At 41.6% G+C, this 72089-nt stretch overlaps 1 long non-coding RNA gene across 1 annotated transcript; it reads left to right on the top strand.

Moving 5' to 3' along the window:
- The first annotated feature begins 14252 nt into the window (after positions 1-14252).
- On the top strand, positions 14253-48915 carry LOC117502868. The gene is made up of 3 exons (XR_004558420.1): positions 14253-14434; positions 44173-44178; positions 48846-48915. It is a non-coding gene; the product is annotated as an uncharacterized LOC117502868 (long non-coding RNA).
- The last annotated feature ends 23174 nt before the right edge of the window (positions 48916-72089 follow it).

The following is a 72089-nucleotide window of genomic DNA, read 5'->3' on the forward strand; positions in this document are numbered from 1 at the left end:
CTGCAAAAACTGTCCCTCTCAAATTAAGCCAAATAATCCAAAATCTAGCCAAACTGTCTTGTATTAAGCAAAAAAGTCTGCCAGTGGGGTAAGAAAAAAACTTACTTGGTTTGAATTCTCAAAACTAGCAAAATGTCTAGGCACTGACTAATCAAAATGTGCCTTAAAATGAGACATCATTCTTATTTTAAGATTAGCCTCTGTCTTAAAATGTGGAAAACAATCTTTTTCTTTTGTTTAGATGATTTAAAATCCATTGCCTTTCCTTATTACTAGTTAATTACAGCTTCATATTAGCTGGAAAAAGTTATTTAGAAAAAGTGAGAACGATTTTTTTTCTGTTTAGACAAAAATTAAATCAAATTTTCTTTAAACAAGTCTTTTTTACTTTCTTAGATATTAGTTTTTGCTGTGTTCCTGGCACTGACCTAGACATCCACAATTTGTTTGTGTGTAATTGCAACATTTTGTGCCAAGGCAATGTCACAGAGTGTCACATCAGTCATTACATTCAAGAAACTAAGCACCGTCCTTGAATAAGCCTTTACTGTGTTTTGTCATCTGCTCATTTCAGTATGATGCTGCTAAATGTAAGTTATGTTGCTGTTAAGGTTCATCTGTGCCAGCCTCTTTTGTATGTGTAAAATGAATAAAAACAATAAAGAAGAGAGTGAACATAAAGGAATGCAGTAAACAACCAAACTCTCCCTTTTGTGAGTAAAACTGTTACAATCCAGATGGTACTGACTGAAGTCTGAGAAATCTCTCACACAATCTTTAGTTTTTTTATATTAAAGTGATTTGTATAATATGTCAGGGTGACAGAGACCTCACACACTTTTGATGATTCATGTGCAAATTCTACATTATCTAAGAGCATGTCTTAGATGAATCCGTCTCTGATAAAAGTGTAAAATTTGAATTACCTTTTTTAATAGAAATTGCCTGATCTCATATATAAAGTTATCTGTCTGAGGAGAGCCTTCTCTGTCACTGTGGATGTGTGGCCCCACGTCTGAGACTGCAATTCAGAGATAATTGATAACATTTTCACATGACACGTCTTGCTTCGTGGCCTTAAATGTGATTGCACACATAAAATTGAAACCAAAAATGAGGCTAATTTAAAAGAAATGATACATCACGGTTGCCCCATAATACAGTCATGATAATTTCAAAAGTTGTTGAGAGGACATCTTTGATAGCATTCAGGTTATACTAATTTTGCATATGAAGTAGTTACATAGAGTAGAGCTCTGTGACATACTCGTACAACTAACAGCAAGTTAGGTCAGGTCTGTGATCATGTGCAGATGTCAAGTGTTGCCACATCCACCAAACCACAGAAAATTAAGGCTCACTGGATGGCAACCACTCAGGCAGACAAATCCTCACTTCTTGAAAGTAACCACCTATCTGTTGCAGCCAGGTCAAGCACAGGCAAACATATTATTCTGAGGACAGAAGTGGATTTTTAACTTTAATGCTCCTGGTTGGCGCACACCTGATGGGGTGGACAGGTCATGCCCAGCCATGGACGACCTGCACAAATCGGATGTACTGTTTTATTTATTTATTTATTTTCTGAGGACAAAAGTGGATCTAAGTATAATGCTTCTGGTCAGCTCACACCTGACAGGCATGGTGTGCTGGACAGACAATGTCAGCACTCTGACTTCATTGATTGATTGATTGAAATGTTTATTTCGAATATCAAGGCACAAAATAAATAACAACAATAATAATATAAATATAAAGAAAACCATAATCAATGGATATTCGAAAAGGAGTGAGAAGAAGTAAACTTATTTACTCCCACCCCTTGTCCTTAAGTAAATAACGTAATTAACTTATACACATGATATATGCATTAATACATATAAACATACACACATAATCGAATGCATTCATCCATCAGCACATGTATAGTCCCACATATAAATCCTCATGTACCATATAAACATAACACAAAGAAACACCACAAAAAAGACTAGCAAGGCTAGCCAAAGCAATGAAAGAAAAATTGAGTAGAAATAACCAAAGAACAACAACAACAACAATAATAATAATAATAACTCGAGATTTGCACCTAAAACACCTGGTGATTGGCCACACCTCCTTCATCCTCATATCTTTTGAAAATCGTATTTTTATACAACATTTTTAACTGTCTCATATTTCAACATTGCTTCAATTCCACACTAAATCCCTTCAGAAGTCTCACCCCACAGACTGATAGACAAAAAATGTTTTCTGGTTGTATGAAATCTTGATTCTTTATGTTCTTGGTTCTTCATGATTTTTGAACAGTTGTTGAATATTCCTTAATAATAAATTATTTGTTGCTTTGAACATTATTTGTGCTGTTTGGTATTGCACAATGTCTGTAAGCTTGAGTAATTGTGACTTTAGGAATAATGCGTTTGTGTGATCCTGATAACCAGCTTTGTGAATGATCCGTATTGCTCTTCTCTTCTGTAGGATATTTAATGAACTTAATGAGGTTTTGTAGTTGTTGCCCCAAACCTCAGCACAGTACTGCAAATAAGGAGAGACTAGTGAACAGTATAGAGTGTGGAGTGATTTGCCATCTAAGACCTTCTTTACTTTATTTATTACTGCAATGTTTCTTGAGACTTTACTCTGTATATGTTTGATATGTGGTTTCCAGCTAATTTTGTCATCTATAATTACCCCCAAAAATTTCATTTCATGAGCCCTCTCAATGTCTACCCCCTCTACTTTTATCTTTACCTGTGTGTTCATTCTACAATTTCCAAATAACATTATTTTTGTCTTACCTAAATTTAATTATAATCTATTACTGTCAAACCATATTTTTAATTTGTTCATTTCTGTAGTTATTTCCTCCTGCAATTGTGCTGTATTATCCCCTGAGTGAAAAATATTGGTATCATCAGCAAACCATACAAAATGCAGTATCTTAGAAACCTTATACATATCATTTATATACAGAATAAAGAGTTTGGGGCCCATACTGACCCCTGAGGAGGCCACAAACAATGTCCAGACATGATGAGGAACAATTACCCAACTTTACAAACTGTTGTCTCCCACTTAAATAGCTTTTGACCCAATCAAGCAGTAGTCCCCTGATACCATTTCTTTCCAGTTTACTGATTAATATGTCAGGGTTGATTGTGTCAAATGCTTTCTTCAAGTCTATGAACACCCCTGCAGCATATTTCTTGTGATCTATAGCATTTGTGATTAGTTATATTGCCTTGGTTATTGCCAGTGTTGTTGATCTATTTGACCTAAATCCATACTGATTCTCTGCAAGTATGTTGTGTTTTTCTAAAAATGAGTCAAATCTGTTATTAAAAAGTTTTTCCAGTATTTTTGAGAATTGTGGTAATAATGAGATCGGTCTAAAATTAGTGAAATGATGCTTGTTCCCAGTTTTGTGTGGAGGTATAACCTTGGCTATTTTCATTTTATTTGGAAATGAACCAGTTTGAAATGAAACATTACATATGTATGTTAATGGTTTGGAGATGCCCTCAATTACCCTTGTCAATATATTATAATCTGTAGATTTTTTATTCTTACTTTTAATGACAATATCCAATATTTCCTGTTCTGTCACAGCTTCAAGAAATAAAGAACAAGGATATCTCTCCAGCATATACGCTCTATGTGTCCCAGTATCAGGGATTTTTTTTGCTAATTCAGGTCCAATGTTTGCAAAGAATTCATTAAAGCTACTTCATGTTATAATTTTCTGTATCCTTATCAATAAAATACTTAGCTAAACTATTGTGCATATTGCTGTTTCTGATAACATTATTTAGTACCTTCCATGTTCCTTTAATATTATTTTTATTGTCCTCTAATATCTTCTTATAATATTCTTTCTTACTTGCTCTTACAATATTAGTTAACTTATTTTTAAATTTGCATTCTGCCTCTATACGATGGCATTTTAGGATCACATAGAATTTTTTTTAGACTTCGAGAATAAAGTTGTAATATTACGAGAATAAAGTTGTAATTTAAGACTTTGAGAATAAAGTCGTAATATTCCGAGAATAAAGTCATAATTTTACGAGAAAAAGTCATAATATTATGAGAATAAAGTCATAATTTTACGGGAATAAAGTCGTAATATTACGAGAATAAATTCAGAATTTTACGAGAATAAAGTCATAATATTTCAACTTTTTCTTGTAATATTATGACTTTTTTCTTGTAAAATTACGACTTTATTCTCGGAATATTACAACTTTTTTCTCGTAATATTACGACTTTATTCTCAAAGTCCAAAAAAAAAAAAAAAAAAAAAAGAAATTCAATGTGGCCCTAAAACTCCGTTGTACCTCTATAGTTCTATGTCTAATAAAATCTCTGTATAGTGTAGTCTTCTTTTCACATGCATTTTTTTAAGCCTCTTGTCATCCATGGAGAAATATTATATGCCAGTTTCTTGTTGTATTTCTTTATTGGACAGTGTTTATCATATAATGAAGTAAATATTTTTTAAGAATTGACTGTAAGCATAAGCAGCACTGTTATCATTATATATTGTATCTCAGTTCTATTCCAACAGTTCTTTTCTTAGTGCCTTTATGGATTCCTCTATTTTTGTCTATTTTTTCCCCAAAGTTTATATTATTAACTGTAAATACTGGGAGATGGTCACTAATGTCGTTAATTAATAATCCACTAATTGCCTTATTATCAATGTTATTTGTAAATGTCAATGAGAGTAGCAGACGTAGATGTAATCCTACTGGGTCTTGTGATTCTGGGAAAATGCACATACTGTACATTTTATCAATAAATTCATTTGTAGGTTTATGGTTGTTGGCATTTAACAGGTCAGTGTTCCAATCTGCACATATAAAAACTGTTTTGTTACCAATATTAGAAAACATACTTTCCATCCATTCACTGAAAATTCCAATGCTATAATCTGGTGTTCTGTATATACAGCTCATGATAATATTTGTGTATTCTTGCAGATTTCAATTGATAAACATTCAAGAACATTATCCACCACAGTTGTCATTCCCTCTATTACCTTAAAATCTAAAGTTTTATCAATGTATGTAGCCACTCCTCCACCGCCTTTGTTTTCTCTGTTTTTATATGTAAGTTTATAACCCTCCATTTCAAAGTCTATTCCTCTTTCAGTATTAATCCATGTTTCTGATATTGCAATGATATTAAAAGGTTGTGAAAAAGTACTCAGATAGTCCTTAATTTTTTTTTTTAATTTGAATACAAGCTTCTGCTGTTAAAATGAATAATTAATAATAGTTTACCCACAGATTTAATATCCTGATTGTATTGATCATCTGTGTAGTAGCAATAATTATTGTTAATGGTGGAGAAGAAATTATTGTCTGGGTCAATATCCTGTTCCAAGTTCAGAATGCTGTGATCTGTGTACTCAAAAGTTCATAGTCACGTGTCCTCTGCGTAATGTGGTTCATGTCCCCAGGTGTATAGTGCGTTCTGTCGCTGTGTGAAGTCATGGTTGTGTTTTGTTTGTTACCTCCGTGTCCAGTCCTAATCCTGTCCATACCACGATGATGCAGTATAATCCAGTGACATTCATTGGTATTTGTCCAGTTCAGTGATGCTTCATATGCAGATCAATCTGGCTTCCTCGGGGGTCCCATTCAGTTTTATGAATACTTTGCAAGTTGAAGTCCGTGTGTTTTTTTTTTTGTTTGTTTGTTTTTTTTTCTGTTTTTGAGTTGCTGTGCTTTCCAGGTTATATTAGAGTTGTGTGGGGCTAGGTGCTCATTCATGAAGTCATTCGTTCCCTTCAGCCTTCTTCCTTGTTTCAGCAGAGCGGTTTTGTATTTTCTGTTAGTGAACCTGAGTATTACAGCTGATTTCTCACTGGCATTTCTCGTGGGCAGAGGGTGGCAGGCCTTGATGTTATTACGGTCCAACTCGATCCCCTTGGACCATAGAAACTCAGCCACCTGTTTCTCCATGGAACTAACATCCAGCTCACCGGGATCTCCCCCCTTGCTGTCCGTATGACCGGGGTTTGATTTTGATGTACTTATCTTATCATTCTGTACTCGCAGTTGTATTACTTCCCCGACCAGATCCATGAGAGATTGCTTTATCTACTCAACTTCTTCCAATGACGGGGCTCTCTTCGGGGGCATGCTGCTGTTTTTATCACTGACTTCCGGATCTAGGCTAAAAGTGCGTCACACCGGGTTGTCAGAGTTCCCACCACAGTCAAAACCAAGGTTAGCTGCTGCCTGAGGCCTGTCTTGACCAGATGTTGTCCAGTGGGCTATCACCTGGGGGCCAGTCTTGGCTTGTGGTTAGCTGCTGCTGAAGGCCCTCTTGGCTAGATGTTAGCTGGTTAGCTGCCACCAGAGGTCCGTCTCGGCCTGATGTTGGCTGGTGGACTATCACCTGGGGTCCAGTCTCAGCTTACGTTTAGCTGCCACTGATGGCCCTCTCAGCTGGATGTTAGCTGGTTCGCTGCTGCTGGAGGTCCATCTCGGCCTGATGTTGGCCGGAAGACTATCGCTGGGGGCCGGTCTTGGCTTGCAGTTAGCTGCTGCTAAAGGCCCTCTCAGCTGAATATTAGCTGCCGCCAGAGGTCCATCTTGGCCCAATGTTGGCTGGTGGGCTATCACCTGGAGTCCAGTCTCGGCTTGCGTTTAGCTGCCACTGAAGGCCCTCTTGGCTGGATGTTAGCTGCTTACCTGCCGCTGGAGGCCCGTGTCGGCCTGATGTTGGCCGGTGGGCTATCGCTGGGGCCGGTCTCGACTTGTGATTAGCTGCCGCCCAAAATCCATGAAGTAGTTTTGACGTAATCCTTCAAAGTGTATATAAAGGGAAATATTGATCCAGAATCTGGATTTGGATCCGGATCACCTCCAAAATTTGATGTTGTCTTCCATGGCCTAATAAGCATCCGTAGTAAAAATCATTCATTCTTTCGTTTTCTTTTTATCGTAGCACTTCCAAAGGATCACGATGCACGTGCGTTCTGTCCTGCCATGGAGGAGCTCTGCCATCGAATGCAACTCAGTTTTATGGGTGGCCCGGCTGTTAATGCACAGTCTGGCTGGACACGCATGCTGGACACATCCTGTCTGGCCACAGAGGACCCCATGAACTGGGTTTTCTCTTTTTATTTATTTATTTTTCTGATGACCACAGTCTAATGCTACCACCCGGGGCAGGGTCAACGGACTTCACCTGTGTTGGGAACGTGAACGAGGCGATCCAGATTTATTGTTTTACTTTTATTGTCTGTGAGGACATCAATGGAATACTGTAACAATCCATCCTGAACACTGTGTGCACAATTGTGTGGTCATTTCAGCTGCGCCAGTGATGATCAGCATCAGTGAGAGTACCACATGGTATTCACATGAAAATTCTTATGCCTGCAAAGACTGCAGCAGTGCCGCTTGACTTTCACATGTGTGCGGCATGTCATGTCAGCGTTTCTCACGCTGTATGTGTGGCCAGTGCTTGAGATTTGTGGTTGTAATTTTGGCTGCCACTCCGGACGGGATTCAATGGACAGTTGGCCGTTATGCACGCATGTGTCAGCAGGACCATTTCAGTGAGATATCAGATGAGAACATTATCGCTTTTTCATGTATTTTCACATGATTTTGTGTCTCCACCTACTCTCCATGAGTCGCGCGTGAGTGAGATACTAGTCTAGGTAATCACTCATATGACACATCATTCCGGCGGTACCCAAGGATCATCGGAAGAGACACATAATAGCTAACACATGACATTTTGGTAATGTTATATATTGGTTATATTTAGGTTATGGTTATTAGAAATGTTTCTAGAATGTTTTCATAATGTTATTTCCTCCTTTTATACATTGACAGGTCATGTTTATAGTTGAGGGAAATTTGACAAATATATTAATTCTAGTCTCACCATCTTTCTTATTCCAAATTTCTTTTGATGACTAGAGTATGACTTTAGTTAACTTTGCCAGAATGTTCTGAGAATGTTTGAATGAATCATATATTTAGTTGACTGTCAGGTCCGCTGCCCTAACTGGACCTGGCACTTAAACTGTGCCTGAGATCGTATCCTGCAAAACACAGTTTCTCAAAGCACAATCACATAAAAAGAGACAACATTAGACAGAGATCTCTTTTGTGAGCTTTGCGCAAAGGGGAGAAGCTTCGGAGAGAATGTACAAACCTAAGACCAACCTTGCTTCTCCTGCTCCTCTCCGCCCCATAAACAATACAACGTAGCATCAGGGTACATTGTTTTTGGGGAAGGGAGGGGTGAACGGTTGCTTGTGAGTTACGGTTTCCTGTGAAACATGCTCATTTCTTTTACCGAAAGAAGGAGTAAGCAGTTAAGTTTCGATGTCAGCAGAGTCCTGAAACAACCTTTAGTTCATCACTGTGGCTGAGCAATCATTTAGCTTAAATGCAGCATATATGAATGGGTACATAATTATTATGATTGAATGAGTAAATGAAGTATAAAATAATATAATTCAGACAATAATAAATGTAGAATCCTTTAACAAGTCAGCTAAGACACATTTCTTTCAGTCTTGTGGCTGGTTTCACTCCCACATCACACAGATAACAGATAGTTGATACAGTTCATTTCACAAGAAGCAGAAACTTAACTCAGACTACTTTTGATTGCATTGAATATCATGTAAGCAGGCAATGATTAATTAAATAAATGGTAACAACTCATAAAATCCCCATCATTGACTATATGTAATGTTACCAGAATGTTAATTTAATTTTATTTTATTTATATAGCACCAAATCACAACAAAGCTGCCTCAAACACTTCACACAAGTAAGGTCTAACCTTACAAACCCCTAGAGCAAGCACACAGACGACAGTGGTAAGGAAAAATCTGATTATATTGAGGAAGAAACCTCCAGCAGACCAGACTCAAAGGGGTGACCCGCTGCATAGGCCACTCTACCAAAAAGGTTTACAATACAAAACACAACACAGCAACAATTGACAGGAGTCCGTGCAGGCACCCGGTCCACTGTTGGGGGTGGGAGGAGGAGGCGGGTGCCTTTAGGGTGGTGTTGGCTCTCCTGAGACAGTAAGAGCCATGAAGTTCCCCCAATGTGGGCAGAGAGGAGCCAGAAATATTTTCTTCCATTTAGGGAACCCTCTGGAGCTCTTTCCTGTTTGCCACCCTGCAGCTGGCAAACCAAGTACAGAAACAGTATGTAAGGATGCTCTCCAGGGTAAAAGCGGTAAAAAGACACAAGCAATTTCTTCTTTATGTTATTTTTCCTGAGGATTCTCAGAAAGTGGAGTCTTTGCTGTGCTTTCTTTGCCAAGTGTGTAGTTTTCCTGTCCCAGGTCAGTTTCTCCTCTATGTGGAGATAACAACATGCCAATAACTGCAGGTAATGTTGCCTACATTCTAAAGTTTGTTGCTGTTATTGAAGCAAGGGGCTAGTTGCTGGTGATCACATTAGCATCCTGTCTGTTATTCTGTTATTTTAAGGCTGAAAAAGAGTGTTCTTTGAGTTGTTAGTTTTGAATGATTGATTCTGCTATCTCTTTGTCTGTTTAGGGTGGGTTCCTTGGAGTCTTTTGTGGATGGTTGTGGTGGAGTGGAGCACCCTTCTAGCAGTTCCCTGTCTGAGGATGCAGCTTGACTGAACTTGCATGAGAAAGATCTTCGTCACCTGAGATTTTGTTTGCACGACATCTGCGGATGGACTATAATCAAAGTCTTTCTGTTTTAGTTTTGCATGCTTCAGAATTCTTTGTCATACTTTGATTATTTGATATTTGTTATTGTTAGAATGACCTAAGCAGCTGATCACCCCCTCTGAGTCTGGTCTGCTGGAGGTTTCTTCCTCCAAAAACTCCCAGGAGAGTTTTTTCCTGATCACTGTTACCTATGTGCCAACCGGACATAAAAGGCCTCCGACAGCCTGATGTTTCCCCTCACTGCAGGTGTCCATCATCTTGCATGAGTAAATCAGACATCACAATGAGTAAACTCATTTTTTAACGAGAAAAGGGCTAACTCGTACTGGGGTACTGACTGAGTTGGGAGTGAAAGCATGTCACCCTGCCCATGTCTGGGGTGGGGTTTTCTTTTTTACCTGTTTTTGTTTCCCATTGCACTGCCAGGTGTATTTGACAATCATAATTCATTCATGTGTGGGTCACATAAGCATGACCCATGCATGAATGATATTTAGAAGTAGAGCTAGCAAAATGACTGTTTCACTTGTCTGTTGTTAACGGCTGGGTTATTGATTCTGCTCCAATAATCTTGTATAAAGGCAATGTGATCTCTTCTCTCATGGAAACAGGCACAACAAATCATATGGAAGAGCGCTATTTTGATGTGCAGTGTTCATACTGAAACTACTAAAGCTCAACTAAAATGTATCAACCTCATGTAAAGTGTTGACTACAAATCCCAATGTGACAACAGTTATTTCACAGCTTAAATCCCTTTCCCCCTCCTTGTCTCTCATGATATTTTGGAAAGTGGTAGAAAACAATGAAATTTATATTTGAGTGATTTGAATGCCCAACTGGAACACCAAGTCATTGAATGTTTCATCCCCATTATTGGATGTTAATGCATGACCCTTAACATTTGTGACTTTATATGAGTGCAAATCCTCTGGATAAGTGTATTAGCATTCAGTATGTTATAAGAAATATAACAACCTGACTTGTACGCAGTGACAGAGGTAGGCGTAATCGTCAACCTTTATGCTTCTGCAGGGGTTGAAAGCATATCACAAGACCCCTGCAGTCGGCTTCCTCTCTCTCTGAAGTACTGTGTTCGACTGTCAAAACAAAACAATAAAGGTATGCAGTGAAAGATTGGGTCTAAAATACAAACAATTCCGTTTGGATGCACGACATTTACAACCTTTTTACACAGTGCCAGGTAGGCATTTTTCCTCTTGGTGAAGGAATTCACATTTCAAGATTAAGCTTGTTTGAGACCTGTTTAAAAACTCTATATCCTTGAAAAAATACATAATTACTATTGCAGGTTGTGTATTAGCATGCATTCATGATATGCCGTAGTTTGTTAATCTTAAATGGTAAATGGGCTGCATTAATATAGCACTTTTCCATCTGCATCAGACGCTCGAAGTGCTTCACAAATAATACCTCACATTCACCCCGATGTGAGGGTGTTGCCATACAAGGTACACACTACACACCGGGAGCAACTAGGGGATTAAGGACCCAGGGCCCTTAGTGATTTTCCGGTCAGGGCTGGTATTTGAACCGAGGATCCTCTGGTCTCAAGCCCAGTGCTTTAACCACCAGACCATCACCTCTTACACAGTAAATTTTGCAGAGTAAATTTACTGATTAGGGTGAAATCAGCTCTACTGTCTTGTCAAATCAAGGGTTTCTACTCCAATAAGAGTTGATTTTACAATGTCATAGAGTTGATTTAGCACTGTGATAGAGTATATTTAACTCTATTTGGACTGAGACCAAATTTTATCCCAGCAGAGTAAATTTTACTCTGCAAAATTTATTGTGTATCAAGGCACAATCCACAATGTACAGTAGTATGTGTCACTGCAATAAATAATCATTTTCACAGCAATGAATGGTACATCATAGTCTTCCTCCTTGGACACTTTCTTACAGTAGATCAGCGTCTGTTTTTAGTTCCAGTGGCATTCAGCTATGTTGGCTTGGTATGGCTTATTTTTTTGGTAAATGTCAGCTGTTGTTGCTATGATGCATGTGAAAATGTGTATGGCTAGAAACGGTGCACAAAAAATGGCAAAATCAGCAGGAGAATGTCTGAGTTTGCAGTCATGCCACTGGTCACCATGGGGCCATGCTTTGTGTTTATTTAACGTGACACATTGCAACAGGACCTGGGGACTAAGGTCAAAGTTGCACATCAACACAAACGAACGAGTGTGCACCCTCTAAAGCCTTCATTTCCTGTTCCTTTTATTAAGAGATATCCATGTCTCGTCAACTCCTACAGGGCAACATTTGTTTTAATTTTTGACATTCAGCTAAGGATTAGCAGGTTTATGATGGCTGGCCCTGAAGACAGGAGTTGCAGGGGGTTGGATAGACAGTCAGGACAAGAGCCTAGGGGCTTCTGGTGTCAGGGACAAGACGCTACTCATGGAGGGCAGGAGGTTACAAGTGATTCACATGCAGTGCAGGAGGCTTCTCTTTGGCATCCTGCCCCCCTTCCCCAAATCCCTGGAGGTAGGGGCGAGGGGCGGGGGATTGATGAAACAAGCAGGAAGGCCTAATTAAAGACTGTTAGCTCAAATGCACTGATGTATTACATCTATTATGCCACAGTTCAATAGGTCTGCCAGACCAGGGCTACTGAGTCCCACCAAACAAACTGAATAAATAATAGCAGCAGTGAGAGAGAGCGAGCAAGAGAGGGAGAAAGAAAGAGAGGGAGAGGGGATAAGTTCAACAGGCATGGATGTGATTAAACGTAGTTGAGCTATAAGCTTGTCAAACAGGCTCATAGATTTATATTATGTATGCAAAGCTTCATTTACAATCTCCACAAGTTGCAAGCAGAGAATGAAAGCAGTATGAAATGTTTTGGGAGCCAAAATCAATGAGTGTTGATTTAAAGATGTTCCTCATTCTCGCCGCCAAACAAGCTTCCACCCATGTCTGTTTGCCGAATTGCTGGTAGGATTACTCAAAAAGTCATGAACTATTTTCTACAGAACTTGGGGAATGTATTACACAAAGCTCAGAATAGATGGGGCTGAGCTGGAATGAAATGAGTAGAGCCAGAACTCGATGTGCCCAAGGTAATAGGCTGTGAGCCTCAGCAGGCATAGATAAGGGATGGTTGGATGGAGATAGGATGTTTTTACCATTGGTGGTAATGTGCTCTAGTGATTTTGGAATTCATATTGGCAGCAGGTAGCAGTATTTTTTAAAGATGAGAGTGTTAGTGTTTAGTTACAGTGATTTAGTATGCAGTATTTCCTTTCTTTGTACCAAATAAATGGTTACTTATGCTGCATTTACACATAACAATGACAAGTCATGAATGCCACGAAGTATATATATTCTTGGTTACTGATCACGAATGTGATGATTCGGGGTAGAGGCATCAGGAGTCCTCAGGAACTGTTTGCAACCTGTTACCACGCGTTACGATTAATGGCACCTATCGCTGGGGAATATCAGGAACCATTACACACGGTCAATAATAATGTCCCACGCTGTTACACGTTGTTGCGCGCTATTGCATGTAACAGCGCATCATCATTGTGAATCAAGTGAATGGTCAACAACCCCCCACCCCCATATTCATGCTACCGTCAGGTGCGGAGTTGTGCAGAAAGGAGGAGGAGACTGAGAGAGCCAGATGTCCGGCTGCGCGCAGCTCTCCTCTGCCTCAGACTCGTCCTGCTGAACATCAGGCACAACAGCATGTGGAACACCTGCAGAAGTGCTTTGAGGAGCATTGGAACGACACTTAGCCGACTTTGCGTCACTGTCCTTCTTCTGCAAACTGCAGCAATGAAACTGAATGTGGTGTAGCAGGGTTTAATTGTGCGGATATGAAAGAAGTGATTCGTACTGGCGCGCAGTGAAATGCGACACCGCGTTACAATTTGTGTGAAAACTTGACAGTTTCTGTGCCAATTCATAGCAACATGTGACAGTATGGGCTCCAAGAACCATTACAGGAACTACTACAGACACTGTCGCGCTCTGTTAAGGATCCCCACTAATCAACATGTATCAACATGCTCAGTTGCGACCTCCACGACATGAGGCGAAATGAGAGTGATGCGCTCAACGAATATCACACACCTACATGCACTGTTAAGAAACCTATTCAGATGCATTAAGTCACATTAGGAATGTGCCACGAATGACAGAAAAATGACATTCATAATGTGTCTTGCCTATGTGTAAACGCAGCATTAGGGAGACTGAGATGTGACGTATGATTTGCATTGCAAGGGAACATCAGTTCTGATATTTTGGCCATGTAACACATTTTCTTGTGCATGATCTAGTTGATGGTATCTCAGGGCTGAGGACCCCAGCAGCTGAAGAAATTCAAGGGAACAAGAGTCAAGGTGGTTCTGTAGTGCAGTGCATATGGCAGTGCACAGAACCAACACATGCTTCCTCCTGAAGAAATTAGCCCACTCATATTTAACAATATGTATTGTCTGTAGGACTAAATAAAAAGTAAAAGAGTGTTTTCAGGATGACAGAAGCTTTTTTTGCATTTATTAGGATTAGTGGCAGTGAGAATGAGTCTGACTCCTGAACAGAGGGCTGGGGTTCTCTTAATGAGAGACAGAGAGAAACAGACCCATGTGACCTTCTCTGGGGTGTAGGTTTGGCTGTGAGGCAGTGATGATCCAGAACAGGGATTGAAACTAGAAGTGACACTGTGTAGTTTCAGGAAAAGATTGAATGAAGTGTCTGTGTCACTAATTTATTCATAGAACATTAAAACATGAGTTGGGCATGCATGTGCGTTCATCGACCTCAGTGGGTTAAAAATACTCTATTCATTTGGCTCCTTGTTCATCACATGATCTTTCTAAATGAACTGACCTTCAATGTCATCAAGCACTAAATTGCCCTTGTCCCAATTTTTTCTTTTGTTATTTGTTTATTTATTTTTTATGTTTCAGGCCTTAAGATTCATAGGAAAGGGTGTGAATACTTAGGTACATGATTTCTCAGTTTTTTTTTATTTTAGAAATTTTAAAATTTTGCAGAAATATCTCAAAAAACCTTTTTCACATTGTCATTATGGGGTACTGTGTGTAACATTCTGAGGAAAAAACCTAATTTAATTCATTTTGGAATAAGGCTGTGACATAAAATGTGGTAAAAGTGAAGTACTGCAAAAACGTTCTGGTTGCACTGTATGGCAAAAATTCTTTTATTTCTGTTTCATGTTCTATTTACCTATAATGTTTGCCCACATTCTGTCCTGGGTTTTAAGTAATTAGATGCAGGAATGGATGTATATAACAAATAATGAAGGTAACCGCACAAAACATGAAATAGCTTGGGTTTACACTGTCTGTATACATGTGGTCAAGGCAACAGAGCGAACACTAAGCCACTGACAAGCGTGCTTACGTGAATTAGTCAATCAATCAATCAATCAATTTTTTTATATAGCGCCAAATCACAACAAACAGTTGCCCCAAGGCGCTTTATATTGTAAGGCAAGGCCCTACAATAATTATGTAAACCCCAACGGTCAAAACGACCCCCTGTGAGCAAGCACTTGGCTACAGTGGGAAGGAAAAACTCCCTTTTAACAGGAAGAAACCTCCAGCAGAACCAGGCTCAGGGAGGGGCAGTCTTCTGCTGGGACTGGTTGGGGCTGAGGGAGAGAACCAGGAAAAAGACATGCTGTGGAGGGGAGCAGAGATCGATCACTAATGATTAAATGCAGAGTGGTGCATACAGAGCAAAAACAGAAAGAAACAGTGCATCATGGGAACCCCCAGCAGTCTACGTCTATAGCAGCATAACTAAGGGATGGTTCAGGGTCACCTGATCCAGCCCTAACTATAAGCTTAGCAAAAGGAAAGTTTTAAGCCTAATCTTAAAAGTAGAGAGGGTGTCTGTCTCCCTGATCTGAATTGGGAGCTGGTTCCACAGGAGAGGAGCCTGAAAGCTGAAGGCTCTGCCTCCCATTCTACTCTTACAAACCCTAGGAACTACAAGTAAGCCTGCAGTCTGAGAGCGAAGCGCTCTATTGGGGTGATATGGTACTACGAGGTCCCTAAGATAAGATGGGACCTGATTATTCAAAACCTTATAAGTAAGAAGAAGAATTTTAAATTCTATTCTAGAATTAACAGGAAGCCAATGAAGAGAGGCCAATATGGGTGAGATATGCTCTCTCCTTCTAGTCCCCCGTCAGTACTCTAGCTGCAGCATTTGAATTAACTGAAGGCTTTTTAGGGAACTTTTAGGACAACCTGATAATAATGAATTACAATAGTCCAGCCTAGAGGAAATAAATGCATTAATTAGTTTTTCAGCATCACTCTGAGACAAGACCTTTCTGATTTTAGAGATATTGCGTAAATGCAAAAAAGCAGTCCTACATATTTGTTTAATATGCGCTTTGAATGACATATCCTGATCAAAATGACTCCAAGATTTCTCACAGTATTACTAGTGGTCAGGGTAATGCCATCCACAGTAAGGATCTGGTTAGACACCATGTTTCTAAGATTTGTGGGGCCAAGTACAATAACTTCAGTTTTATCTGAGTTTAAAAGCAGGAAATTAGAGGTCATCCATGTCTTTATGTCTGTAAGACAATCCTGCAGTTTAGCTAATTGGTGTGTGTCCTCTGGCTTCATGGATAGATAAAGCTGGGTATCATCTGTGACCAGTCATTAGTGACTCTAATGACTGTGGGTGTGAGCATGTGGGTGTGGCCCTGTGATAGACTGGTGTCCTGTCCAGCGTGCACCCATCCTGTTGCCCATTGACCACTGGGGTAGGCTCCCACTAGCATGGAGAACTTTCTTAAAAATGACACATGTTGTAGTGCACATGGGGAAACCATGAGGGAAACAGTGATAAAAGAGAGATGAGAGAAATTGCAACTGACACTGAATGCATCACAGGAAGTTTGTGTGTGCAGAGTTGAAGAAAGTGGCCGGAATCGTAAGTAGAAAAAGTATCAGTATCAGTCAGTTGGTCAAAGCAGCAGCTATTTGACCACCAGTTTCAGCACACCTTGTTGTGATAATCCTTCCCCTCCCACACCTTTTTTAACCTCCACCAACATAGTTGGAGGAGGTTCTGTTTTTTCTGTCTTTTTCCTGGTTCTCTCCTCAGCCCCAACCAGTCCCAGCAGAAGACTGCCCCTCCCTAAGCCTGGTTCTGCTGGAGGTTTCTTCCTGTTAAAAGGGAGTTTTTCCTTCCCACTGTCGCCAAGTGCTTGCTCACAGGGGGTCGTTTTGACGTTGGGGTTTTTACGTAATTATTGTATGGCCTTGCCTTACAATATAAAGTGCCTTGGGGCAACTGTTTGTTGTGATTTGGTGCTATATAAATAAAATTGATTGATTGAATTGATTGATTGAATTAATAAGCTGGAATGAAGATTTGTCTTTTGTGATTTGGTGGCTTTCCTCACAAGTTTGAATTGTTCAACTCCCCCCTCTTTAATTAATTCAATATTTATTTAACCAGCTTAGTCCCATTGAGATCAAGACCTCTATTGCAAGGGAGACCTGGACAATTACAAAGTTTCCAATTCACCCTAAACTGCATGTCTTTAAATGTGGGAGGAAACCAGAGCACCCGGAGGAAACCCATGCAAACACAGGGAGACCCATGCAACCTCCACACAGAAAAGCCACAGGTGGGAATGGAACCCACGACCTTCTCGCTGTGAGGTAACAGTGATAACCACTAATCTACTGTGCTTTATTTGATTTAAATTTAATAATGTAAGCCCAAGGGTGTCCAAAACTTTTTCATACCACTAGAAGATGGTGTGATGAGGAAATATTAATCTTGCACATTGTCACATTACTCATTACGTACCTTTTAAATAGTTCTGCCAGTCACAGCAAGGCATGAGGAAAATGGCCCATCAGATGGCGATATGGATTTTCATGGAAATAATGTTGGTGTCTGGATAATCCACAGTGGTGAGACATGAATACACATCATCACAAATGTGCAAGAGGAGACAGATGGTGTGGCTTTTAAAGCTGAGTTGATGTTTGTGGAGATGATGAAAGTCAAACAAGTTATGATTCCCACTAATGTTACTGACATATGGGAACAAAGTGATTTTCACAGTAATCTTTACTTGTTGATATATCTGTTGTGTGCAACAATAAAAGTAGAAATAATAAAGGAAGCCAGTCTTTGAAGCTGTACTATTTCAGTAGTAATCTTCACATCATGTGACATTTAAAAACAATACCCAACAATAAAGCATGGGATACCATTTATGACAGGAAAGACTGACTGGGAGCAATAAAGCACAGGTTTAAGGAGCTGCAGTCATCACATGCCCATATGGCATACCACATCCAATTCTGTTCAGTTCATTTTACTTATATAGCACCAAATCAGAAGTCATTTCAAAGTGACATAAGAGTAAAGTCAAAAGTCCACCCCATGAGCAGTGGTAAGGAACAATTCCCTTATTTCATAGATACAGTCTATATATATATATATATATATATATATATATATATATATATATATATATATATATATATATATATATATAATATATATACACACACACAGAGGTGTCAAATCCAGCTTAGGAAAGTAAAGGTCCAGCCACATATTTGTTCCATCTTCCCAATAAACCAGCTGATTGTAATTAGTTCAGCTCTTCAGGCAGGTGTGTATATATATATATATATATATATATATATATATATATATATATATATATATATATATATATATATATATATATATATATATCAAGATGCTGATAATACAGCATGATAAATGCACAGATGTGCCTTAGGCTGGCCACAGTAAAAGGCCATTCTGAAATTTTATATTTTATTATTATTTTTCTGAAGTTTTATACATAGCATAATGTCACAGATGTTCCGAGTTTAGCAACCTGGTCTCACGGCAAGTCGTGATTCAGCAGCATGAAATATACATTAATCTATTGGTTTGTGATATTGTGACGAAAATTGCCTCATTTTCGTCACGGCAGCACAAATTCATTCTAATTCATTCCGTGATGAATGAAAAGTGAAGTGTGTGTGTGGGGGGGGGTGTTTAAGGTTAGGGTGTGGGTGGGAGTAGGGTTAGGAATAGTGAGTTAAAAAAAATCCCTGTCACAAAAAAATTCGACTCATTTCATCACGGGAGCATGAAAAAAAATGTGAGACTGAGCTAAGTTAGAGGGAGTGTGCAATTGGCATGTTGACTGCAGGAATGTTACCCACAAATTGAATATTCATTTCTCTTCCATAAGCCATCTCTAACCGGCCTCACAACTGCAGACCACGTGTAACCTCACCAGGCCAAGCCTCCACATCTAGCGTGTTCACCTCCAAGATCATCTGAGACCCAGCTACCTGGACAGCTGCTGCAACATTTGGTTTGCAGAACCAAAGAACTTCTGCACAAACGGTTGGAAACCGTCTCAGGGAAGTTCATCTACATGCTTGACGTCCTCATTGGGGTTTCAACGTCATGACAAACTTGAGAAGGGCAATCTTCCCATTTGATGGTGTCTGGCTGCTGATCAGCTATATACAAAGTGTTCCACTTCGTAAGGCAAATCATGGTCACACCAGATACTGATTGGTTTTCTGACCCCCCCCCTCCACCCACCAAACTCCACCCAATAAAGCAAAACTGCACATTCAATGCACACCTAGACAATTTAATGTTGCCAGTCACCTAAGCTGCACCTAAACATGGGTAGAACATGTCAGCTGTCCCCAGTTTGTCCATGATCGAAGTTATACACACCCACGTACACATATACGTACACAGATGCCATGGCTTTAATATGTAGATTATGATTAACCAACCCCTGCTGGAATGGCGTGTGAGTCCAGAATTTAATTATCAACATTCATTGTTCACTGTTCTTTTGGTGCTATAATTAATATAAGAAAGAACCCCGAGATGCGGGACAGCCAGGACAACAAGAGTGAGTTTCCAAAAATCCCAAACTTTTAATTAAAAAGGGGTGAGCAAAACAATACAAAACACATGCAGGGCATTCTCAAACCAAATACAATATCCAACCCTGACAACGAGTGGAGGAATCAAGGAGGTGAGATTGTGAGAAGATACTCAAAAAAAAAACCACGGGTCACTAAAGAGTGAATAACCAAAATCAAGATACTTACAAAAACCCAAATGGACCAGGGAATGCATGAAGCACAACACCAGTATACATGAGGCATGACAAATGAGAGGAAAGCAAACAGGCACCCAAAGCAAAGACAAACGAATGTGACCTAAATAACCAAACTAATGAGCACAGATGGAATAATCAAAGACATGTAAATGATTAATCAAAGATATGTGAAATAACAAACAGAACACGAGGGGTGGCAAATCAAAACATACAAACCAGGAAATAAAATGAAAGAATGAATACAGTGAGCAAGTGTAAATATAACCATGATGAAAACAGACAAAAGACTGAACACAAAGACGATCCTAACTAAGACCTGCCACCCGAAAATAACTGGCAATGAAGATCAACACAAAGACTGGAAAAGGGTGACAGAATGCACACAAGAAAACCTAACACCACACGAGAATACACAAATAGCGATACAGGAGGTGACAACCATGAGACCAGGGAAACATAAAGACATACGTGTAGGAGGGGAGAAATAATAAACATAAACCACATTGAACTCAGGAGTAATCAAGTGCAACAGGAAGATGCAATAAGATTGACAGGTGATACAGGATTCTGACACAAAGCAGACATCAGACACAAGCGATGCGGAGGGGAGCATGACCAGCACTGATATCACACCCTGACAGGCAACTGGAAACACACCCACATGCAAACAACCACAGGAAGGCGACGTGATGCACATAATATACGACAAAGACTTAACGTGTAGACAAGATTCAAGCCTACACAGAACTCAGGAGGGATACGTAACATATAATCAATCAATCAATCAATCAATTTTTTTATATAGCGCCAAATCACAACAAACAGTTGCCCCAAGGCGCTTTATATTGTAAGGCAAGGCCATACAATAATTATGTAAAACCCCAACGGTCAAAACGACCCCCTGTGAGCAAGCACTTGGCTACAGTGGGAAGGAAAAACTCCCTTTTAACAGGAAGAAACCTCCAGCAGAACCAGGCTCAGGGAGGGCAGTCTTCTGCTGGGACTGGTTGGGGCTGAGGGAGAGAACCAGGAAAAGACATGCTGTGGAGGGGAGCAGAGATCGATCACTAATGATTAAATGCAGAGTGGTGCATACAGAGCAAAAAGAGAAAGAACAGTGCATCATGGGAACCCCCCAGCAGTCTATGTCTATAGCAGCATAACTAAGGGATGGTTCAGGGTCACCTGATCCAGCCCTAACTATAAGCTTTAGCAAAAAGGAAAGTTTTAAGCCTAATCTTAAAAGTAGAGAGGGTGTCTGCCTCCCTGATCTGAATTGGGAGCTGGTTCCACAGGAGAGGAGCCTGAAAGCTGAAGGCTCTGCCTCCCATTCTACTCTTACAAACCCTAGGAACTACAAGTAAGCCTGCAGTCTGAGAGCGAAGCGCTCTATTGGGGTGATATGGTACTACGAGGTCCCTAAGATAAGATGGGACCTGATTATTCAAAACCTTATAAGTAAGAAGAAGAATTTAAATTCTATTCTAGAATTAACAGGAAGCCAATGAAGAGAGGCCAATATGGGTGAGATATGCTCTCTCCTTCTAGTCCCTGTTAGCACTCTAGCTGCAGCATTTTGAATTAACTGAAGGCTTTTTAGGGAACTTTTAGGACAACCTGATAATAATGAATTACAATAGTCCAGCCTAGAGGAAATAAATGCATGAATTAGTTTTTCAGCATCACTCTGAGACAAGACCTTTCTGATTTTAGAGATATTGGGTAAATGCAAAAAAGCAGTCCTACATATTTGTTTAATATGCGCTTTGAATGACATATCCTGATCAAAAATGACTCCAAGATTTCTCACAGTATTACTAGAGGTCAGGGTAATGCCATCCAGAGTAAGGATCTGGTTAGACACCATGTTTCTAAGATTTGTGGGGCCAAGTACAATATCTTCAGTTTTATCTGAGTTTAAAAGCAGGAAATTAGAGGTCATCCATGTCTTTATGTCTGTAAGACAATCCTGCAGTTTAGCTAATTGGTGTGTGTCCTCTGGCTTCATGGATAGATAAAGCTGGGTATCATCTGCGTAACAATGAAAATTTAAGCAATACCGTCTAATAATACTGCCTAAGGGAAGCATGTATAAAGTGAAAGTGGTCCTAGCACAGAACCTTGTGGAACTCCATAATTAACTTTAGTCTGTGAAGAAGATTCCCCATTTACATGAACAAATTGTAATCTATTAGACAAATATGATTCAAACCACCGCAGCGCAGTGCCTTAATACCTATGGCATGCTCTAATCTCTGTAATAAAATTTTATGGTCAACAGTATCAAAAGCAGCACTGTGGTCTAACAGAACAAGCACAGAGATGAGTCCACTGTCCGAGGCCATAAGAAGATCATTTGTAACCTTCACTAATGCTGTTTCTGTACTATGATGAATTCTAAAACCTGACTGAAACTCTTCAAATAGACCATTCCTCTGCAGATGATCAGTTAGCTGTTTTACAACTACCCTTTCAAGAATTTTTGAGAGAAAAGGAAGGTTGGAGATTGGCCCATAATTAGCTAAGATAGCTGGGTCAAGTGATGGCTTTTTAAGTAATGGTTTAATTACTGCCACCTTAAAAGCCTGTGGTACATAGCCAACTAACAAAGATAGATTGATCATATTTAAGATCGAAGCATTAAATAATGGTAGGGCTTCCTTGAGCAGCCTGGTAGGAATGGGGTCTAATAAACATGTTGATGGTTTGGATGAAGTAACTAATGAAAATAACTCAGACAGAACAATCGGAGAGAAAGAGTCTAACCAAATACCGGCATCACTGAAAGCAGCCAAAGATAACGATACGTCTTTGGGATGGTTATGAGTAATTTTTTCTCTAATAGTTAAAATTTTGCTAGCAAAGAAAGTCATGAAGTCATTACTAGTTAAAGTTAATGGAATACTCAGCTCAATAGAGCTCTGACTCTTTGTCAGCCTGGCTACAGTGCTGAAAAGAAACCTGGGGTTGTTCTTATTTTCTTCAATTAGTGATGAGTAGAAAGATGTCCTAGCTTTACGGAGGGCTTTTTTATAGAGCAACAGACTCTTTTTCCAGGCTAAGTGAAGATCTTCTAAATTAGTGAGATGCCATTTCCTCTCCAACTTACGGGTTATCTGCTTAAGCTACGAGTTTGTGAGTTATACCATGGAGTCAGGCACTTCTGATTTAAAGCTCTCTTTTTCAGAGGAGCTACAGCATCCAAAGTTGTCTTCAATGAGGATGTAAAACTATTGATGAGATACTCTATCTCACTTACAGAGTTTAGGTAGCTACTCTGCACTGTGTTGGTATATGGCATTAGAGAACATAAAGAAGGAATCATATCCTTAAACCTAGTTACAGCGCTTTCTGAAAGACTTCTAGTGTAATGAAACTTATTCCCCACTGCTGGGTAGTCCATCAGAGTAAATGTAAATGTTATTAAGAAATGATCAGACAGAAGGGAGTTTTCAGGGAATACTGTTAAGTCTTCTATTTCCATACCATAAGTCAGAACAAGATCTAAGATATGATTAAAGTGGTGGGTGGACTCATTTACTTTTTGAGCAAAGCCAATAGAGTCTAATACTAGATTAAATGCAGTGTTGAGGCTGTCATTCTCAGCATCTGTGTGGATGTTAAAGTCGCCCACTATAATTATCTTATCTGAGCTAAGCACTAAATCAGACAAAAGGTCTGAAAATTCACAGAGAAACTCACAGTAACGACCAGGTGGACGATAGATAATAACAAATAAAACTGGTTTTTGGGACTTCCAATTTGGATGGACAAGACTAAGAGTCAAGCTTTCAAATGAATTAAAGCTCTGTCTGGGTTTTTGATTAATTAATAAGCTGGAATGGAAGATTGCTGCTAATCCTCCGCCCCGGCCCGTGCTACGAGCATTCTGACAGTTAGTGTGACTCGGGGGTGTTGACTCCTTTAAACTAACATATTCATCCTGCTGTAACCAGGTTCTGTAAGGCAGAATAAATCAATATGTTGATCAATTATTATATCATTTACCAACAGGGACTTAGAAGAGAGAGACCTAATGTTTAATAGACCACATTTAACTGTTTTAGTCTGTGGTGCAGTTGAAGGTGCTATATATTTTTTCTTTTTGAATTTTATGCTTAAATAGATTTTTGCTGGTTATTGGTAGTCTGGGAGCAGGCACCGTCTCTACGGGGATGGGTAATGAGGGGATGGCAGGGGGAGAGAAGCTGCAGAGAGGTGTGTAAGACTACAACTCTGCTTCCTGGTCCCAACCCTGGATAGTCACGGTTTGGAGGATTTAAGAAAATTGGCCAGATTTCTAGAAATGAGAGCTGCTCCATCCAAAGTGGGATGGATGCCATCTCTCCTAACAAGACCAGGTTTTCCCCAGAAGCTTTGCCAATTATCTATGAAGCCCACCTCATTTTTTGGACACCACTCAGACAGCCAGCAATTCAAGGAGAACATGCGGCTAAACATGTCACTCCCGGTCTGATTGGGGAGGGGCCCAGAGAAAACTACAGAGTCCGACATTGTTTTTGCAAAGTTACACACCATTTTAATGTTAATTTTAGTGACCTCCGATTGGCGTAACCGGGTGTCATTACTGCCGACGTGAATTACAATCTTACCAAATTTACGCTTAGCCTTAGCCAGCAGTTTCAAATTTCCTTCAATGTCGCCTGCTGTGGCCCCCGGAAGACAATTGACTATGGTTGCTGGTGTCGCTAACTTCACATTTCTCAAAACAGAGTCGCCAATAACCAGAGTTTGATCCTCGGCGGGTGTGTCGTCGAGTGGGGAAAAACGGTTAGAGATGTGAACGGTGTTAGCGGTGTACACGGGGCTTCTGTTTAGGCTACGCTTCCTCCTCACAGTCACCCAGTCGGCATGCTTTCCCGGCTGCTCGGGATCTGCCAGGAGGTAACTAACGGTGGCTAAGCTACCTTGGTCCGCACCGACTACAGGGGCCTGGCTAGCTGTAGAATTTTCCACGGTGCGGAGCCGAGTCTCCAATTCGCCCAGCCTGGCCTCCAAAGCTACGAATAAGCTACACTTATTACAAGTACCGTTACTGCTAAAGGAGGCCGAGGATAAACTAAACATTTCACACCCAGAGCAGAAAAGTGCGGGAGAGACAGGAGAAGCCGCCATGCTAAATCGGCTAAGAGCTAGTAGCTACGCTAAGCTAACGGATTCCTAAAAACACGCAAAGTGAATAATGTGTAAATAATTTAGAGGTGATTCAGCAGAAGGAGTGCTTTAGTTAAGGCACGTAAAGATTACACTGGGAAACAAATCGTAATCTAGATAACTAGATCAATCTAACTGCACAGATTAAACAGCTAACAGATACAGCAAAACACCGCTGTGCTCCGGAACAGGAAGTGATACAATACCGCAGTGAGAGCCAACCACCAGTAGAGGCCTGGTCCGTATAAGACATGAATCACACAGAACCCATTAAAAACCCCACTGGTTGCTGACCTAGGTGCTGTCCGGTGGTGCTGGTGAGGACTACCATGCAGCCGCTTGGCCAACTAGAGAACGCAGGAGAAACTGGGGACCAGCTCTTTGGCTGGATGGAATTCATTAGTGAAAAAGCAGAGCGGCTCATTGGCCAGCTGACGGCAGAAGTGCAACCATGTGGCTCGTCGGAGTTCCTAACAGAGTTAGTTGGGCAGCTGCACGGCCACTGAAGTTCTCCAGTGTGTCTGGGATGGGGACATCCAGCCTAGCCCCACCGAAGTGTTCAAAAGCGGGGACATCCAGGCCCACCCCACCGAAGTTTTCAAAAGCGGGGGCATCCAGCCCCGCCCCACCGAAGTTGTCAAAAGCGGGGGCATCCAGCCCCACCCCACCGATGCCGTTGGAAACTGGGGCTGATGGCTCCTCGTTGACATCCTCTGTTGTGGAAGCTGAAAGCACCTCTGTGGCCTCCTCCACCGCGGCGTCCTCAGGAGCGGAGGCTAACAGCATCCTGATGACATCATCAGATGCAAAGGCCTCTCTTTCACGGTGGGAGTGAGCAGTCCCTTTCTGATTCATGATCGCCACTGAAGGGATCAGCGTCGTGGCGTCGCTCACAGCTGTGGTGGTATCAGGGCCCGTGGCACGTCTGTCATGCATGGAGATGGACAGTTCCTCTGTGATGCCATCAGAAGCCAGAGTAAGAAGCACTTATTGACATTATCGGGAAGGAGCCTGGTCCTTTCCGCCGACTCCTGGGCACAACTGGACTCTCACTCCTGCCTGTAAAATATGGAACAGCAATTAAAGTGCTATTCAGTAACCCTTCATGCTCTATGGATGGAGACCTTCCTTGTGACCTCTCCACTCATTGATTCAGGTTTTTGGTTTAATTTGTCACCTGTCTGTAGTTTAATTATAGTAAACGTTGAATAGCTGCACTTTGATGCTATATAATGTTGTTATCTGTGATGGTGCAGCAACTTGCCATGCCACCTTTTGGGGGGTGGGTTGCGGATAGCAGCAACTCATTTTGTAGTTACAGCAACTGGATGCATCACCTCTGTCTAGGGGCAGTTATAGCTCCAGCATTTTCTAATTTCAAACACGTTGTGACCCATGTTAAGCTTGGTTGAAAATGTGCAACATGGGTCCTCTTAAAATATTACCATGCCACATAATACGAGGTCTGTTAGAAAAGTATTGGACCTTTTTATTTTTTTCAAAAACCTGATGGATTTGAATCACGTGTGCTTGCATGAGCAACCTTGAACCTTCGTGCGCATGCGTGAACTTTTTCACGCTTGTCGATTGTCATTTCCTGGTAAGCAGCCTTTGTGTGGGATGTATGCTGTGCGCTCGGCGGATTTTCATTTCAAGGAAAAAGACGGAAGACTGGAGCAGCACCGCATCAAATTTTGCCAGAAACTGGGTGACAGCCAGGTGGAAACCATTCGAATGATTCAGACGGCTTTCGGTGACGATGCTATGAGCATCACACAGATTAAGGAGCGGTACAACCGGTTTAAAGACGTCTGCACAACGGTGGAGAGCGAGCCGCACTCTGGGCGGCCACAACATGCTGAAATGACCAGATCATTTCCAAAGTGAACGCTGTGGTGATGTGGGACCGTCATGTGACTATCCGAGAGATTGCGGAAGGTGGACATCAGCACTTTTTCCGGTACATTCACTGTGACAGAAGATTTGGCCATGAAAAGAGTGATGGTGAAATACATGCTGCTGCTGACGGCAGCGCAAAAGCACCTCCGTGTTGAAGTCTCACAGGACATGCTGTGACATGCCTACCTCTTCCACAATTTCTCGGATAGTCCACACTACTGAAAAGTCACCGAAAGCGTCTGAATCATCCAAATGGTTTCCACCTGGCTGTCACCCAGTTTCTGGCAAAATTTGATGCGGCGCTGCTCCAGTCATTCCGTCTTTTTCCTTGAAATGAAAATACGCTGAGTGCACAGCACACGTCCCACACAAAGACTGCTTACCAGAAAATGACGCAATCGACAGGCGTGAAAAAGTTCACGCATGCGCACGAAGGTTCAAGGTTTGCTCATGCAAGCACACGTGATTCAAATCCATCAGGTTTTTGAAAAAAATAAAACGGTTGGATACTTTTCTAACAGACCTCATATAAATAATAATAATAATAATAATAATAATAGTAATAATAATATATGTATGTGTCACATGAACAAGTAAAGCTCTTCAGCATCTCACCATGTCATTTAGGTCCTTCAAACTTTTTTCAGTAAATGCTTCTGGAGAGCATTAACATGGCAAAAACCCTTCAGCTTTATTTTCTCTTTTTTTTTAAATTGAGACAAACAAAAAGTTACACAAAAACCTTACAGAGGATAAACATACCAGTGCAAAAACAACATAATGAAAAACAAGTTAATACTATCTCTAACTAACTCCAGGAAGTGTTCAAAATTTGACATTTCCTGTTTCACTATGGGTTCAAAATTTGGCACTTCCTGTTTTATTGTCATCTTGCCACAATTCCCGCAAGATCCCATGAGATCTCCTCTGTTGTCAATCCAGAAAGTGTTCAAAATTTGGCACTTCTTGTTTGGGACTTCCTGTACCATGAGTGAGCTTGCACCGCTTACATGGCTCTTGGCTCATTTAATTATTTTTGTTTTAACTGCAATGAAAAATAGGTTGTTCTAATGAGCACATTTCCTATTATGGTAACTATTGATTGCTTCAGTAGTTTTGTTGGCATAACAGTTGGTAACAGTCAGGAATTTATATCTGAAAAGATGACGCTCACTGGCAATTTTATTTTCTTTCCTAGTGAAGCAGCAGGACCTTCGTGGCCGGGACGACGGTGGGGGATCGAACCCATGCGGCTCGCACCAAAAGAACGTTCCTCTACCAGGTCAGCCAAAGGGGAACTCCCCATTAGCCAAGCTAGTGGGAATGTCTTTTCATTGAAAGTCCCGGGTCCCAATTGAAAAGACGTTCCTGCTAGCTTGGCTAATGGGGAGTTCCCCTTTGGCTGACCTGGTAGAGGAATGGTCTTTTGGTGTGAGCCGCGTGGGTTCGATCCCCCACTGTCGTCCTGGCCACGAAGGTCCTGCTGCTTCAATCTGGCATCACGAACAGGATGTGGGTCACAGAGTATGCTAACATGCACCTGTGACTTCGGGACGAAGTCAAAAATGGTGGGGAGATGTGTAACGGGATGAAAGTCCCGGGTCCCAATTGAAAATGTTCCCGCTAGCTTGGTTAACGGGGAGTTCCCCTTTGGCTGACCTGGTAGAGGAACGGTCTTTTGGTGCGAGACGCGTGGGTGCGATCCCCCACTGTCGTCCCGGCCACGAAGGTCCTCTGCTTCACTAGTAAACTTGAACTTTGTCCTTCTAAACCTGAAATCAGTAGGATAGTGTGAGTTGGGCTGTGTGACATACATACTAATTCCCAGTGCAATAGAAGACAACGTACACATACACAGTTTCTGGGTGAAGAAATCTTGACATTTGACTCGCTAACCCCCAAAATCAATACACTTTCATGGTAACCGGTCCCAAACACATCCTGAAAATGCTGAGATGCTCCACCCATCTGCTTTCCAGCACGAAAACGTGGGATGGACAAACAGAGGGATAGACTGGAAATGAGACAACACCCCTTCGATTCGAAGGCTGAAGAGTGTAAACAAAAGAACTGTGTTCATTTTAATTTGTCCCACCTAAAATTTCTGAATGAAAGCAGCATCAGCATTTCATACCGTTGTATGTGACGTGCAGCAGTAAGCGGAGGAACATGATGTTCAGTCAGTGTAAATCCAGCAGCTGATCACACGGATAGTGGGATATAAAAAAGCAGGACATGATTTTTGGTAAGGAAAGTGAAAGAACAATCTGTGTGCTCAGTGTGTGTGTGTGTGTGGTGTTGTGTGTGTGTGTGTTTGCTCTCACAGCACACGGAGGAGCAGATTTGTGAGACAAGCTCGAGCAGTTGCGTTCACAGCAGTGGTGAGATTGGAAGCAGGTGGTTTGTGAGCCAACATGACCGATGGTGTCTGTTAGCAGTGTCGGCCACAGAGGGAACGTCTTGGACGGGCGGGGTGGAACGCTTAGGCACCAATGAAACAACAGGACACGAAAGGTCAGTGTTTCTATTTAGAGCCCTTTCAACCTTCTGACACTTTCTCGGTTTCACCTCTGACTTATTATGATGCCCCACAACAGTCTTCACCTTGAATGTCTGCAGTCTTCTGACATCCTTTATCATATCCCCCTGACATATCTCACCTGAGCTGCCTCTGTCACAAACCATCACTGGAGTCTCAGTTCCTCCACGTTTCACTTTACTTCCAGTTAAGAGTTCTGATGTTGTTCATCCACACATCCTGCAACATATTTTGTACATACTGTATTCCTATGAGTTGCTGTCAACATAAACAATGCATATTTCACATTTAAGTTGCAGAATTGGGTTTTGTTAAATTTAGATTTTAGGGATAGGTTTAGTGTTAGAATAACAATAAATAGTAAGTAAAAAAAACATTGATTTCTACATTTTTCCATTCAGATGAGCTACCATCTTCTTTTATCTGTTGTGTGTTGGGGGTGTGCTGGACATTTTGGTGTTCTTTTCTTTTCTTTGCTCTTCAGGTGGCATGGAAACTGATTTGTCTGTGGAGAAGGTGCTGGCTGAAGAGTCCTCACCCTCATCAACATCATGTGTAGCACCTGTGACGGGTGCTCACATGCAACCTTGAAGACTTTCAGCTGAAGCAGATAATTGGATGGCGTTCTGCATTTAAGTCATGTGTGATTCAAGCAGAACTGCCGGGAACTCGACCTTGTGATGTTCGTTTGTGAGACGCTGAGGACCGCGCCTGGGTTTGACACATCGAGCCTGTGAAGCAAGGAAGGGTGAGGACACATGCTGTCAGCACACAGCAAAGGTGATTATGTGTTTGACTAATTGTTGATAGTAACTTGGTGTTTTGTTACACAGTATACTTGAATTGTGATGAGAATTGTGCAGTTTGCTTCTCACTGCTGTGGTGTGCGGATAAGTGATCCTCCACCTGTTGTGAGAAGCTGCTCATTTGCATAAAGTTAAAAAAGATACAGACCTGAATGTGTTGCTGATAGCGTGTGTCTTTTGAAAGATATTGTTGTAACTACTGACTTACCTCACCTCTTCTTTGCTTCACAGAGAGTCAGTTTGTCGTGTCCACCTGGGGGTGGTAGTGAGTCCAGGAGCGCCGGGCTTTGATCCTTTTGGGCGCTGGAGAGCATGCCAACAGTCACTCCACCAGAGGGACGCTGTTTTTGTTTTTACACCTTTTGCACAGTGGGTGTAATAAATATTGTTTTTGGAACCGCTTTTCTGGTTATTTTTAGCGCTGGGTTCCGTCTGACGCAGGTCCGCTCCTCAACCCGCGTCGACACAGAACATTATCTTCAGTGCAGCACTATGTCATCACTGCTAACCAACGGGGAAAAACGTGAGATACGTTTGATTTCCATTCAAACATTTGTACCAATTCTGTTTGTTCCACAAAATTGACGAACTCACTGACTGAATGCCACACTACTATTATTGTGAACACCCCCTTTTCTACTTTTGTTTTTACTAATAGCCCAATTTCATAGCCTTAAGAGTGTGCATATGGTCTTGTCTATGCTTGGTCTTGTTGGATTTGTGAGAATCTACTGATACCTTGTTTCCCATGTAACAATAAGAAATATACTCAAAACCTGGATTAATCTTTTTAGTCACATAGCACTACTGCTACTTTTTTATTCATTTATTTTTGAAACTGAGACCGGGCCTAGGAAAGAATGAGGATCTGCTTGCTCAAATTTTATCACTGAAACAATCAAAGATCACCGCTGGAGTTAGGAACCAAACTCTAGCAGATTACAACAGGATTGTGTTTAGTGAAGGCGGAGGATAGCTGAATCCTGTGTTAACCGACTCAAACTGGTCGACAATTGAGAAAAATGGTGGGTAAGAAAAACAAGTGAATTTTAACTCAGAACATTTTGATAGTAACATTAGTATGTAGCTGAAAATGTTAAACGAGATTAAACTTGAAAATGACATAACATTACTTTCAAAAATAGTCTGTGTTGCTCGACGAGTTTGTCAAGTATTTTTTTCAACACAACAATGAAATGGGTACAGTAAATAGGCATGTTTACAGTTTGGCATATTTTAATCTGTAAATCTCAATCTCAATCTTAATCTGTAAATGTCAATAGTAATTTGAATTGATAGTATTAACAAACTGAGACACAACAAGCATCCGAGCTATTTGAAAACAAATAGCTTGACCTGGAAATCATTAAATTCACCAATATCAAGTCTAGTTTTGTTTAGGATAGAAACATAAAAATACAACACAAAGATAGATTAAATCAACAGTTAGTATATTGATGTTTTTAGACCTGAGAAGTAAACTTTATTTGTCAGACACTTGTACTGATGTGGTTGGCCACGAAAATGATGAAAATGAGTACATTCTAGTATAACCTGTGGGCAAAAGTAGTGAAATGACCTTTTTCCTAAATACGAGGTCTGTTAGAAAAGTATCCGACCTTGTTTTTTTTTTTTTTTTTTTGCAAAAACCTGATGGATTTGAATCATGTGTGCTTGCATGAGCCAACCTTGAACCTTCGTGCGCATGCGTGAATTTTTTCATGCCTGTCGATTGCTTCATTTGCTGGTAAGCCATTTGTGTGAGGTCGTGTGTAGTGCTCTCGACGGATTTTCATTGCAAGGAAAATGACGGAACAACTGGAGCAGCGCTAAAACTGGGCGACAGCCAGGTGGAAACCATTCGGAAGATTCAGAACGGCATTCGGTGACTTTCAGTCGTGTGACTATCCGAGAAATTGTGGAAGAGTGGTCATCATTTTTTGGAGTCCAGCAGGTCCTGTTGAACTTCAACACGAAGGTGCTTCTGCTCCGCCGTTAACATCTTCTCACAAATTTCGCCGCCACTCTTTTCATGGCCAAATCTTCTGTCACAGTGGAATGTGCCGAAAAAGTGCTGATGTCCACCTCTTCCACAATTTCTCGGACAGTCACACCGATGATCCCGCATCACCACAGCGTTCACTTTGGAATGATCTGGTCATTTCGCATGTCGATTGACCGACTGGAGCATGGCGCGCTCTCCACCGTTGTTCGGCTTTCCTTTAAAAACCGGTTGTACCGGCTCCTTAATCTGTGGGATGCCAAAAGCATCATCACCGAAACCTCTGAATCTTCCAAAAGGTTTCCACCTGCTGTCGCCCAGTTTCTGGCAAAATTTGATGCAGTAGTGCTGGTCCAGTCGTTCCGCCTTTTCCTTGCAATGAAAATCCGTCGAGAGCCCTACACATGTCCTCACACAAATGCTGCTTACCAGCAACTGATGCAATTGACAGGCGTGAAAAAAATTCGCACATGCACAAGAAGGTCAAGGTTGGCTCATGCAAGCACACATGATTCAAATCCATCAGGTTTTTTTAAAAAAAAAAAGGTCCGATACTTTCTAACAGAACTCGTATTTGTTCATTCGTTGGAAGTAATATGGTCACTCCAATACTGAACCATGAAATATAGCAGGTTGTCTCACATTGTGCAGCCCTAGTTTGCATTCTATACAACACCATCCAGCATGGAGTTTGAGAGCCTATACCAGGGGCATTCAACTCATTGCAGGGTGCAGGTTTTCTTTGAAAAGAGCCCTAACCCTAACCTTAACCCTAACATCATTTTGAGCAGATGGAATCAGTTAATCAGTACTTTTTAATGGCCCCTTCACACATAGTGCGAAGTGTGGACAATGTGTTCAGTTCGAATTAGTGCACCACGAAACACTGCGCCCACGAGCAGGTGTGCACGATGCCAGCGCGATGGTTCGTGCATGCAATGGTGTCTGTCGAGCAGGAACAGCAGCTCGCATTGTGTTCCATGGGATGAGCTGCACCACATCACTCTGCTGTTTTGGAGGAAAATTAAATAAAAACCACTGTATAATTAGTGAATATCACTGGGTTCGTATAAATAATACATAAAGGGGATGCAATACAGTTCTCTGCAGTTAAACAACCCTGCTTAAAAAAAAAACAAAAAAAACAAAAAACACAACATTCACAGGATTTGAACTTATGCATCCTAATTACCGGATGGCAATTCTATCACTACACCACAATCACTGTCTTGTACAAGGAGTGTGAAATGGCTCTAATCAACAAGCAGACACACGTATTTTCTCCAAAAAAGAAAAAAAAGGACGCTGTGATAACTGACCAAACAGCATTTGCTATGCTGCATTTCTGCTGATATGTGACTGAACGTGGCGGATTTGTCGTACTATTGGCCAGTCATGTGGTCCTGCGACGCCCTGCTCACTGTCCTGTCAGATAGACGTGATGTCAAATCGCCTGCTGCATTCAGCTGGACGCTCCGGTCCAGCTGGACTTGTCATTGTGCGCGCTCTCCAGCCATCGCAAGCTATATATGCTTTTATGTTTTTGATGTGAGTACAGCAAGCGCGTACACACGCACATGTCCATCAACACGCGGTGCGTGTTCTGCAGGTCTGATGTCCAGGTCTGGAAATGTCAACAATTGCCACGCCCCCATCCATTCAGAGCACAGATCAAATTGTCCCTCTGTGATCAGATGAGATGCATCTCACCTGTGGGGGCATAATCCACATGCATGCACGTGTTGGGGGGGCAGGGGAGGAGAGGAGTGTGTGACACACACACACACACACGTGTTGTGGGGGAACTAACGGTATGCCGCATCTCGGCAGCTCCACAGTCATATGGAACTTAGCCAAATTTCACTCCCAGTACAACAGTGATTGTCTGCAGTCTGTTGTCGCACCAAGAGCGCGACTGGCCACACATTTTCTAAGTGCCATGTGAGGGGTGTTAGGTGTTCATGCATGTCACCTAGAATTGGCCGACACCTGCCGTGAGAGGGTGCGATGGGTTCGCACAGCGCACACTTTGTCTTTCAGGTGCTTGTGTGCGCAAATAGTTATAGCAACAGGTGTATGAGGCGTTGGCGACAGGGACGACATTACACAGTTTGCACATGATTCCTGCGTCAATGTGCACTAAGTGTGCACTTCGTCCAAACTTCACACTATATGTGAAGCGGCCCTAAATACAGCACCAGTCTAAAATTTCTTTTTCACTGCAAAAACTGTCCCTCTCAAATTAAGCCAAATAATCCAAATCTAGCCAAACTGTCTTGTATTAAGCAAAAAAGTCTGCCAGTGGGGTAAGAAAAAAACTTACTTGGTTTGAATTCTCAAAACTAGCAAAATGTCTAGGCACTGACTAATCAAAATGTGCCTTAAAATGAGACATCATTCTTATTTTAAGATTAGCCTCTGTCTTAAAATGTGGAAAACAATCTTTTTCTTTTGTTTAGATGATTTAAAATCCATTGCCTTTCCTTATTACTAGTTAATTACAGCTTCATATTAGCTGGAAAAAGTTATTTAGAAAAAGTGAGAACGATTTTTTTTCTGTTTAGACAAAAATTAAATTCAAATTTTCTTTAAACAAGTCTTTTTTACTTTCTTAGATATTAGTTTTTGCTGTGTTCCTGGCACTGACCTAGACATCCACAATTTGTTTGTGTGTAATTGCAACATTTTGTGCCAAGGCAATGTCACAGAGTGTCACATCAGTCATTACATTCAAGAAACTAAGCACCGTCCTTGAATAAGCCTTTACTGTGTTTTGTCATCTGCTCATTTCAGTATGATGCTGCTAAATGTAAGTTATGTTGCTGTTAAGGTTCATCTGTGCCAGCCTCTTTTGTATGTGTAAAATGAATAAAAACAATAAAGAAGAGAGTGAACATAAAGGAATGCAGTAAACAACCAAACTCTCCCTTTTGTGAGTAAAACTGTTACAATCCAGATGGTACTGACTGAAGTCTGAGAAATCTCTCACACAATCTTTAGTTTTTTTATATTAAAGTGATTTGTATAATATGTCAGGGTGACAGAGACCTCACACACTTTTGATGATTCATGTGCAAATTCTACATTATCTAAGAGCATGTCTTAGATGAAACCGTCTCTGATAAAAGTGTAAAATTTGAATTACCTTTTTTAATAGAAATTGCCTGATCTCATATATAAAGTTATCTGTCTGAGGAGAGCCTTCTCTGTCACTGTGGATGTGTGGCCCCACGTCTGAGACTGCAATTCAGAGATAATTGATAACATTTTCACATGACACGTCTTGCTTCGTGGCCTTAAATGTGATTGCACACATAAAATTGAAACCAAAAATGAGGCTAATTTAAAAGAAATGATACATCACGGTTGCCCCATAATACAGTCATGATAATTTCAAAAGTTGTTGAGAGGACATCTTTGATAGCATTCAGGTTATACTAATTTTGCATATGAAGTAGTTACATAGAGTAGAGCTCTGTGACATACTCGTACAACTAACAGCAAGTTAGGTCAGGTCTGTGATCATGTGCAGATGTCAAGTGTTGCCACATCCACCAAACCACAGAAAATTAAGGCTCACTGGATGGCAACCACTCAGGCAGACAAATCCTCACTTCTTGAAAGTAACCACCTATCTGTTGCAGCCAGGTCAAGCACAGGCAAACATATTATTCTGAGGACAGAAGTGGATTTTTAACTTTAATGCTCCTGGTTGGCGCACACCTGATGGGGTGGACAGGTCATGCCCAGCCATGGACGACCTGCACAAATCGGATGTACTGTTTTATTTATTTATTTATTTTTCTGAGGACAAAAGTGGATCTAAGTATAATGCTTCTGGTCAGCTCACACCTGACAGGCATGGTGTGCTGGACAGACAATGTCAGCACTCTGACTTCATTGATTGATTGATTGAAATGTTTATTTCGAATATCAAGGCACAAAATAAATAACAACAATAATAATATAAATATAAAGAAAACCATAATCAATGGATATTCGAAAAGGAGTGAGAAGAAGTAAAACTTATTTACTCCCACCCCTTGTCCTTAAGTAAATAACGTAATTAACTTATACACATGATATATGCATTAATACATATAAACATACACACATAATCGAATGCATTCATCCATCAGCACATGTATAGTCCCACATATAAATCCTCATGTACCATATAAACATAACACAAAGAAACACCACAAAAAAGACTAGCAAGGCTAGCCAAAGCAATGAAAGAAAAATTGAGTAGAAATAACCAAAGAACAACAACAACAACAATAATAATAATAATAACTCGAGATTTGCACCTAAAACACCTGGTGATTGGCCACACCTCCTTCATCCTCATATCTTTTGAAAATCGTATTTTTATACAACATTTTTAACTGTCTCATATTTCAACATTGCTTCAATTCCACACTAAATCCCTTCAGAAGTCTCACCCCACAGACTGATAGACAAAAAATGTTTTCTGGTTGTATGAAATCTTGATTCTTTATGTTCTTGGTTCTTCATGATTTTTGAACAGTTGTTGAATATTCCTTAATAATAAATTATTTGTTGCTTTGAACATTATTTGTGCTGTTTGGTATTGCACAATGTCTGTAAGCTTGAGTAATTGTGACTTTAGGAATAATGCGTTTGTGTGATCCTGATAACCAGCTTTGTGAATGATCCGTATTGCTCTTCTCTTCTGTAGGATATTTAATGAACTTAATGAGGTTTTGTAGTTGTTGCCCCAAACCTCAGCACAGTACTGCAAATAAGGAGAGACTAGTGAACAGTATAGAGTGTGGAGTGATTTGCCATCTAAGACCTTCTTTACTTTATTATTACTGCAATGTTTCTTGAGACTTTACTCTGTATATGTTTGATATGTGGTTTCCAGCTAATTTTGTCATCTATAATTACCCCCAAAAATTTCATTTCATGAGCCCTCTCAATGTCTACCCCCTCTACTTTTATCTTTACCTGTGTGTTCATTCTACAATTTCCAAATAACATTATTTTTGTCTTACCTAAATTTAATTATAATCTATTACTGTCAAACCATATTTTTAATTTGTTCATTTCTGTAGTTATTTCCTCCTGCAATTGTGCTGTATTATCCCCTGAGTGAAAAATATTGGTATCATCAGCAAACCATACAAAATGCAGTATCTTAGAAACCTTATACATATCATTTATATACAGAATAAAGAGTTTGGGGCCCAATACTGACCCCTGAGGAGGCCACAAACAATGTCCAGACATGATGAGGAACAATTACCCAACTTTACAAACTGTTGTCTCCCACTTAAATAGCTTTTGACCCAATCAAGCAGTAGTCCCCTGATACCATTTCTTTCCAGTTTACTGATTAATATGTCAGGGTTGATTGTGTCAAATGCTTTCTTCAAGTCTATGAACACCCCTGCAGCATATTTCTTGTGATCTATAGCATTTGTGATTAGTTATATTGCCTTGGTTATTGCCAGTGTTGTTGATCTATTTGACCTAAATCCATACTGATTCTCTGCAAGTATGTTGTGTTTTTCTAAAAATGAGTCAAATCTGTTATTAAAAAGTTTTTCCAGTATTTTTGAGAATTGTGGTAATAATGAGATCGGTCTAAAATTAGTGAAATGATGCTTGTTCCCAGTTTTGTGTGGAGGTATAACCTTGGCTATTTTCATTTTATTTGGAAATGAACCAGTTTGAAATGAAACATTACATATGTATGTTAATGGTTTGGAGATGCCCTCAATTACCCTTGTCAATATATTATAATCTGTAGATTTTTTATTCTTACTTTTAATGACAATATCCAATATTTCCTGTTCTGTCACAGCTTCAAGAAATAAAGAACAAGGATATCTCTCCAGCATATACGCTCTATGTGTCCCAGTATCAGGGATTTTTTTTGCTAATTCAGGTCCAATGTTTGCAAAGAATTCATTAAAGCTACTTCATGTTATAATTTTCTGTATCCTTATCAATAAAATACTTAGCTAAACTATTGTGCATATTGCTGTTTCTGATAACATTATTTAGTACCTTCCATGTTCCTTTAATATTATTTTTATTGTCCTCTAATATCTTCTTATAATATTCTTTCTTACTTGCTCTTACAATATTAGTTAACTTATTTTTAAATTTGCATTCTGCCTCTATACGATGGCATTTTAGGATCACATAGAATTTTTTTTTAGACTTCGAGAATAAAGTTGTAATATTACGAGAATAAAGTTGTAATTTAAGACTTTGAGAATAAAGTCGTAATATTCCGAGAATAAAGTCATAATTTTACGAGAAAAAGTCATAATATTATGAGAATAAAGTCATAATTTTACGGGAATAAAGTCGTAATATTACGAGAATAAATTCAGAATTTTACGAGAATAAAGTCATAATATTTCAACTTTTTTCTTGTAATATTATGACTTTTTTCTTGTAAAATTACGACTTTATTCTCGGAATATTACAACTTTTTTCTCGTAATATTACGACTTTATTCTCAAAGTCCAAAAAAAAAAAAAAAAAAAAAAGAAATTCAATGTGGCCCTAAAACTCCGTTGTACCTCTATAGTTCTATGTCTAATAAAATCTCTGTATAGTGTAGTCTTCTTTTCACATGCATTTTTTTAAGCCTCTTGTCATCCATGGAGAAATATTATATGCCAGTTTCTTGTTGTATTTCTTTATTGGACAGTGTTTATCATATAATGAAGTAAATATTTTTTAAGAATTGACTGTAAGCATAAGCAGCACTGTTATCATTATATATTGTATCTCAGTTCTATTCCAACAGTTCTTTTCTTAGTGCCTTTATGGATTCCTCTATTTTTTGTCTATTTTTTCCCCAAAGTTTATATTATTAACTGTAAATACTGGGAGATGGTCACTAATGTCGTTAATTAATAATCCACTAATTGCCTTATTATCAATGTTATTTGTAAATGTCAATGAGAGTAGCAGACGTAGATGTAATCCTACTGGGTCTTGTGATTCTGGGAAAATGCACATACTGTACATTTTATCAATAAATTCATTTGTAGGTTTATGGTTGTTGGCATTTAACAGGTCAGTGTTCCAATCTGCACATATAAAAACTGTTTTGTTACCAATATTAGAAAACATACTTTCCATCCATTCACTGAAAATTCCAATGCTATAATCTGGTGTTCTGTATATACAGCTCATGATAATATTTGTGTATTCTTGCAGATTTCAATTGATAAACATTCAAGAACATTATCCACCACAGTTGTCATTCCCTCTATTACCTTAAAATCTAAAGTTTTATCAATGTATGTAGCCACTCCTCCACCGCCTTTGTTTTCTCTGTTTTTATATGTAAGTTTATAACCCTCCATTTCAAAGTCTATTCCTCTTTCAGTATTAATCCATGTTTCTGATATTGCAATGATATTAAAAGGTTGTGAAAAAGTACTCAGATAGTCCTTAATTTTTTTTTTTTAATTTGAATACAAGCTTCTGCTGTTAAAATGAATAATTAATAATAGTTTACCCACAGATTTAATATCCTGATTGTATTGATCATCTGTGTAGTAGCAATAATTATTGTTAATGGTGGAGAAGAAATTATTGTCTGGGTCAATATCCTGTTCCAAGTTCAGAATGCTGTGATCTGTGTACTCAAAAGTTCATAGTCACGTGTCCTCTGCGTAATGTGGTTCATGTCCCCAGGTGTATAGTGCGTTCTGTCGCTGTGTGAAGTCATGGTTGTGTTTTGTTTGTTACCTCCGTGTCCAGTCCTAATCCTGTCCATACCACGATGATGCAGTATAATCCAGTGACATTCATTGGTATTTGTCCAGTTCAGTGATGCTTCATATGCAGATCAATCTGGCTTCCTCGGGGGTCCCATTCAGTTTTATGAATACTTTGCAAGTTGAAGTCCGTGTGTTTTTTTTTTTGTTTGTTTGTTTTTTTTTCTGTTTTTGAGTTGCTGTGCTTTCCAGGTTATATTAGAGTTGTGTGGGGCTAGGTGCTCATTCATGAAGTCATTCGTTCCCTTCAGCCTTCTTCCTTGTTTCAGCAGAGCGGTTTTGTATTTTCTGTTAGTGAACCTGAGTATTACAGCTGATTTCTCACTGGCATTTCTCGTGGGCAGAGGGTGGCAGGCCTTGATGTTATTACGGTCCAACTCGATCCCCTTGGACCATAGAAACTCAGCCACCTGTTTCTCCATGGAACTAACATCCAGCTCACCGGGATCTCCCCCCTTGCTGTCCGTATGACCGGGGTTTGATTTTGATGTACTTATCTTATCATTCTGTACTCGCAGTTGTATTACTTCCCCGACCAGATCCATGAGAGATTGCTTTATCTACTCAACTTCTTCCAATGACGGGGCTCTCTTCGGGGGCATGCTGCTGTTTTTATCACTGACTTCCGGATCTAGGCTAAAAGTGCGTCACACCGGGTTGTCAGAGTTCCCACCACAGTCAAAACCAAGGTTAGCTGCTGCCTGAGGCCTGTCTTGACCAGATGTTGTCCAGTGGGCTATCACCTGGGGGCCAGTCTTGGCTTGTGGTTAGCTGCTGCTGAAGGCCCTCTTGGCTAGATGTTAGCTGGTTAGCTGCCACCAGAGGTCCGTCTCGGCCTGATGTTGGCTGGTGGACTATCACCTGGGGTCCAGTCTCAGCTTACGTTTAGCTGCCACTGATGGCCCTCTCAGCTGGATGTTAGCTGGTTCGCTGCTGCTGGAGGTCCATCTCGGCCTGATGTTGGCCGGAAGACTATCGCTGGGGGCCGTCTTGGCTTGCAGTTAGCTGCTGCTAAAGGCCCTCGTCAGCTGAATATTAGCTGCCGCCAGAGGTCATCTTGGCCCAATGTTGGCTGGTGGGCTATCACCTGGAGTCCAGTCTCGCTTGCGTTTAGCTGCCACTGAAGGGCCTCTTGGCTGGATGTTATCTGCTTACCTGCCGCTGGAGGCCCGTGTCGCCTGATGTTGGCCGGTGGGCTATCGCTGGGCCGGTCTCGACTTGTGATTAGCTGCCGCCCAAAATCCATGAAGTAGTTTTGACGTAATCCTTCAAAGTGTATATAAAGGGAAATATTGATCCAGAATCTGGATTTGGATCCGGATCACCTCCAAAATTGATGTTGTCTTCCATGGCCTAATAAGCATCCGTAGTAAAAATCATTCATTCTTCGTTTTCTTTTTATCGTAGCACTTCCAAAAGGATCACGATGCACGTCGTTCTGTCCTGCCATGGAGGAGCTCTGCCATCGAATGCAACTCAGTTTTATGGGTGGCCCGGCTGTTAATGCACAGTCTGGCTGGACACGCATGCTGGACACATCCTGTCTGGCCACAGAGGACCCCATGAACTGGGTTTTCCCTCTTTTATTTATTTATTTTTCTGATGACCCAGTCCTAATGCTACCACCCTGGGCAGGGTCAACGGACTTCACCTGTGTTGGGAACGTGACGAGGCGATCCAGATTTATTGTTTTACTTTTATTGTCTGTGAGGACATCAATGGAATACTGTAACAATCCATCCTGAACACTGTGGTGCACAATTGTGTGGTCATTTCAGCTGCGCCAGTGATGATCAGCATCAGTGAGAGTACCACATGGTATCACATGAAATTCTTATGCCTGCAAAGACTGCAGCAGTGCCGCTTGGACTTTCACATGTGTGCGGCATGTCATGTCAGCGTTTCTCACGCTGTATGTGTGGCCAGTGCTTGAGATTTGTGGTTGTAATTTTGGCTGCCACTCCGGACGGGATTCAATGGACAGTTGGCCGTTATGCACGCATGTGTCAGCAGGACCATTTCAGTGAGATATCAGATGAGAACATTATCGCTTTTTCATGTATTTTCACATGATTTTGTGTCTCCATCCTACTCTCCATGAGTCGCGCGTGAGTGAGATACTAGTCTAGGTAATCACTCATATGACACATCATTCCGGCGGTACCAAGGATCATCGGAAGAGACACATAATAGCTAACACATGACATTTGGTAATGTTATATATTGGTTATATTTAGGTTATGGTTATTAGAAATGTTTCTAGAATGTTTTCATAATGTTATTTCCTCCTTTTATACATTGACAGGTCATGTTTATAGTTGAGGGAAATTTGACAAATATATTAATTCTAGTCTCACCATCTTTCTTATTCCAAATTTCTTTTGATGACTAGAGTATGACTTTAGTTAACTTTGCCAGAATGTTCTGAGAAATGTTTGAATGAATCATATATTTAGTTGACTGTCAGGTCCGCTGCCCTAACTGGACCTGGCACTTAAACTGTGCCTGAGATCGTATCCTGCAAAACACAGTTTCTCAAAGCACAATCACATAAAAAGAGACAACATTAGACAGAGATCTCTTTGTGAGCTTTGCGCAAAGGGGAGAAGCTTCGGAGAGAATGTACAAACCTAAGACCAACCTTGCTTCTCCTGCTCCTCTCCGCCCCATAAACGATCATACAACGTAGCATCAGGGTACATTGTTTTTGGGGAAGGGAGGGGTGAACGGTTGCTTGTGAGTTACGGTTTCCTGTGAACATGCTCATTTCTTTTACCGAAGAAGGAGTAAAGCAGTTAAGTTTCGATGTCAGCAGAGTCCTGAAACAACCTTTAGTTCATCACTGTGGCTGAGCAATCATTTAGCTTAAATGCAGCATATATGAATGGGTACATAATTATTATGATTGAATGAGTAAATGAAGTATAAAATAATATAATTCAGACAATAATAAATGTAGAATCCTTTAACAAGTCAGCTAAGACACATTTCTTTCAGTCTTGGTGGCTGGTTCACTCCCACATCACACAGATAACAGATAGTTGATACAGTTCATTTCACAAGAAGCAGAAACTTAACTCAGACTACTTTTGATTGCATTGAATATCATGTAAGCAGGCAATGATTAATTAAAATAAATGGTAACAACTCATAAAATCCCCATCATTGACTATATGTAATGTTACCAGAATGTTAATTTAATTTTATTTTATTTATATAGCACCAAATCACAACAAAGCTGCCTCAAACACTTCACACAAGTAAGGTCTAACCTTACAAACCCCTAGAGCAAGCACACAGACGACAGTGGTAAGGAAAAATCTGATTATATTGAGGAAGAAACCTCCAGCAGACCAGACTCAAAGGGGTGACCCGCTGCATAGGCCACTCTACCAAAAAGGTTTACAATACAAAACACAACACAGCAACAATTGACAGGAGTCCGTGCAGGCACCCGGTCCACTGTTGGGGGTGGGAGGAGGAGGCGGGTGCCTTTAGGGTGGTGTTGGCTCTCCTGAGACAGTAAGAGCCATGAAGTTCCCCCAATGTGGGCAGAGAGGAGCCAGAAATATTTTCTTCCATTTAGGGAACCCTCTGGAGCTCTTTCCTGTTTGCCACCCTGCAGCTGGCAAACCAAGTACAGAAACAGTATGTAAGGATGCTCTCCAGGGTAAAAGCGGTAAAAAGACACAAGCAATTTCTTCTTTATGTTATTTTTTCCTGAGGATTCTCAGAAAGTGGAGTCTTTGCTGTGCTTTCTTTGCCAAGTGTGTAGTTTCCTGTCCCAGGTCAGTTTCTCCTCTATGTGGAGATAACAACATGCCAATAACTGCAGGTAATGTTGCCTACATTCTAAAGTTTGTTGCTGTTATTGAAGCAAGGGGCTAGTTGCTGGTGATCACATTAGCATCCTGTCTGTTATTCTGTTATTTTAAGGCTGAAAAAGAGTGTTCTTTGAGTTGTTAGTTTTGAATGATTGATTCTGCTATCTCTTTGTCTGTTTAGGGTGGGTTCCTTGGAGTCTTTTGTGGATGGTTGTGGTGGAGTGGAGCACCCTTCTAGCAGTTCCCTGTCTGAGGATGCAGCTTGACTGAACTTGCATGAGAAAGATCTTCGTCACCTGAGATTTTGTTTGCACGACATCTGCGGATGGACTATAATCAAAGTCTTTCTGTTTTAGTTTTGCATGCTTCAGAATTCTTTGTCATACTTTGATTATTTGATATTTGTTATTGTTAGAATGACCTAAGCAGCTGATCACCCCCTCTGAGTCTGGTCTGCTGGAGGTTTCTTCCTCCAAAAACTCCCAGGAGAGTTTTTTCCTGATCACTGTTACCTATGTGCCAACCGGACATAAAAGGCCTCCGACAGCCTGATGTTTCCCCTCACTGCAGGTGTCCATCATCTTGCATGAGTAAATCAGACATCACAATGAGTAAACTCATTTTTTAACGAGAAAAGGGCTAACTCGTACTGGGGTACTGACTGAGTTGGGAGTGAAAGCATGTCACCCTGCCCATGTCTGGGGTGGGGTTTTCTTTTTTACCTGTTTTTGTTTCCCATTGCACTGCCAGGTGTATTTGACAATCATAATTCATTCATGTGTGGGTCACATAAGCATGACCCATGCATGAATGATATTTAGAAGTAGAGCTAGCAAAATGACTGTTTCACTTGTCTGTTGTTAACGGCTGGGTTATTGATTCTGCTCCAATAATCTTGTATAAAGGCAATGTGATCTCTTCTCTCATGGAAACAGGCACAACAAATCATATGGAAGAGCGCTATTTTGATGTGCAGTGTTCATACTGAAACTACTAAAGCTCAACTAAAATGTATCAACCTCATGTAAAGTGTTGACTACAAATCCCAATGTGACAACAGTTATTTCACAGCTTAAATCCCTTTCCCCCTCCTTGTCTCTCATGATATTTTGGAAAGTGGTAGAAAACAATGAAATTTATATTTGAGTGATTTGAATGCCCAACTGGAACACCAAGTCATTGAATGTTTCATCCCCATTATTGGATGTTAATGCATGACCCTTAACATTTGTGACTTTATATGAGTGCAAATCCTCTGGATAAGTGTATTAGCATTCAGTATGTTATAAGAAATATAACAACCTGACTTGTACGCAGTGACAGAGGTAGGCGTAATCGTCAACCTTTATGCTTCTGCAGGGGTTGAAAGCATATCACAAGACCCCTGCAGTCGGCTTCCTCTCTCTCTGAAGTACTGTGTTCGACTGTCAAAACAAAACAATAAAGGTATGCAGTGAAAGATTGGGTCTAAAATACAAACAATTCCGTTTGGATGCACGACATTTACAACCTTTTACACAGTGCCAGGTAGGGCATTTTTCCTCTTGGTGAAGGAATTCACATTTCAAGATTAAGCTTGTTTGAGACCTGTTTAAAACTCTATATCCTTGAAAAAATACATAATTACTATTGCAGGTTGTGTATTAGCATGCATTCATGATATGCCGTAGGTTTGTTAATCTTAAATGGTAAATGGGCTGCATTAATATAGCACTTTTCCATCTGCATCAGACGCTCGAAGTGCTTCACAAATAATACCTCACATTCACCCCGATGTGAGGGTGCTGCCATACAAGGTACACACTACACACCGGGAGCAACTAGGGGATTAAGACCCAAGGGCCCTTAGTGATTTTCCGGTCAGGCTGGTATTTGAACCGAGGATCCTCTGGTCTCAAGCCCAGTGCTTTAACCACCAGACCATCACCTCTTACACAGTAAATTTTGCAGAGTAAAATTTACTGTATTAGGGTGAAATCAGCTCTACTGTCTTGTCAAATCAAGGGTTTCTACTCCAATAAGAGTTGATTTTACAATGTCATAGAGTTGATTTAGCACTGTGATAGAGTATATTTAACTCTATTTGGACTGAGACCAAATTTTATCCCAGCAGAGTAAATTTTACTCTGCAAAATTTATTGTGTATCAAGGCACAATCCACAATGTCAGTAGTATGTGTCACTGCAATAAATAATCATTTTCACAGCAATGAATGGTACATCATAGTCTTCCTCCTTGGACACTTTCTTACAGTAGATCAGCGTCTGTTTTTAGTTCCAGTGGCATTCAGCTATGTTGGCTTGGTATGCTTATTTTTTTGGTAAATGTCAGCTGTTGTTGCTATGATGCATGTGAAATGTGTATGGCTAGAAACGGTGCACAAAAAATGGCAAAATCAGCAGGAGAATGTCTGAGTTTGCAGTCATGCCACTGGTCACCATGGGGCCATGCTTTGTGTTTATTTAACGTGACACATTGCAACAGGACCTGGGGACTAAGGTCAAAGTTGCACATCAACACAAACGCACGAGTGTGCACCTCTAAAGCCTTCATTTCCTGTTCCTTTTTATTAAGAGATATCCATGTCTCGTCAACTCCTACAGGGCAACATTTGTTTTAATTTTTGACATTCAGCTAAGGATTAGCAGTTTATGATGGCTGGCCCTGAAGACAGGAGTTGCAGGGGGTTGGATAGACAGCAGGACAAGAGCCTAGGGGCTTCTGGTGTCAGGGACAAAGACGCTACTCAGGAGGCAGAGGTACAGTGATTCACATGCAGTGCAGGAGGCTTCTCTTTGGCATCCTGCCCCCTTCCCCAAATCCCTGGAGGTAGGGGCGAGGGGCGGGGGATTGATGAAACAAGCAGGAAGGCCTAATTAAAGACTGTTAGCTCAAATGCACTGATGTATTACATCTATTATGCCACAGTTCAATAGGTCTGCCAGACCAGGGCTACTGAGTCCCACCAAACAAACTGAATAAATAATAGCAGCAGTGAGAGAGAGCGAGCAAGAGAGGGAGAAAGAAAGAGAGGGAGAGGGGATAAGTTCAACAGGCATGGATGTGATTAAACGTAGTTGAGCTATAAGCTTGTCAAACAGGCTCATAGATTTATATTATGTATGCAAAGCTTCATTTACAATCTCCACAAGTTGCAAGCAGAGAATGAAAGCAGTATGAAATGTTTTGGGAGCCAAAATCAATGAGTGTTGATTTAAAGATGTTCCTCATTCTCGCCGCCAAACAAGCTTCCACCCATGTCTGTTTGCCGAATTGCTGGTAGGATTACTCAAAAAGTCATGAACTATTTTCTACAGAACTTGGGGAATGTATTACACAAAGCTCAGAATAGATGGGGCTGAGCTGGAATGAAATGAGTAGAGCCAGAACTCGATGTGCCCAAGGTAATAGGCTGTGAGCCTCAGCAGGCATAGATAAGGGATGGTTGGATGGAGATAGGATGTTTTTACCATTGGTGGTAATGTGCTCTAGTGATTTTGGAATTCATATTGGCAGCAGGTAGCAGTATTTTTTAAAGATGAGAGTGTTAGTGTTTAGTTACAGTGATTTAGTATGCAGTATTTCCTTTCTTTGTACCAAATAAATGGTTACTTATGCTGCATTTACACATAACAATGACAAGTCATGAATGCCACGAAGTATATATATTCTTGGTTACTGATCACGAATGTGATGATTCGGGGTAGAGGCATCAGGAGTCCTCAGGAACTGTTGCAACCTGTTACCACGCGTTACGATTAATGGCACCTATCGCTGGGGAATTATCAGGAACCATTACACACGGTCAATAATAATGTCCCACGCTGTTACACGTTGTTGCGCGCTATTGCATGTAACAGCGCATCATCATTGTGAATCAAGTGAATGGTCAACAACCCCCCACCCCCATATTCATGCTACCGTCAGGTGCGGAGTTGTGCAGAAAGGAGGAGGAGACTGAGAGAGCCAGATGTCCGGCTGCGCGCAGCTCTCCTCTGCCTCAGACTCGTCCTGCTGAACATCAGGCACAACAGCATGTGGAACACCTGCAGAAGTGCTTTGAGGAGCATTGGAACGACACTTAGCCGACTTTGCGTCACTGTCCTTCTTCTGCAAACTGCAGCAATGAAACTGAATGTGGTGTAGCAGGGTTTAATTGTGCGGATATGAAAGAAGTGATTCGTACTGGCGCGCAGTGAAATGCGACACCGCGTTACAATTTGTGTGAAAACTTGACAGTTTCTGTGCCAATTCATAGCAACATGTGACAGTATGGGCTCCAAGAACCATTACAGGAACTACTACTACTGTCGCGCTCTGTTAAGGATCCCCACTAATCAACATGTATCAACATGCTCAGTTGCGACCTCCACGACATGAGGCGAAATGAGAGTGATGCGCTCAACGAATATCACACACCTACATGCACTGTTAAGAAACCTATTCAGATGCATTAAGTCACATTAGGAATGTGCCACGAATGACAGAAAAATGACATTCATAATGTGTCTTGCCTATGTGTAAACGCAGCATTAGGGAGACTGAGATGTGACGTATGATTTGCATTGCAAGGGAACATCAGTTCTGATATTTTGGCCATGTAACACATTTTCTTGTGCATGATCTAGTTGATGGTATCTCAGGGCTGAGGACCCCAGCAGCTGAAGAAATTCAAGGGAACAAGAGTCAAGGTGGTTCTGTAGTGCAGTGCATATGGCAGTGCACAGAACCAACACATGCTTCCTCCTGAAGAAATTAGCCCACTCATATTTAACAATATGTATTGTCTGTAGGACTAAATAAAAAGTAAAAGAGTGTTTTCAGGATGACAGAAGCTTTTTTTGCATTTATTAGGATTAGTGGCAGTGAGAATGAGTCTGACTCCTGAACAGAGGGCTGGGGTTCTCTTAATGAGAGACAGAGAGAAACAGACCCATGTGACCTTCTCTGGGGTGTAGGTTTGGCTGTGAGGCAGTGATGATCCAGAACAGGGATTGAAACTAGAAGTGACACTGTGTAGTTTCAGGAAAAGATTGAATGAAGTGTCTGTGTCACTAATTTATTCATAGAAACATTAAAACATGAGTTGGGCATGCATGTGCGTTCATCGACCTCAGTGGGTTAAAAATACTCTATTCATTTGGCTCCTTGTTTCATCACATGATCTTTCTAAATGAACTTGACCTTTCAAATGTCATCAAGCACTAAATTGCCCTTGTCCCAATTTTTTCTTTTGTTATTTGTTTATTTATTTTTTATGTTTCAGGCCTTAAGATTCATAGGAAAGGGTGTGAATACTTAGGTACATGATTTCTCAGTTTTTTTTTATTTTAGAAATTTTAAAATTTTGCAGAAATATCTCAAAAAACCTTTTTCACATTGTCATTATGGGGTACTGTGTGTAACATTCTGAGGAAAAAACCTAATTTAATTCATTTTGGAATAAGGCTGTGACATAAAATGTGGTAAAAGTGAAGTACTGCAAAAACGTTCTGGTTGCACTGTATGGCAAAAATTCTTTTATTTCTGTTTCATTGTTTCTATTTACCTATAATGTTTGCCCACATTCTGTCCTGGGTTTTAAGTAATTAGATGCAGGAATGGATGTATATTAACAAATAAATGAAGGTAACCGCACAAAACATGAAATAGCTTGGGTTTACACTGTCTGTATACATGTGGTCAAGGCAACAGAGCGAACCACTAAGCCACTGACAAGCGTGCTTACGTGAATTAGTCAATCAATCAATCAATCAATTTTTTTATATAGCGCCAAATCACAACAAACAGTTGCCCCAAGGCGCTTTATATTGTAAGGCAAGGCCATACAATAATTATGTAAAACCCCAACGGTCAAAACGACCCCCTGTGAGCAAGCACTTGGCTACAGTGGGAAGGAAAAACTCCCTTTTAACAGGAAGAAACCTCCAGCAGAACCAGGCTCAGGGAGGGGCAGTCTTCTGCTGGGACTGGTTGGGGCTGAGGGAGAGAACCAGGAAAAAGACATGCTGTGGAGGGGAGCAGAGATCGATCACTAATGATTAAATGCAGAGTGGTGCATACAGAGCAAAAACAGAAAGAAACAGTGCATCATGGGAACCCCCCAGCAGTCTACGTCTATAGCAGCATAACTAAGGGATGGTTCAGGGTCACCTGATCCAGCCCTAACTATAAGCTTTAGCAAAAAGGAAAGTTTTAAGCCTAATCTTAAAAGTAGAGAGGGTGTCTGTCTCCCTGATCTGAATTGGGAGCTGGTTCCACAGGAGAGGAGCCTGAAAGCTGAAGGCTCTGCCTCCCATTCTACTCTTACAAACCCTAGGAACTACAAGTAAGCCTGCAGTCTGAGAGCGAAGCGCTCTATTGGGGTGATATGGTACTACGAGGTCCCTAAGATAAGATGGGACCTGATTATTCAAAACCTTATAAGTAAGAAGAAGAATTTTAAATTCTATTCTAGAATTAACAGGAAGCCAATGAAGAGAGGCCAATATGGGTGAGATATGCTCTCTCCTTCTAGTCCCCGTCAGTACTCTAGCTGCAGCATTTTGAATTAACTGAAGGCTTTTTAGGGAACTTTTAGGACAACCTGATAATAATGAATTACAATAGTCCAGCCTAGAGGAAATAAATGCATTAATTAGTTTTTCAGCATCACTCTGAGACAAGACCTTTCTGATTTTAGAGATATTGCGTAAATGCAAAAAAGCAGTCCTACATATTTGTTTAATATGCGCTTTGAATGACATATCCTGATCAAAAATGACTCCAAGATTTCTCACAGTATTACTAGTGGTCAGGGTAATGCCATCCACAGTAAGGATCTGGTTAGACACCATGTTTCTAAGATTTGTGGGGCCAAGTACAATAACTTCAGTTTTATCTGAGTTTAAAAGCAGGAAATTAGAGGTCATCCATGTCTTTATGTCTGTAAGACAATCCTGCAGTTTAGCTAATTGGTGTGTGTCCTCTGGCTTCATGGATAGATAAAGCTGGGTATCATCTGTGACCAGTCATTAGTGACTCTAATGACTGTGGGTGTGAGCATGTGGGTGTGGCCCTGTGATAGACTGGTGTCCTGTCCAGCGTGCACCCATCCTGTTGCCCATTGACCACTGGGGTAGGCTCCCACTAGCATGGAGAACTTTCTTAAAAAATGACACATGTTGTAGTGCACATGGGGAAACCATGAGGGAAACAGTGATAAAAGAGAGATGAGAGAAATTGCAACTGACACTGAATGCATCACAGGAAGTTTGTGTGTGCAGAGTTGAAGAAAGTGGCCGGAATCGTAAGTAGAAAAAGTATCAGTATCAGTCAGTTGGTCAAAGCAGCAGCTATTTGACCACCAGTTTCAGCACACCTTGTTGTGATAATCCTTCCCCTCCCACACCTTTTTTAACCTCCACCAACATAGTTGGAGGAGGTTCTGTTTTTTCTGTCTTTTTCCTGGTTCTCTCCCTCAGCCCCAACCAGTCCCAGCAGAAGACTGCCCCTCCCTAAGCCTGGTTCTGCTGGAGGTTTCTTCCTGTTAAAAGGGAGTTTTTCCTTCCCACTGTCGCCAAGTGCTTGCTCACAGGGGGTCGTTTTGACCGTTGGGGTTTTTACGTAATTATTGTATGGCCTTGCCTTACAATATAAAGTGCCTTGGGGCAACTGTTTGTTGTGATTTGGTGCTATATAAATAAAATTGATTGATTGAATTGATTGATTGAATTAATAAGCTGGAATGAAAGATTTGTCTTTTGTGATTTGGTGGCTTTCCTCACAAGTTTGAATTGTTCAACTCCCCCCTCTTTAATTTAATTCAATATTTATTTAACCAGCTTAGTCCCATTGAGATCAAGACCTCTATTGCAAGGGAGACCTGGACAATTACAAAGTTTCCAATTCACCCTAAACTGCATGTCTTTAAATGTGGGAGGAAACCAGAGCACCCGGAGGAAACCCATGCAAACACAGGGAGACCCATGCAACCTCCACACAGAAAAGCCACAGGTGGGAATGGAACCCACGACCTTCTCGCTGTGAGGTAACAGTGATAACCACTAATCTACTGTGCTTTATTTGATTTAAATTTAATAATGTAAGCCCAAGGGTGTCCAAAACTTTTTCATACCACTAGAAGATGGTGTGATGAGGAAATATTAATCTTGCACATTGTCACATTACTCATTACGTACCTTTTAAATAGTTCTGCCAGTCACAGCAAGGCATGAGGAAAATGGCCCATCAGATGGCGATATGGATTTTCATGGAAATAATGTTGGTGTCTGGATAATCCACAGTGGTGAGACATGAATACACATCATCACAAATGTGCAAGAGGAGACAGATGGTGTGGCTTTTAAAGCTGAGTTGATGTTTGTGGAGATGATGAAAGTCAAACAAGTTATGATTCCCACTAATGTTACTGAAATATGGGAACAAAGTGATTTTCACAGTAATCTTTACTTGTTGATATATCTGTTGTGTGCAACAATAAAAGTAGAAATAAATAAAGGAAGCCAGTCTTTGAAGCTGTACTATTTCAGTAGTAATCTTCACATCATGTGACATTTAAAAACAATACCCAACAATAAAGCATGGGATACCATTTATGACAGGAAAGACTGACTGGGAGCAATAAAGCACAGGTTTAAGGAGCTGCAGTCATCACATGCCCATATGGCATACCACATCCAATTCTGTTCAGTTCATTTTACTTATATAGCACCAAATCAGAAGTCATTTCAAAGTGACATAAGAGTAAAGTCAAAAGTCCACCCCATGAGCAGTGGTAAGGAACAATTCCCTTATTTCATAGATACAGTATATATATATATATATATATATATATATATATATATATATATATATATATATATATATATATATATATATATATATACACACACACAGAGGTGTCAAATCCAGCTTAGGAAAGTAAAGGTCCAGCCACATATTTGTTCCATCTTCCCAATAAACCAGCTGATTGTAATTAGTTCAGCTCTTCAGGCAGGTGTGTATATATATATATATATATATATATATATATATATATATATATATATATATATATATATATATATATATATATATATATATCAAGATGCTGATAATACAGCATGATAAATGCACAGATGTGCCTTAGGCTGGCCACAGTAAAAGGCCATTCTGAAATTTTATATTTTATTTTATTATTTTTCTGAAGTTTTATAACATAGCATAATGTCACAGATGTTCCGAGTTTAGCAACCTGGTCTCACGGCAAGTCGTGATTCAGCAGCATGAAATATACATTAATCTATTGGTTTGTGATATTGTGACGAAAATTGCCTCATTTTCGTCACGGCAGCACAAATTCATTCTAATTCATTCCGTGATGAATGAAAAGTGAAGTGTGTGTGTGGGGGGGGGTGTTTAAGGTTAGGGTTGTGGGTGGGAGTAGGGTTAGGAATAGTGAGTTAAAAAAAATCCCTGTCACAAAAAAATTCGACTCATTTCATCACGGGAGCATGAAAAAAAATGTGAGACTGAGCTAAGTTTAGAGGGAGTGTGCAATTGGCATGTTGACTGCAGGAATGTTACCCACAAATTGAATATTCATTTCTCTTCCATAAGCCATCTCTAACCGGCCTCACAACTGCAGACCACGTGTAACCTCACCAGGCCAAGCCTCCACATCTAGCGTGTTCACCTCCAAGATCATCTGAGACCAGCTACCTGGACAGCTGCTGCAACATTTGGTTTGCAGAACCAAAGAAATTCTGCACAAACGGTTGGAAACCGTCTCAGGGAAGTTCATCTACATGCTTGACGTCCTCATTGGGGTTTCAACGTCATGACAAACTTGAGAAGGGCAATCTTCCCATTTGATGGTGTCTGGCTGCTGATCAGCTATATACAAAAGTGTTCCACTTCGTAAGGCAAATCATGGTCACACCAGATACTGATTGGTTTTCTGACCCCCCCCTCCACCCACCAAACTCCACCCAATAAAGCAAAACTGCACATTCAATGCACACCTAGACAATTTAATGTTGCCAGTCACCTAAGCTGCACCTAAACATGGGTAGAACATGTCAGCTGTCCCCAGTTTGTCCATGATCGAAGTTATACACACCCACGTACACATATACGTACACAGATGCCATGGCTTTTAATATGTAGATTATGATTAACCAACCCCTGCTGGAATGGCGTGTGAGTCCAGAATTTAATTATCAACATTCATTGTTCACTGTTCTTTTTGGTGCTATAATTAATATAAGAAAGAACCCCGAGATGCGGGACAGCCAGGACAACAAGAGTGAGTTTCCAAAAATCCCAAACTTTTAATTAAAAAGGGGTGAGCAAAAACAATACAAACACATGCAGGGCATTCTCAAACCAAAATACAATATCCAACCCTGACAACGAGTGGAGGAATCCAAGGAGGTGAGATTGTGAGAAGATACTCAAAAAAAAAACCACGGGTCACTAAAGAGTGAATAACCAAAATCAAGATACTTACAAAAACCCAAATGGACCAGGGAATGCATGAAGCACAACACCAGTACTACATGAGGCATGACAAATGAGAGGAAAGCAAACAGGCACCCAAAGCAAAGACAAACGAATGTGACCTAAATAACCAAACTAATGAGCACAGATGGAATAATCAAAGACATGTAAAATGATTAATCAAAGATATGTGAAATAACAAAACAGAACACGAGGGGGTGGCAAATCAAAACATACAAACCAGGAAATAAAATGAAAGAATGAATACAGTGAGCAAGTGTAAATATAACCATGATGAAAACAGACAAAAGACTGAACACAAAGACGATCCTAACTAAGACTGCCACCCGAAAATAACTGGCAATGAAGATCAACACAAAGACTGGAAAAGGGTGACAGAATGCACACAAGAAAACCTAACACCACACGAGAATACACAAATAGCGATACAGGAGGTGACAACCATGAGACCAGGGAAACATAAAGACATACGTGTAGGAGGGGAGAAATAATAAAACATAAACCACATTGAACTCAGGAGTAATCAAGTGCAACAGGAAGATGCAATAAGATTGACAGGTGATACAGGATTCTGACACAAAGCAGACATCAGACACAAGCGATGCGGAGGGGAGCATGACCAGCACTGATATCACACCCTGACAGGCAACTGGAAACACACCCACATGCAAACAACCACAGGAAGGCGACGTGATGCACATAATATACGACAAAGACTTAACGTGTAGACAAGATTCAAGCCTACACAGAACTCAGGAGGGATACGTAACATATAATCAATCAATCAATCAATCAATTTTTTTATATAGCGCCAAATCACAACAAACAGTTGCCCCAAGGCGCTTTATATTGTAAGGCAAGGCCATACAATAATTATGTAAAACCCCAACGGTCAAAACGACCCCCTGTGAGCAAGCACTTGGCTACAGTGGGAAGGAAAAACTCCCTTTTAACAGGAAGAAACCTCCAGCAGAACCAGGCTCAGGGAGGGGCAGTCTTCTGCTGGGACTGGTTGGGGCTGAGGGAGAGAACCAGGAAAAAGACATGCTGTGGAGGGGAGCAGAGATCGATCACTAATGATTAAATGCAGAGTGGTGCATACAGAGCAAAAAGAGAAAGAAACAGTGCATCATGGGAACCCCCCAGCAGTCTATGTCTATAGCAGCATAACTAAGGGATGGTTCAGGGTCACCTGATCCAGCCCTAACTATAAGCTTTAGCAAAAAGGAAAGTTTTAAGCCTAATCTTAAAAGTAGAGAGGGTGTCTGCCTCCCTGATCTGAATTGGGAGCTGGTTCCACAGGAGAGGAGCCTGAAAGCTGAAGGCTCTGCCTCCCATTCTACTCTTACAAACCCTAGGAACTACAAGTAAGCCTGCAGTCTGAGAGCGAAGCGCTCTATTGGGGTGATATGGTACTACGAGGTCCCTAAGATAAGATGGGACCTGATTATTCAAAACCTTATAAGTAAGAAGAAGAATTTTAAATTCTATTCTAGAATTAACAGGAAGCCAATGAAGAGAGGCCAATATGGGTGAGATATGCTCTCTCCTTCTAGTCCCTGTTAGCACTCTAGCTGCAGCATTTTGAATTAACTGAAGGCTTTTTAGGGAACTTTTAGGACAACCTGATAATAATGAATTACAATAGTCCAGCCTAGAGGAAATAAATGCATGAATTAGTTTTTCAGCATCACTCTGAGACAAGACCTTTCTGATTTTAGAGATATTGGGTAAATGCAAAAAAGCAGTCCTACATATTTGTTTAATATGCGCTTTGAATGACATATCCTGATCAAAAATGACTCCAAGATTTCTCACAGTATTACTAGAGGTCAGGGTAATGCCATCCAGAGTAAGGATCTGGTTAGACACCATGTTTCTAAGATTTGTGGGGCCAAGTACAATATCTTCAGTTTTATCTGAGTTTAAAAGCAGGAAATTAGAGGTCATCCATGTCTTTATGTCTGTAAGACAATCCTGCAGTTTAGCTAATTGGTGTGTGTCCTCTGGCTTCATGGATAGATAAAGCTGGGTATCATCTGCGTAACAATGAAAATTTAAGCAATACCGTCTAATAATACTGCCTAAGGGAAGCATGTATAAAGTGAAAGTGGTCCTAGCACAGAACCTTGTGGAACTCCATAATTAACTTTAGTCTGTGAAGAAGATTCCCCATTTACATGAACAAATTGTAATCTATTAGACAAATATGATTCAAACCACCGCAGCGCAGTGCCTTTAATACCTATGGCATGCTCTAATCTCTGTAATAAAATTTTATGGTCAACAGTATCAAAAGCAGCACTGTGGTCTAACAGAACAAGCACAGAGATGAGTCCACTGTCCGAGGCCATAAGAAGATCATTTGTAACCTTCACTAATGCTGTTTCTGTACTATGATGAATTCTAAAACCTGACTGAAACTCTTCAAATAGACCATTCCTCTGCAGATGATCAGTTAGCTGTTTTACAACTACCCTTTCAAGAATTTTTGAGAGAAAAGGAAGGTTGGAGATTGGCCCATAATTAGCTAAGATAGCTGGGTCAAGTGATGGCTTTTTAAGTAATGGTTTAATTACTGCCACCTTAAAAGCCTGTGGTACATAGCCAACTAACAAAGATAGATTGATCATATTTAAGATCGAAGCATTAAATAATGGTAGGGCTTCCTTGAGCAGCCTGGTAGGAATGGGGTCTAATAAACATGTTGATGGTTTGGATGAAGTAACTAATGAAAATAACTCAGACAGAACAATCGGAGAGAAAGAGTCTAACCAAATACCGGCATCACTGAAAGCAGCCAAAGATAACGATACGTCTTTGGGATGGTTATGAGTAATTTTTTCTCTAATAGTTAAAATTTTGCTAGCAAAGAAAGTCATGAAGTCATTACTAGTTAAAGTTAATGGAATACTCAGCTCAATAGAGCTCTGACTCTTTGTCAGCCTGGCTACAGTGCTGAAAAGAAACCTGGGGTTGTTCTTATTTTCTTCAATTAGTGATGAGTAGAAAGATGTCCTAGCTTTACGGAGGGCTTTTTTATAGAGCAACAGACTCTTTTTCCAGGCTAAGTGAAGATCTTCTAAATTAGTGAGATGCCATTTCCTCTCCAACTTACGGGTTATCTGCTTTAAGCTACGAGTTTGTGAGTTATACCATGGAGTCAGGCACTTCTGATTTAAAGCTCTCTTTTTCAGAGGAGCTACAGCATCCAAAGTTGTCTTCAATGAGGATGTAAAACTATTGATGAGATACTCTATCTCACTTACAGAGTTTAGGTAGCTACTCTGCACTGTGTTGGTATATGGCATTAGAGAACATAAAGAAGGAATCATATCCTTAAACCTAGTTACAGCGCTTTCTGAAAGACTTCTAGTGTAATGAAACTTATTCCCCACTGCTGGGTAGTCCATCAGAGTAAATGTAAATGTTATTAAGAAATGATCAGACAGAAGGGAGTTTTCAGGGAATACTGTTAAGTCTTCTATTTCCATACCATAAGTCAGAACAAGATCTAAGATATGATTAAAGTGGTGGGTGGACTCATTTACTTTTTGAGCAAAGCCAATAGAGTCTAATACTAGATTAAATGCAGTGTTGAGGCTGTCATTCTCAGCATCTGTGTGGATGTTAAAGTCGCCCACTATAATTATCTTATCTGAGCTAAGCACTAAATCAGACAAAAGGTCTGAAAATTCACAGAGAAACTCACAGTAACGACCAGGTGGACGATAGATAATAACAAATAAAACTGGTTTTTGGGACTTCCAATTTGGATGGACAAGACTAAGAGTCAAGCTTTCAAATGAATTAAAGCTCTGTCTGGGTTTTTGATTAATTAATAAGCTGGAATGGAAGATTGCTGCTAATCCTCCGCCCCGGCCCGTGCTACGAGCATTCTGACAGTTAGTGTGACTCGGGGGTGTTGACTCCTTTAAACTAACATATTCATCCTGCTGTAACCAGGTTTCTGTAAGGCAGAATAAATCAATATGTTGATCAATTATTATATCATTTACCAACAGGGACTTAGAAGAGAGAGACCTAATGTTTAATAGACCACATTTAACTGTTTTAGTCTGTGGTGCAGTTGAAGGTGCTATATTATTTTTTCTTTTTGAATTTTTATGCTTAAATAGATTTTTGCTGGTTATTGGTAGTCTGGGAGCAGGCACCGTCTCTACGGGGATGGGGTAATGAGGGGATGGCAGGGGGAGAGAAGCTGCAGAGAGGTGTGTAAGACTACAACTCTGCTTCCTGGTCCCAACCCTGGATAGTCACGGTTTGGAGGATTTAAGAAAATTGGCCAGATTTCTAGAAATGAGAGCTGCTCCATCCAAAGTGGGATGGATGCCATCTCTCCTAACAAGACCAGGTTTTCCCCAGAAGCTTTGCCAATTATCTATGAAGCCCACCTCATTTTTTGGACACCACTCAGACAGCCAGCAATTCAAGGAGAACATGCGGCTAAACATGTCACTCCCGGTCTGATTGGGGAGGGGCCCAGAGAAAACTACAGAGTCCGACATTGTTTTTGCAAAGTTACACACCATTTTAATGTTAATTTTAGTGACCTCCGATTGGCGTAACCGGGTGTCATTACTGCCGACGTGAATTACAATCTTACCAAATTTACGCTTAGCCTTAGCCAGCAGTTTCAAATTTCCTTCAATGTCGCCTGCTGTGGCCCCCGGAAGACAATTGACTATGGTTGCTGGTGTCGCTAACTTCACATTTCTCAAAACAGAGTCGCCAATAACCAGAGTTTGATCCTCGGCGGGTGTGTCGTCGAGTGGGGAAAAACGGTTAGAGATGTGAACGGGTTAGCGGTGTACACGGGGCTTCTGTTTAGGGCTACGCTTCCTCCTCACAGTCACCCAGTCGGCATGCTTTCCCGGCTGCTCGGGATCTGCCAGGAGGTAACTAACGGTGGCTAAGCTACCTTGGTCCGCACCGACTACAGGGGCCTGGCTAGCTGTAGAATTTTCCACGGTGCGGAGCCGAGTCTCCAATTCGCCCAGCCTGGCCTCCAAAGCTACGAATAAGCTACACTTATTACAAGTACCGTTACTGCTAAAGGAGGCCGAGGAATAACTAAACATTTCACACCCAGAGCAGAAAAGTGCGGGAGAGACAGGAGAAGCCGCCATGCTAAATCGGCTAAGAGCTAGTAGCTACGCTAAGCTAACGGATTCCTAAAAACACGCAAAGTGAATAATGTGTAAATAATTTAGAGGTGATTCAGCAGAAGGAGTGCTTTAGTTAAGGCACGTAAAGATTACACTGGGAAACAAATCGTAATCTAGATAACTAGATCAATCTAACTGCACAGATTAAACAGCTAACAGATACAGCAAAACACCGCTGTGCTCCGGAACAGGAAGTGATACAATACCGCAGTGAGAGCCAACCACCAGTAGAGGCCTGGTCCGTATAAGACATGAATCACACAGAACCCATTAAAAACCCCACTGGTTGCTGACCTAGGTGCTGTCCGGTGGTGCTGGTGAGGACTACCATGCAGCCGCTTGGCCAACTAGAGAACGCAGGAGAAACTGGGGACCAGCTCTTTGGCTGGATGGAATTCATTAGTGAAAAAGCAGAGCGGCTCATTGGCCAGCTGACGGCAGAAGTGCAACCATGTGGCTCGTCGGAGTTCCTAACAGAGTTAGTTGGGCAGCTGCACGGCCCACTGAAGTTCTCCAGTGTGTCTGGGATGGGGACATCCAGCCTAGCCCCACCGAAGTGTTCAAAAGCGGGGACATCCAGGCCCACCCCACCGAAGTTTTCAAAAGCGGGGGCATCCAGCCCCGCCCCACCGAAGTTGTCAAAAGCGGGGGCATCCAGCCCCACCCCACCGATGCCGTTGGAAACTGGGGCTGATGGCTCCTCGTTGACATCCTCTGTTGTGGAAGCTGAAAGCACCTCTGTGGCCTCCTCCACCGCGGCGTCCTCAGGAGCGGAGGCTAACAGCATCCTGATGACATCATCAGATGCAAAGGCCTCTCTTTCACGGTGGGAGTGAGCAGTCCCTTTCTGATCATGATCGCCACTGAAGGGATCAGCGTCGTGGCGTCGCTCACAGCTGTGGTGGTATCAGGGCCCGTGGCACGTCTGTCATGCATGGAGATGGACAGTTCCTCTGTGATGCCATCAGAAGCCAGAGTAAGAAGCACTTATTGACATTATCGGGAAGGAGCCTGGTCCTTTCCGCCGACTCCTGGGCACAACTGGACTCTCACTCCTGCCTGTAAAATATGGAACAGCAATTAAAGTGCTATTCAGTAACCCTTCATGCTCTATGGATGGAGACCTTCCTTGTGACTCTCCACTCATTGATTCAGGTTTTTGGTTTAATTTGTCACCTGTCTGTAGTTTAATTATAGTAAACGTTGAATAGCTGCACTTTGATGCTATATAATGTTGTTATCTGTGATGGTGCAGCAACTTGCCATGCCACCTTTTGGGGGGTGGGTGCGGATAGCAGCAACTCATTTGTAGTTACAGCAACTGGATGCATCACCTCTGTCTATGGGGCAGTTATAGCTCCAGCATTTTCTAATTTCAAAACACGTTGTGACCCATGTTAAGCTTGGTTGAAAATGTGCAACATTTGGTCCTCTTAAAATATTACCATGCCACATAATACGAGGTCTGTTAGAAAAGTATTGGACCTTTTTATTTTTTTCAAAAACCTGATGGATTTGAATCACGTGTGCTTGCATGAGCAAACCTTGAACCTTCGTGCGCATGCGTGAACTTTTTCACGCTTGTCGATTGTCATTTCCTGGTAAGCAGCCTTTGTGTGGGATGTATGCTGTGCGCTCGGCGGATTTTCATTTCAAGGAAAAAGACGGAACGACTGGAGCAGCACCGCATCAAATTTTGCCAGAAACTGGGTGACAGCCAGGTGGAAACCATTCGAATGATTCAGACGGCTTTCGGTGACGATGCTATGAGCATCACACAGATTAAGGAGCGGTACAACCGGTTTAAAGACGTCTGCACAACGGTGGAGAGCGAGCCGCACTCTGGGCGGCCATCAACATGCTGAAATGACCAGATCATTTCCAAAGTGAACGCTGTGGTGATGTGGGACCGTCATGTGACTATCCGAGAGATTGCGGAAGAGGTGGACATCAGCACTTTTTCGGTACATTCCACTGTGACAGAAGATTTGGCCATGAAAAGAGTGATGGTGAAATACATGCTGCTGCTGACGGCAGCGCAAAAGCACCTCCGTGTTGAAGTCTCACAGGACATGCTGTGACATGCCTACCTCTTCCACAATTTCTCGGATAGTCACACTACTGAAAAGTCACCGAAAGCCGTCTGAATCATCCAAATGGTTTCCACCTGGCTGTCACCCAGTTTCTGGCAAAATTTGATGCGGCGCTGCTCCAGTCATTCCGTCTTTTTCCTTGAAATGAAAATACGCTGAGTGCACAGCACACGTCCCACACAAAGACTGCTTACCAGAAAATGACGCAATCGACAGGCGTGAAAAAGTTCACGCATGCGCACGAAGGTTCAAGGTTTGCTCATGCAAGCACACGTGATTCAAATCCATCAGGTTTTTGAAAAAAATAAAACGGTTGGATACTTTTCTAACAGACCTCATATAAATAATAATAATAATAATAATAATAATAATAGTAATAATAATAATATGTATGTGTCACATGAACAAGTAAAGCTCTTCAGCATCTCACCATGTCATTTAGGTCCTTCAAACTTTTTTCAGTAAATGCTTCTGGAGAGCATTAACATGGCAAAAACCCTTCAGCTTTATTTTCTCTTTTTTTTTTAAATTGAGACAAACAAAAAGTTACACAAAAACCTTACAGAGGATAAACATACCAGTGCAAAAACAACATAATGAAAAACAAGTTAATACTATCTCTAACTAACTCCAGGAAGTGTTCAAAATTTGACATTTCCTGTTTCACTATGGGTTCAAAATTTGGCACTTCCTGTTTTATTGTCATCTTGCCACAATTCCCGCAAGATCCCATGAGATCTCCTCTGTTGTCAATCCAGAAAGTGTTCAAAATTTGGCACTTCTTGTTTGGGACTTCCTGTACCATGAGTGAGCTTGCACCGCTTACATGGCTCTTGGCTCATTTAATTATTTTTGTTTTAACTGCAATGAAAAATAGGTTGTTCTAATGAGCACATTTCCTATTATGGTAACTATTGATTGCTTCAGTAGTTTTGTTGGCATAACAGTTGGTAACAGTCAGGAATTTATATCTGAAAAGATGACGCTCACTGGCAATTTTATTTTCTTTCCTAGTGAAGCAGCAGGACCTTCGTGGCCGGGACGACGGTGGGGGATCGAACCCATGCGGCTCGCACCAAAAGAACGTTCCTCTACCAGGTCAGCCAAAGGGGAACTCCCCATTAGCCAAGCTAGTGGGAATGTCTTTTCATTGAAAGTCCCGGGTCCCAATTGAAAAGACGTTCCTGCTAGCTTGGCTAATGGGGAGTTCCCCTTTGGCTGACCTGGTAGAGGAATGGTCTTTTGGTGTGAGCCGCGTGGGTTCGATCCCCCACTGTCGTCCTGGCCACGAAGGTCCTGCTGCTTCAATCTGGCATCACGAACAGGATGTGGGTCACAGAGTATGCTAACATGCACCTGTGACTTCGGGACGAAGTCAAAAATGGTGGGGAGATGTGTAACGGGATGAAAGTCCCGGGTCCCAATTGAAAAGATGTTCCCGCTAGCTTGGTTAACGGGGAGTTCCCCTTTGGCTGACCTGGTAGAGGAACGGTCTTTTGGTGCGAGACGCGTGGGTGCGATCCCCCACTGTCGTCCCGGCCACGAAGGTCCTGCTGCTTCACTAGTAAACTTGAACTTTGTCCTTCTAAACCTGAAATCAGTAGGATAGTGTGAGTTGGGCTGTGTGACATACATACTAATTCCCAGTGCAATAGAAGACAACGTACACATACACAGTTTCTGGGTGAAGAAATCTTGACATTTGACTCGCTAACCCCCAAAATCAATACACTTTCATGGTAACCGGTCCCAAACACATCCTGAAAATGCTGAGATGCTCCACCCATCTGCTTTCCAGCACGAAAACGTGGGATGGACAAACAGAGGGATAGACTGGAAATGAGACAACACCCCTTCGATTCGAAGGCTGAAGAGTGTAAACAAAAGAACTGTGTTCATTTTAATTTGTCCCACCTAAAATTTCTGAATGAAAGCAGCATCAGCATTTCATACCGTTGTATGTGACGTGCAGCAGTAAGCGGAGGAACATGATGTTCAGTCAGTGTAAATCCAGCAGCTGATCACACGGATAGTGGGATATAAAAAAGCAGGACATGATTTTTGGTAAGGAAAGTGAAAGAACAATCTGTGTGCTCATCAGTGTGTGTGTGTGTGTGTGTGTGTGTGTGTGTGTGTGTGTGTTTGCTCTCACAGCACACGGAGGAGCAGATTTGTGAGACAAGCTCGAGCAGTTGCGTTCACAGCAGTGGTGAGATTGGAAGCAGGTGGTTTGTGAGCCAACATGACCGATGGTGTCTGTTAGCAGTGTCGGCCACAGAGGGAACGTCTTGGACGGGCGGGGGTGGAACGCTTAGGCACCAATGAAACAACAGGACACGAAAGGTCAGTGTTTCTATTTAGAGCCCTTTCAACCTTCTGACACTTTTCTCGGTTTCACCTCTGACTTATTATGATGCCCCACAACAGTCTTCACCTTGAATGTCTGCAGTCTTCTGACATCCTTTATCATATCCCCCTGACATATCTCACCTGAGCTGCCTCTGTCACAAACCATCACTGGAGTCTCAGTTCCTCCACGTTTCACTTTACTTCCAGTTAAGAGTTCTGATGTTGTTCATCCACACATCCTGCAACATATTTTGTACATACTGTATTCCTATGAGTTGCTGTCAACATAAACAATGCATATTTCACATTTAAGTTGCAGAATTGGGTTTTGTTAAATTTAGATTTTAGGGATAGGTTTAGTGTTAGAATAACAATAAATAGTAAGTAAAAAAAAACATTGATTTTCTACATTTTTCCATTCAGATGAGCTACCATCTTCTTTTATCTGTTGTGTGTTGGGGGGTGTGGCTGGACATTTTGGTGTTCTTTTCTTTTCTTTGCTCTTCAGGTGGCATGGAAACTGATTTGTCTGTGGAGAAGGTGCTGGCTGAAGAGTCCTCACCCTCATCAACATCATGTGTAGCACCTGTGACGGGTGCTCACATGCAACCTTGAAGACTTTCAGCTGAAGCAGATAATTGGATGGCGTTCTGCATTTAAGTCATGTGTGATTCAAGCAGAACTGCCGGGAACTCGACCTTGTGATGTTCGTTTGTGAGACGCTGAGGACCGCGCCTGGGTTTGACACATCGAGCCTGTGAAGCAAGGAAGGGTGAGGACACATGCTGTCAGCACACAGCAAAGGTGATTATGTGTTTGACTAATTGTTGATAGTAACTTGGTGTTTTGTTACACAGTATACTTGAATTGTGATGAGAATTGTGCAGTTTGCTTCTCACTGCTGTGGTGTGCGGATAAGTGATCCTCCACCTGTTGTGAGAAGCTGCTCATTTGCATAAAGTTAAAAAAGATACAGACCTGAATGTGTTGCTGATAGCGTGTGTCTTTTGAAAGATATTGTTGTAACTACTGACTTACCTCACCTCTTCTTTGCTTCACAGAGAGTCAGTTTGTCGTGTCCACCTGGGGGGTGGTAGTGAGTCCAGGAGCGCCGGGCTTTGATCCTTTTGGGCGCTGGAGAGCATGCCAACAGTCACTCCACCAGAGGGACGCTGTTTTTGTTTTTACACCTTTTATGCACAGTGGGTGTAATAAATATATTGTTTTTGGAACCGCTTTTCTGGTTATTTTTAGCGCTGGGTTCCGTCTGACGCAGGTCCGCTCCTCAACCCGCGTCGACACAGAACATTATCTTCAGTGCAGCACTATGTCATCACTGCTAACCAACGGGGAAAAACGTGAGATACGTTTGATTTCCATTCAAACATTTGTACCAATTTTTGTACATTACATTTACGGACATTTTACTACACGTCAGGTTTTCCCCGCCTGGTCCTGTATTGACTTTCTGTGCCCACAAGATGGCGCCCTTTTGTTCTGTTCATGTAATATTTTCTGTTCTCCACTTGATGGCACCCTTATGTTGTTCTGCACACCAGGTTGGAATTATGAGTGATTACTCATGGACTGTTTATGTTCACTAATTGCCAGATACTACTGTAGACTTCCATGTCCGTCTCTGTGCCTTGCTTAACCATTTGAATTGCCAGCCGCCAAGCCTCATCCACGCTCCCGACAGAGATCAGAGGGTTTTACCTGACTGCTGCACTGTGACCTTGAATGTGTCTCCCTGGGTGTGCGCTCAGACGCCAAAGTGCCCTGCAGCTTTTTCTGAGGTGACACTGGTCTGGCCATCTAATCTCCGCATTAGAACAAACTGTCTTCTCCTCGTGTTCCAGAACTTTCCGGTACTGCCCCCATGTGGACCTGGACCCTGGTACTGACTACCAGCTCCACACGTCTCTGTGGAGATTCATTGGCTCCCGGCGTGGAGCACGCCTGGACCAAACGCCAGTTAAGTTCTGTTCCTTCTCTGTGGGATCCCGTTCTCACGCTCAGATTGTGACTGTGCTTCGATAAAGAACCATTCAAGAACTCTGTTTATAAACTGCATGAACTGTGATATCAAACAATTGAGACACGCTGCCCAGCTGTATTAAGTCCTGCTTGATTGGAGCTGCGCTTCAACCTGCAGCACTTGACCTTTGATCTAGGAGATCACTTATGAACATTATTTTATGCTCCCTGTGATATCCTGTGCTAAATCCTGTTATGAACTAAGACTGTTTGGGGCAAGCATTAGTAAGTGCATCCCACTTACCCAGTGTGTCTTCTTCCATAGTTCCTGGTTGCTGAAGCACCTGGTCCCAAGTTACAGTCTCCTTGTATGCCTTCTTCTTTGAAGTCTGGCTTAGGAACCTGCAGCTCCCTAATTTCACCACTAGGAGGCGGGCCACACTCCATACTGCAGGAAACCCCCAGTGCAGCATAATTTATTTTGTATGCACTCACTCATCTTTAACCGCTTTTCCGGGTTCGGGTCACGGGGCACCAGCTCCAGCAGGGAACCCCAGACTTCCCTTTCCCAGGCCACATTGACCACCTCTGACTGGGGATCCCAAGGTGTTCCCAGGCCAGTGTGGAGATATAATCTCTCCACCTAGTCCTTGGTCTTCCCCGGGGTCTCCTCCCAGATGGACATGCCTGGAACACCTCCCTAGGGAGGCACCCAGGAGGCATCCTTACCAGATGCCCAAACCTCCTCAGGTGGCTCCTTTCAACACAAAGGAGCAGCGACTCTACTCTGAGCTCCCCACAGATGACCGAACTTCTCACCCTATCTCTAAGGGAGACACCAGCCACCCTCCTGAGGAAGCCCATTTCTTTATTTTGTATTAATAAATTTTACTTTTTGTTTTGAACTCGATCCGTGTCCTGCTCCCTGCGTGTGGGTCCATAGCCTGAAACAGTTTGGTACCATCCGAACCCCTAACCATAACAACACATTTTTCATGCGAGGCTGTAGGCTGTGTGTCATATATGCAGTAATTCGCCTACTTTTAAAGTACTGGCTGCCAAGTGAGGAGCACAGAATTGTAGACATACATTTACATACACCTTTTTAAAATCTTTCAAACTCATTTTCCACATATTGCACATATTATATTTTTTCAAACACTTGTAATGATGTGACATTACAACTGAAAACTAAGTAAATTCCAAAGTCTAATTTATTACCCATACCATACAAAATATTATAAAGATAGATTTAATTTAATGCACTATGTCTGCAAATAATGTGCTTGCTTGTGTAATAGAAAGTTTCAAGATTCAAAACTACCTGTACCCCAATTTCCATGTACATCTAGAGGCATAAAATTTGTGCCAAATCATTATACGGCTCCATGTTAGATTGTTGGAACCCAAAGCAAAATGGATACTTGTGATACCACAGGCAACTGTACTGTGTATTATACCCAAATATAAAAGGCTTAGGACCATACAGACTTCATGCATATAAATCAGTGAGGACAGACACCCAGGAGTTAACAAATATCTTTTTTAATGGGCACCAGAATCTTAAAAAGACAACTAAGAAACTGATAACAGAGATGGATGTATCAGACACACTGTTTAGAGAGCACTCAAGCTGTCAGAGCAAACCACAAAATAACAATCTGAATGTAAAACAGCAGTATTTCGGGATGTCTCTACTACATACTAGTATGATGTAGGCAAGTAGATTTTGATAACTGAGTAACTATGCAAAAAGCATCTTGAGGGTGAACCACAGTGACTTTGGAACAGAAAAAGATTTTCATAGAAGAAAACATCAGAACCATGCTTGTGTCTCCCACGTGGCTTCTTACAAACTATAGAGTTTACAGGGCATCTGTGTGTCCACAAAGTAAAGGAGTAGAAGCCAAGCAAATTTCAGTTATTGGCCAAATAATAACAATAAAAAACCAAACAAAAAACTACTTTTCTTAAAAAAAAAAGAAAAAAAAAAAAAAACAAAGCCCCAGGCTTCCTCCAGGCTGGGTCACATTTTCTCTGCCTCGTTCTGTCATGGTGTCCTGTGAACCATTCTTAGTCTGGCCTCTTGCCTGAGACCCATTTGCCATGGGAGACCCTACCAGGAGCACAAAGGCTCCAGACAACACAGCTCTCAGGTTCATAGGGGCACACAAACCTCTCCACCATGATAAGGTGATGGTATCCGGAGAGAAGGAAGATCATTGAAATTTTAATTTTCTTGAAGTAACCTACAGTACAGAAGCTCCTATTTGGCACAACCCAGACTTTAAGATCAATAAAGCAACTCTTCATGTCAGCACATGGGAACAGAAAGGAATCACACACCTTCATCACCTCTTTCAAAATAAAAGGTTTATACCATTTAACAACCTGATGCAGAGGTTTGGAATTATAGGAGGAAATTTTATTCATTACCATCAAGTAAAGCATGCTGTGATGTCAAAAATTCAGACGCATCAGTTCGACAGCCATCGTTCCTTTTCAGTTGGGTCTGTCTACTCTGCCGTTGGTGGCCCCTGCCGCTCTGGCGTCCCATCCTGCACCTTCCCTGGTTCAGGGACCTCCGGGCAGGGTGGCCTGTCCATCTGTGGCTCCCTGTCCCCCTGTCCCCCCTGTTGGTTTGCTCCTCCCTGGCCTCCGGTGCTCCTCTGGGGCTGCCGCCTCCCCCCGTCCCGGCGTTTCCCTGGGACCTCCGCCGGATCTGGGGTTGGACTGGGGGCCCGTTGGGGCCGGTATATGTGGCCTCCTCCCCTCGCCACGCCTCTCCTTCCGCCTGCTGCTTGGGGTTGGGCCTCACATGTCACACCCTTTTAATGCACTTCACCAGGTTAGCACCTGCACGCACATCATATTGGGTTGTAAGTAGCACACTGTAGGGTTTACATAGATTTGCAGTAGGGTGTTGGGGATGGGTTTGTGGGGCAGTCTGTGGCGCAGCTGTGCGCTGCAGCCTTCCACTACGATCTCCATCCGCCACTCCTGCCTTGCAATTTTAATGCACACACCGTACTGCTACACGTTTAGTAAACACCTTCACCAATTTAGAGTCGGGGTCACTAGGCAGTGGTGGGTTTGCAGAGCAGGCTGTGGCACAGCGGTGTGCCGTGGCCACCCACAGCAGTCTGCCACCTGTTGTCTCTTGCCCTGCTTTTAATGCAACACTTCATATTTGCACACTTAGGGGGTCGTACACAGCAAGGGAGATTAATTGTAACAACTATGGTGGCGTTGGTAGGTAGGATGAGTGTGGCGTGTGGGGTTGGCCCCGGGTGGCTGTGGATGTCTGGGGCTCTGGGGTGGGGGGTCTGCCTCGCCAATTCTGCTGTTGTCCCGTGGCCCTGCTCTGGGCCTGTGGGGCCCGGGGTCCCGTGGCCTGTTGTGGGGGTGGGTGGTGGTGGTTGTGGGGCATGGGTGTTGGCACTGGGGGGTTGGCGGTTGCTGGGGGGATGGGGGCTGTGGTCTCCACAGGATGTGCCTGCTCTCTCTCGGGCGGTCTCTTGTTCATGGGCTTTGGTGTTTGGGGTGGGATCTGGGGTGGGGGTGGTGGTGGTGGTGTTTGGGGGGGCACTGCTGGCTGTGCTGGGGGGCCTGGCTGTCGGCGGGCCTTGTGCTGTTCCTGGCCCTGGGGTTGGGCCTCGCCCCTTGTGTGGGGGTTGGGCCCCGCCCTAGTATGGCTCGGTGTTCCCTACCTTGTGCTTTGGATTCAGTTGCGGTGGCTCCTTTGCCCCCCGTCCTTGCCGCCGCTCGCTCCCACCCTCTGGGTCCGTGGCCCTGGTGGTGTGGTTCTGGGGCTCTCCCTATTGGTGTGTCTATGCCGGTGCCCTGTGCGCTTCCCTTGAGTAAGGGGCTGCTCCCCATGCCTCCGTGGGGAGGGGTGGTGTCGGTGGTGCATTCTGGCGCTGTCGGGCTGCTCCCCTGTTGGTTTGCTGTGCTGCCTGGTGGCTCTGGGGGCTGTGTTTCCTGGCCCCTGTGCCGTTCTGCTGCCCCTTTTCTCCTGCTTCCCCGGGGGCCTGCGTCCTGGACCCACGTCCGTCGGCGCTCGCGGCCGGCCACGTGGCTTCTGACGTGCCAGAGTGGTCCATGTCATATGGTAAGGTTCTGTATTCTTGTCTTGGCCCAACACACCAGCCACAGTAGTGATCGGATATTTAGCTGTGATCGGGGTCTCTGTGTGTGGATGGTTGCGTGTTTGTGGCTGTCACCACAATTTGGTTTTTGCGTGCTCTTAAGAGGATTAACACCACAGTGTTCTAGATTAGGGTATGGATGCTCACTAAATAGACAACAGACTGTTGCTGTCACTGTTTGTTCATGTGTGGTTGTTTGTCATGGTATGTTGTATGGTTGGGGCCCCGTCTCCTCTGTGTCTCACATCACAGTTATTGTCTTCACCACTTGTCTCTAGTTGTTGTCTGTCTTTGTGTTGTTTTGGTGGTCTGCCCTTCCTGAAAGAAGTTGTCAGTTGGCTTTGAGTAGGATGTTGTAGGCTGATCGGGAAGGGCGGATGGGGGTCACACACACACACCACATTCACTCATGCACTACATACCTTCTGTCTTGCAAGAATAATTTGCATATATGGGTATTAATGTTCATAAATGGTTCTGCCAGTGTGACATTTACCATTACTATATATGCAGACACGGGGAAAAAAAAATGAAGTAATCTTATTAAGTTCATTGAAGTAATGTTATCAAGTACATATCCTGAATTTTCATCTTGCTCAGATTTTAGATATAGACAGTAGTGGGCACACTTCCGATAATCCGATAACAGATAATTATCAAAGATAATGTTTTCTTTATCGGATTATCTTTTTAGATAACTTTAAAAAACATATTCTGACCAATTATCTTCCGATTAATCTTTGTCTGATAACTTTTAAACCGATAAACAAAGCTGAACAGCGACAAGCATTTTTAAAATTAGTTTAGCACTCACCTGTTAAAAGTTTTGTAACAGACGCAGAGCTATAACCTTTGCAAACAGAAGAGATCCACTTGTATAAAAAGCATCTCAATCCTCTGCAGACAAAGGAGAAACAGCCCCAAAAGAAAAAAAAACATTTCCTTTAACACCATACCAATAGGCTGGCGATATCACCTAAGTCATCCAGAGGCATACATTTTTAACTTATGGTTCAAATTTTAACCAAACAAATTTTGGACAAGTTATTTAAAATTACTGTCATGTCTGAAGTTTTATTAAGTGCAAATATCAGATATATGTTTTAGTTTTAAAGTAATGTGCTAATTTTTAGGTTTAAGGTTTTGTGAGCACATCCTGTGACCCGCAATGCATTTTGGGTAGGATGATGTAATCTCAGTACATCACAACAGGACAAATGTATTTCAGACACTCTGTTCAGGCTCCACGGACAACAGCATTAAACTTGGGGCTGACTGTTCAGTCAGCAATACTGGGTTAGAGACATGCAATGATGGTTCTACACTTTGGCCCCTTTCAGTGGTTGTTGCGGTTCTTCAGAGGTTTTCATCAGATCCTTCAGCAGGTTTTGTTTTATTGTTTCACTTGTTTGTTTTCTTCATAGTGTGCGTCTTTTTTTTTTTTGGTATTTTATTCCTGATATTTTGCCGCCATCATGGACCATTACAGGATTTGTTGTCAGATTCCGCCCTAGCCCAGGGTTTATGTTTTTTTAATTTTTTAATTAATTTTTTTAATTAGGTTTATGTCTGGTTTTTCCCCCGTCCAGGTCTTCTCTGATGATTTTTATGTTTTATTTTTCACACAATTGTAATTTAGTCATTTAAATCTTAGCTTGGTTCTGGTTATTTCTTTTCATTATGTTTTGGTATTATCTGGTTTTGATTTCTCATTATCTGGTTATGTCCCTGTTGTCAGTGGTCCTGTTTTCTGTTAGGGTTTATCTTTTGTTATTTATTGCATTAATGGTTTTCTGGTTAACATTTATTTGTTCAACCTTTAGTTTGATTTACTATTTATTATTATCATGGTTTTGCTGCTACTTTAATGCTTCAGCCATGTTCAGTTCTGCTTTAGTTTTTGTTAGCCTTTTCTATTTAATTGTCTAAGTTTGTTCCTGCAT

Source organism: Thalassophryne amazonica, chromosome 2, assembly GCF_902500255.1.
Source record: "Thalassophryne amazonica chromosome 2, fThaAma1.1, whole genome shotgun sequence".
In the NCBI taxonomy this organism is placed as follows: domain Eukaryota; kingdom Metazoa; phylum Chordata; class Actinopteri; order Batrachoidiformes; family Batrachoididae; genus Thalassophryne; species Thalassophryne amazonica.